Here is a 72,089-nt window from a genome sequence, read left to right as displayed (position 1 = left end):
TTTTCAAAGAGGACTCGCTGAGGCCGGAGTGAAGGTTAATGATGTGGTTGTTTCAGAATGGTTACGGGAACAAGACGCCTATACCTTACATAAACCTCTCAGGATTAACTTTAAAAGAAACCGCGTATATGCAACTGACATAGATTCACAATGGCAAATGGATCTAGTCGATATGTCAAATTTATCAAAACATAACAATGGTCACAAATTGATGTTGATGTGTATCGATGTGTTATCAAAATATGCCTGGGCTCGCATTCTACATAATAAAACAGGTCGGGCGGTGACAAGGGCCTTTGAGGATATATTGTCCCAGGGTCGATGTCCTAAAAAACTGCAGACTGATAAAGGAAAAGAGTTTCTCAACAGAGAATTTCAGAATCTACTGAAGAGACACAAAATACATCATTTCACCACCGGTAATGAGCTTAGGGCATCGGTATTGGAGAGGTTTAACCGCACCATAAAGACCAAAATGTGGAGATATTTTACAGCGGTCAACACGTTCAAGTATTTTGATAAAGTTCAGGATTTTATCGATGCTTACAACCAAGGGTATCACACCAGTATTAAAATGAAGCCTTTAGATGTTGATCAAAGTAATTCTTTTAAGGTCTATAAAAAATTATACGGACCATTTATTAAGAAGGGAAAAACTACTTATTAGTTCAACATCGGTGATGTGGTTCGCGTTTCAAAGCTAAGGAGTACTTTTGCCAAAGGTTATGAAGAAACATTTTCTGACGAATATTTTACAATTACCGAACAGTTGGCTAGAGACCCCCCCGTGTACCGGTTAAAAGACTATGACAGGGAGGATATAGAAGGAACGTTTTACGAAGCCAAGTTACAAAAAATTATTGTGGGTAAAGACAGTGTATACAGAGTTGAAAAGATATTAGCTGAAAAAACCCAGAACCGGAAAAAATATGTGTTGATGAAATGGCTTGGATGGCCTGAAAAGTTCAATAGTTGGGTCCCGGAACAACAGGTTTGCGATATTCAATCCTTATAACAACATGCCCGCGGGTGTGTTGGGGGCATTACTTTCGATTCTCAAGATGGAATCAGGAGGCTTCTACGTGACTCTACCCAGTAATGCCTCTCTCGATATATATCCTAAAAATGAAATATCCAGTTACACGGTACAATTTGGAAAATCTATAGATCTAAGGGGGTCGTGGGAAGTGGGGTTGGCGGAAATACAGTATCCTTACACTTGGGCTGTTTTACAAGATACGGATGCCACCTTCGCCATTTTTGATGATGTTAAAAAGAGTCAATGGACATTCACGATACAAGGAGGTTATTATGACAATGTGGATAAAATATTAGATGAGATGCATAAACAGTTCTCAGAAGGCACCCCCAACATCAAGCTATATTACAACCCTATTAAAAACAGAGTGTACAAGGTGTCAAAACCAGGTATTAGCATTCAAACCAGCGGCCAACTGGGGCGTATATTTGGGTTCTATTCTGACACAGAGAGCAGGTTCTCAGAAGTGGTGGGGCGGCTTTTACACTCTTTATGTGTATACGGATATCATAACCCACCAGAGGGTCGGGGATAGTTATGTCCCCCTTTTGAGAAATGTACTTATTAAAGGTAAAAGCAATGACATGGTCACAATTACTTATGACAAACCACACTACGTACCAGTCTCAAAGACCCACTTTGACAACATCACGATCGAAGTATAATCGGATCAGAATATCAACGTACCCTTCCGCTTCGGTAAAGTTAATGTCAAACTACATTTTCGACCCCTGAAACAGTGTGTACATTATTAAAATGGCTACCTCGAGGGGTTATGTAGATCCTAGCGCCTATGTGGATTATTACAAGATGCAAGATGGAACGGCTTGCCCGGTATTGTAGGAGCCCCCACAATGTATGGCGCCGGTCGAGGAGGACTCTTTCGTGGTCTCTTTAGAATGGCCATACCCCTGCTTAAGAGAGGCTTTGCTATAGCCAGACCCCACTTGAAATCAGCGGCTAAAAATATTGTTAGTGACGTGTTCACCAATGTTATGAACCGGGCAGCTAGCCATGAGCATCAGGAGGGTTCGGGTCTCATGGTAATGGCGAGGAGGGGGGGTAAAAGAAGAAACAGCATGTGTCCACCAGGGGGCGACAAAGATCCGTGGCTAACAAAAAACGAAGAATCTCTCATTCTCCAACATATCGTGGAAACACTCGGAGAAGGAAGCAGCACAAGAAAAAACCTGCATAAAGAAAGTATCAAAGAAAGAAAAATAGAGCCTCAGGATACATCTTTTAAACATGTCTTTTGTCCACAGTCTATCGGAAGAATGCGTCAAATCAGAACTGGATCTGTTTACAGTTCCATACACTCAAACGAGTATAGATAAGAGCATATATGTAGAGATTCCCCCTCTTTCTGCAATTTCAGACACGGCCCCTCTGGAGTTTTTTATAGCTGGCAATGGCGAGGATTATATTGATTTGAATAACACATTTATTTTAATGAACTGTAAAGTGACTGATGAGGATGGCGATGCAATCGAGAAGACGACCAACGCTGGGGTCATCAATTACCCGGTGGCCACCATGTTTTCACAGGTGGATGTGACCCTGGGAGATCGGCTCATTAGTCAAAGCAGCAATACTTACCCCTATAGAGCCATGATGGAGTGTATACTTAATTATAGTGAGGAGACCCTAAGCAAACAGTTCAGCCCCGGCCTTTTCTTCAAAGACATTCCGGAAGCTATGGACGACAAGGATCCAGAGGGACTCAATAAGGGTTTGCAAAAAAGAACGGCCTTTTCAACAGAAGGGAGGACCTTTGAGCTAATGGGGCATATCCATGCAGACATATTTTTCCAAGAAAAACTCATGCTCAACGGGGTAGACATTAAAATTAAAATGATCCGTAGTAAAAGTGCTTTTTGTCTGATGACCCCTGATACTGAAAAATATAAACTGACCATATTATCGGCCTCGCTGTTTGTGAAAAAAGTGTCCGTCTCCCCGGCGGTTAAACTAGGACACGCGCAGGCGTTAATGACGGCAAACGCCAAGTACCCGATTGAAAGAGTCTATATGAAAGTCCACAGTATCCCCGCAGGGACACGGGTGATGAACCAGGAAAATCTGTTTCTAGGACAGCTCCCAAAACAGGTTATTATAGGTCTCGAAGATAATGATGCATTTACCGGGGTTTACAACAAGAACCCCTTTAACTTTAAACATTATAACGCGGAATTTATAGCGTTGTACGTCGATGGTGTGCAGGTTCCATCCAGACCTTTTCAACCTGACTTTGAAATCGGCAATGCGGTTCGTGAATATTACAGTCTAGTACTGGCTACGGGTCGCCATCTCAAGGATCAAACTCTGCTGATCGATCGCCGGGAATACTGCAGCGGTTACACCCTGTACGGTTTCAACCTGACCCCTGACGAAGAGTGTGGACAACATTTTTCACTGATGAAGACGGGCAATATGCGTTTGGAGATGCGTTTCAAGCAGCCTCTACCACGCACTGTAAATATGGTCGTGTATGCAGTGTTTGACAACATTATTGAGGTGAATCAGAGGAGAAACGTTATGTATGATTATTATTAAAATGAACACCAGAGAGCTCAACCACATCATGAATGCCCTGGCCGGCTCACGGAAACTGTTTCAAGGAGTCTACGCCTGCGATCAGCTGCCTAAATTTAAGATCAAGAATTTACCTGCAATGTACATAATCAACACACACCCTAAAAATATGCCCGGAGAACATTGGCTGGCTATTTATCTAAGGGAGGACCACCGTGGTGAATTTTTTGATTCCTATGCAAACCCCCCGGATTTCAGACCTTTCCCTCGGAAGATCAATAACTTTCTGCTCAACAACTGTCAAGAAACCATTTACAGCGGTCGTCAAGTACAAAGTCTTCAGACCTTCACTTGTGGTCAACACTGTGTGTTTTTCTTATATCATAGATCTAAAGGAAGGTCATACCCCGATATTATGGCCTTGTACAGTGAGGATTTAGGCCAAAATGATAAAAAAGTGGCAGAGTTTGTCAGGACACTGTGGACCCCCCCTTATAACACAATGACTTACGACCCTAGCCAGCCGTGTATACAGATGGGGTGTTCTTGTGAGGATTTTAAAAGATGTCATGCGTGTTAAGGTGAAAAAATAATGAAAACAGCCTTTGAATCATTAGTTTTGTTTTTATTCAACACAATTCTTATACAAAGCAGGGGTTATGGTATAAATAAATGTACAACATTTGAAAAATAAAAAATAAAAATAAAAAAATGTTTGTCGAGACATTATTTACAGGGGAGACAAATAAAAACATGAGATTAATAAGCTTCCCAACGATGGATAGATCCTGAGGATGGTCGCTCAGCACGGTCAGAGTAATGAGATATCGGAGTCAGATCAGGCTCCACCTCTTTACACAGACGGATTTTTTGTCGCGTTTCCTGGTTAGGAACTGTTGATTGGGGCATGTTCAGACAGGCCATCGCCTGTAGGAAAGCATTCCAGCCTACAGGTCGGCGACTATCGGGTACCTTATTAGTGCTAGTGACACTCTTCAACAAATCAAACATGTGTGAACCTTTGATCAGTTGTCCTTTAAAAACAAATTCACCCTGTTCATTCCAAGCCGTTACCCGCGGTTTCTGAACCATTTTGTGCAGGATATATTCTGCATGTCTTTTGCTTCTGGCCGGCATGTTTCTCAAAACATCCGTTACAACATCTCCCTCTGAACTCTCAACAGGTTCGGTCACCGCAACATCTTTATCAACCGTACCCCCCGCATCAGCCCCAGAACCATTTTCTTGAGAGGCCATGGTTAAAGTTAAAATGTTTTGATCTTTTTCACCCTGTCTAACCAGACGGAGGTAGCGCTGTAACGTGTTGGTATACAACTGGGCTTTGGAATACTGATTTAAATCGGCCCTGGCCTGTATAGCTTTCATTTCAGAGTCCAGGTTGTTTTCGGCCATTTGTCTAATGGGCTCTGGCCCGACAACATTTTTTCTCAGTTTCTCAAGCTGCTCCTGAGGGATCAAAAACATTTTCTGAGCATATTCCATTATTAACCCACTCTGGAAGCTAGAAGACTGGTTAGGAAAGGCACGGCTATGCTCAACAGCGGTCCTATAAAACCCCCGGTTTGATTAATCTTCTTTCTTTTTCTTTTAATAGAATACTTCTTATTAGCGATGATCTTGATAACCGCTTTTTGTTTTTTGAGTTTAGAATGTTGAGAAGGGGTTAGGGGTATATTACCGCGTAAGATGTTAAAAGCTATTTCACACAGGGTCTCGATCAAATCCGAGGGGGCCCCTGCCAGCACAGCTTTCCTATGGCGCGGGCTCCTCTCAAATAACATTTGCAAAAGCGGCAGATTTCTTTTAATCCGAACAGACATTCTTATTTATTTCCTTTTCTTTAGCACATACACTGCCGGCCAATCGGGCGGGCACAAACCTGTTCTGAGGCGAAAGTCTTCTGGGGTTTGTGCTTTTAAGTCCGCAATCAAGTACCCGTAGGGTTTTTTGGTGGCATCCTCAAATGCCTCCAAAGAGAACTTGGTCTGGTTAGGGTACATTTGACGAGCCAAGACGGTGACCTGTAGTTTATCTCTGGGGTTTTTAAAAATAATTATATCATTGGCATATAAATTAATAGTGCGGCTTTTTTTACCTTGAAAAAATAGATTTTGAACTAAATAAATAATACTTAAATTCCTATGATGAGTGTACTTTGTGAAAGCTTTTTCCACTTCACTGTTGTCACCGGCCTGCTCCATCAGGTCATCAAGGATCACTAGGTTAGTTTGACCGGGCTGGAACAAGTCATCACCACACAACGAGGCGGGGAGACCTTGCACAAATTTCAGATTATTTTTTTTCGAAGCCAAATCATCGTAGAGAGGTTGCCAGCAAGAGTAACACCACACTATGTTGTCAAGAGCTTGGGACACGGTTGCGTCCACATCTTCTATGATGTTCTTTATAAGATAGCTCTGCCCCGAATTGGAGGGACCGGCTATAATACAGGAGAAAGGGTGTTGAAGTCTGTTATCAAAACCACCGCTAATATCCATAAGGCAGAGTGGTATAATCAGTCTTCAACACTCTTTTATTGTACACCACTCTGAACCGTTTGTTTAGTGATCTATTTTCCAACGTGTACCCCTTTTTATTGCGATAGATCTGATTTCCGGCTGTAATAATCTCACGAGGAGGCGCGTCTTTCTCGTTACATAACTTTCTACCAGGGTCGTCAGAGACTTGATGTTAATGAGCTTGTTGTTACAATGGTTCAGAGTGAAACCCTTAACTTTCATACAGGTCTTACCCGCAGCCGTTCTGTATGCGTAAGTCTTAGGACCCCCTGAAACAAACTCCACTATGTGGTCCTGAGGATCTAGTTCGCTCGTTAACTCCCCAAGGTAGTCCCCGAGGGGAGGGACCCAATCCCCTGGCCTGGTGACAAAGATTACAGAGTCAGTATCATGATAGAGCGTGCGTTCCTGCAACTGATCCATTAAGTTGTACAGTTCAAGCCGGGCGTAAGCCGTGGTAAAAACCGCTATGAAAACATTAACGTTCCCCTGTTTGGTGGGGAAATCTTTAGGGGCCCTCCACTGGACCTGTGCCACGTGGTCATTTAAGAATTGAAAGTGTGATACTGCATGTTGTTTGGAAAACATAAATTCTATGAACAGTTCAGGGGTTTTAATCAAGGTTGTGTTTAGACGGTAATTTCTTTCCCCAAACTTACCCCACAGACTGTTTAAAATCAGTTTGGACATTTGTCTCTTGGCGGGGTTTACAGTTATGTTCCCCGGCTCTAGACGGATCCCTTCCTTTTCAAAATATTGCTGAACGTATCGCTCTTTGGCCGCGGAGTCAACACACCATGAGGGATAGCCCGATGCCTCCTGTTTCCCTTTCAGATGGATCATAATGTAATCAGCAAAAAGAGTATCAGTTTTTTCAGAAAAATGCCAAACCTCATACACCTTACCGACTCTGTAACCTTTCTCCACCGCCTTGTCAAGCTCAATGCTACACCAGACACCCGTCAGCGCTCTCTCTTCATCACTGTGCAGACAAGAGGTAGTTTGATTTTCAGTTTCCACACACGTTCTACACAGAGGGAACATCAATTTTCCCGAACACCTGTAAGGCAACACGGGTAAGAACAGCTCGCGAGGAGGGTACATGGTGACTTTGATCAAACTAAAGTAATGTCCGATTTCGAGAAAGTCACGATAAACAATGGTTGGACGCCCCACCGGGTACATTTTGGTCTTGTTGACATAAGGGTACAGACTGGTGAAATCATAGTAATCTACTCTCTCACCCTCCTTTACCTCATAATGTAAACAGAGGGCATTGGTACAACCCCCAAATAACGCATCCCGGGGCTCTAGACATTCAGGAAAGTCCAAGGTTTCCATAAACCGTTGTACCCCCGCATCCTGTTGCTTCAGGGTCGTCCACTCGTGTTCCCAAATCACCAGCACTTTCAAACCATAGGTGTTTTTTAAAGTTTCAATTCGTTCCTGGAAATCATAGTACATATCACCGCAGAGTTTTAGTGTTACGGGGTTAAAGGTGTTTGGGTCAAAGCACTGAGGACAGCCATGGTAAATACAACCGGCAAACTCATAAGCGGTACGCCGCCCGGACACGTCGCTAAAACCGTCTAAGTAGTAAGGCCCCATTTTTACTTCCCCTTGATTTAAAGCATGTCTGATGAAGATGTTATCCCGGCACTCAGGTATTCCACCCACTGTATGGAGACAGTCGAAAAGTTCTTTTGTCTAGCACGATAGTTGTCAGAAGTGGTGACCGCTATAGTGTTTTTCTGCAAGAAATTGGACCGATACATTTTCATGCAGAGAGACGCTATGGTCACACTTTGCAAAGGGTTGAGACCCGATGTGTTGATAACCTCGGCGCAGAAACGCACACAGGCTTCTTTAAGGATCACCACATCATTTTTACAATAAGCGGCCATCTCTTCTCGGAAATCAAAAACACCTCACTTAACCGTATTGTACCATTTAAAGAATTCCTCCCTCTCATGAGACATCATAGTATCAGCCCCATAATAAGAGGCGGGCGGGTAGGACCCTTGATAATTTTGAGTGTCCTTAGTATTAAAAAAATGGCAGAACCAACCTTTCTTCTGAGCCTCAAAACCCAGAGCCTTAGGCAAAGCGCTCAATTTCATGGGGAGGAAATTTAACAAGTCTATGTAACGTTAGTTGAAAGCTTCGTCGGTGAAACACATGATCTTGCTACCCTGAGCTATTATTCTTGGGGTCACCCCATTTTCCACCAGATACTTCATCAAAATGTAAGAATCATAACCCTTAGCATTGTGGGCAATAAATGTGTAATTGAGGTATTTTGGACCTCGATACCGCGTAAAGAAATCCCTGACACAACTCTCACCGCTAGCTGACCACTCACGATCCAACATGTCAATACAGTGTATATAATTAGCAACGTGGACCCCGTTTTCTTGCCGGCATTCAAAATCAAAAAAGACATACCAGTTGTGCGGCGGCTCCTTTTTAACCGGCTGAATAAAGCACTGGTGTTCGGACCCCGGGGTTAAATCAGCATTACAGATCCTGCATCTCGGCTCCAGACATTTGTGTGGTTTAACCTCATGAAAACGGTACTGGAGGCAACACTGCGGGCAACATTTAGTTTGATCACAATAACTCCATTTTTTAACCCCTCTCAGCAGCGGCCCTCTGTACCTTATGCTCGGAAAAACAGAACGCTGAGAGACAAATCCTTAAGCAATCTTTACATCGGATGGTAGGGGCCAAACCCTTACGACATTGCGGATTGAAACAGACGTTACAGTAACCGTCACAGCGGTGCTTAAGCTTATCATTGAAGGCCTTATAACACCAATGACAAACATACGAACAACCCAAAAAAGCCGTCAAACTCTTTATTCCAAAGTAATGACTATCACTTAGGAAGAGAAACAGTGTCTGTGTATGGGTTTCAGGATGTGTCTGAAATTTCACAAATACTTCCTTTACCTCACAACGGTACCACACAACAATTTTTAAAGACAACAACTCCTCAAACTTGGTGATGTCTGAAAAGGCAACCATCTGTTGAGAGTTTAAGCCGGCCCTCTGATGAAGCATTAAAGCCTCTTGCAGAGCTTGGGGTTCAGGCATGTCGGGGGTGAGTAGTTTTATTAAACTGTAAGCAAAACAGAGCTTATTGTCCCCACTGGAACTCACCACTAATTGCCTGAGCTTGGTCCTAATTATGTCGTTCTTCAAGCATTTCGACAGTCATCTAAGCGCCCCACCCTCAGGGTTACGAACCACATTCATTACCAGAGACAGACTTTCATCAGCTAAGATGGCTGCGTTACTTTGCAATAACGCTTCGATTTTAGCCAGACGTCTAAATTATCTCCACTCAGCATTACAGATAGGTTGCTAAACAAATCATCCCCTCTGAGTTCTAACTGTACAACATCTCGAGGTCTGACCCTTTCAGCAACCTGTTCAAGCATTTTCTGCAAGGCCTCGTGTATGTTGACAAATATTTCTGCATAATTGTCACAATTTAAAAGTTCTGCAAAATTAAAACGCTGAATCATTTCAAAATTGTTATAGGCCGGTCTATCTATAATCACGGGATCACTGGTACTCTTGGACACATCATCATTTTGAACAAAGCCTTCACCCCCTACATTCTCACAGAGCATGTCCTCCACAGCCTTATCAGTCTCAGAACCCTCCACATTCCGAACACCCCCACTGCTGACATCTACAAAACCCCCTTTTTGAGGAGGCTCATTTAAAGCCTGTAAAAGTCCTTCAAAGATATCCAACCGGTTAATGTCAAGACCCTCCTCTATAGTGATGGCTGCTTCTGCCGCCATCCTGTGTTCTAATTGTCTCAAATCATTTATAATAGGGGCAGAATTTGGTCGGGGTAGCTCCTCCAAAGCCTCCACCATTTCAAACAAATCGGGGTGAACTAGGGGGTGAACCTCTATAAGCGCTACCGGTGGGAGGTGGTTATTTAGATCATTGACCATCTGTAACAGGTCGGGGTTCACCGGTAAGTCTGTTAATTCACATTCTATCGGTGGTAATTGGGGGTTATTTAAATCATTTATCATTTGTAATAGTTCCAAGTTCATTGGGACATCAGAGGAGTTCACAACAGGGCCGGGGATGTTCTCTCGGGAAGGTCTTTTTGGGGCCCTAGCTTGTTCATAATCCTTTAGTTTGTGAGTTCTTTTACCAAGTCAGGACATTTTTTAATTTATTTTTTATTTTTCCAACAACCCACAATAGTAAGGCGTTTTGTGTCTATTAAAACATTAAATACGGTACAATTCGTTAGTAAGGGTATTAATAAGGGTGTTTTGGCTCTCTATCACCAGGTTTTGCCCCACTAACACAAGTCTTTGATTTTGTAACAAAGTATGTAGCAACTCATGCCGACCTTCAGGAAGTAGCTCCGGGGGCTGGTGGCCTGGCTCAGCTTCAAAGGATGGTCGCTCCGGTAAATCTCGGTCGAAGGAGGCAGGGAGCGAGCGTATACTCATGGACGGAGACCAAGAAGGCCTTTGCGGTGACACCCTGGCCAAGCGCGGGGTACTGTTCCGCGTTTCTGTAGCCAAGAAACGGGTCTGGGGGGACGATGTTGAAACCAGGCCGTCGTTGGGTGGTGTGTCAGCCCTGACTGACGGCGACCCCTGAGGTTGTTGGATGCCTGTATTTGTTCCGCCCGACAATGCGGCGGGCTGAATCTGGGGTGTTGAATTACCCCCAGAAGGCTGTGGCCTGAGTAGATGTTGGGGGGTCTCCAAGACCACCGTGGGGGATCCTATCGGTGATCTCACCGGGGAAGATGTTTGATCCCACTTAGACGGGGTAATTGTCCTCAATAGCTCATCCACAGAATGACTATCCCAAGAGTCTTGGGAAGAATAAAAATATACATTACATTTACATCTTTAAACGGTGACAGAAATCAAACTTAAAACAACATGTCCAGGACATTCAAAACCTTTAGCTTTTTTAAACCTTTGAAAATAGCCTTAGACATTCACTACAACGCCTTATTATTTACAGACAATATATTTATTAGGACTTGATAATAAATGTAAAACAGAGAAGCCGCTGTAAATAAACTGTTTCTTAAATGTTTCTTTAAAAACTGTAATATTGTTAATAAAACACACACACACACAACAACATTTCATTTTTAAACGAACCTTCCAAGTGTAAACGCTTCCTGATCCCGGGACTTCCTGTTTCACAAATGTTTTCACGATCTGTTTAAATATTAAATACAATGAACACCTTCAAGCCTTTTCCTACAACCACTTTAAAACAGAAGTATAATAGCGGGAGATAAGCCAAACAACTTACTAAACCCTTTCGGACGTCTTTACTTCCTAACCAGACGGTACGGCAATCGGTCATTTCTAAACACGTTCCCCAGAAACAAGCATAGACCTGTCCGGACTTCTAAAGATCTTTCCCAGAACCCCCCGCCCTACAGGAAACGGTCACCCATCGCTTAAATATTAGCCATCAACGGGCAAACAAAGCCCTTTTAAAAACATTAAAGTTTGAAAGATCTTACTTACCTCCACAGAATAATCGTTTCTTATGTTTTTCGGCTGGTTTAGCTTTTTGCACCGCTGTGAAGGTAAGAGACATGTTTAACCTTTAACCACACCGCTTTATAAAAAGCTTTAACCTCTTACAGGCTGCAGACATATACTCACAGCTATCAGATACCGGGGCTAACGGCCTTTCAGATTCTTGAAAGGTTACGGTTCTCGAAGGTAAAACGAAACAAGCCCTCGATGTGGAAGGCCTTTCGTTGTCTCGAACCACGTTTCTTAATACTGTTAGACAGGATAATTTTTTAAAATTAACAAAACTGGACTCAAACATCTTACAGAAACGTTATACAAACAAACAGGGGTTTAGTTCTTACCCGGTCGGCAGACAGCCTGTCTAGGGACAACCACTTCTCTTGGTCGATCCTCGGAGACATTAATCACAGGCCTTTCGATAGTTTCTGTGTAATTAAAGAGACCGGCATTAATATATATTAAAACGTTTTCATAACTCTAATGAGCCGCTTCAAAACCACACACACCCATGCATAAGAACCCATGAGCGCAAACACAAAAATCTTACCGTCGTTGTTCCAGATGATCTCCTCAGCGTTGGGAATTAACTCTTGTTGACTGGTTGAAAAATAATTTTACAGAACTTAAAACAGATGTTATAGCCTTATTTACAATACATGCACACAACACGCTCTGAGTCAATGAAAATAATCTGAAGACTTGCCTAAAAACTCGTTTAAATCGAATCGCTGATGTTGTTTCCGGACATTGTTGATCTTTAGTCTTAAATCGAAAGGTCAGTATGAGTCTGTCGAGCTGAAGACCAGACCTTCATACTTATACTGATGGCCACATGCCGGATCTGTTTGTAAGGCATTGTTCTGGTCTGGCCTTTGTGCCACCCTGTTACCAATTAACATATCAAAACCAACCAATAAAATGACACTGCATCAAATTTCAAATAGAAACCAAGATGGAGACGATCTCTCTCCTCTCTACTCTAAACTTTTATTAGAACCTTTTGGTCTCTCAAAAAAACATTTTTAAGCATCAAGACCTATAGTCAACAACCACTAAGAATATTTCAGGCCTTTATAAGCGCTAAAAAACAACCTGAGCCTAGAAAATAACTATAAAGATCAAAAATAACTAGCGCTTTTACAGTGATTTTTTTTTTTTTTTTTATAGCGATGCTTTGTTTGGTATTAAACAAGTCACAAACTACTCAGAACAGCGTTTATCCCCGCAAAAGAGATATTTGGGTTTATTTTACAAAGCTTATAAATTATATAGGTTAAAAGTATTCTGAATGTTTTGATATCACACGCCATACCAACTGTTGTCTTCTACACCTTACGGTAGCAACAAATCTAACTACTGCTTTACTTTAACAATAATAATGACGGCGACCACGATGACAACAAGAACAACAACAACAACATCATCATCATCATCATCATCAGATTTTAATTAAAAGTGGCTACACCAGCGTTTACAATTTCAACCTGTCGACGGACGGACGCTCTGAGTGCATCGATTGCGGGCACTCCAATGAAGAAAAGACACCCACCGCCTCCGGGGAACCACGAGGGCAAGCATGACGAAAAGGGCCAGCCCACAGTAGGCTGTTTCCGCCCGGTTTCGAACCGGGGACCTTTCGCGCGTTAGGCGAACGTGATAACCACTACACTACGGAAACTGACACCGCTGCCTCTTGCTTCAAATGGTTACCGTTAAAGCCTGCTGGTAAAACGGGCTCAGGTGTTTCAGGTCGGCTAGGCTGTGAGAAGTGCGGCGAAAGGATGCCATTTTCACAGACCTGTTTGGCATTGCTAAAGGGCACATCAGGACACTTCGGAAACTCTTTCAAAGGCAGGACGCCCTGCGCTCTGACAGTGCCTGCACTTAACCCAACAAGGTGATGCTGAATGGCTTGTTCAAACGGCTGGTGGTCTTCCGTCACCACCAGACTATGAGAGCTATACTGCGCCTTCAACTACATAAGAGTAGATAGTAGGGTTTTTTGGGCGCGGCCTATTTTGTTATGACGTATGCCCTAAGCTTATTAATATTCCTACGTCATAATTGGGGGGCGTGATTTTAGGTAGAGTTATTTCCTTAATTATTCCTACGTCATATCCGTCAGAAAGTGTGCACCCATAAAACCCTGAACAACAAGGCCACCCATAAATACCCCCACCCCTCTGAAGGCAACGCCCCGAAACTCTCCTCTCTATTTAAGAACCCGCGCTTCTTTTAGGCAATACCTCTTTAATTCTCAGCATCTGAAACATCCCGCTTCTTCAACATGTCCAGCGACATCAACATGAAACCCCGCAAGAAACAATCCCGGGCAAGGGTTCCTGTACTCACCAATTTGAAGATTGAACGCTCCTGGGTGTTGTTCTGGGGGGCTCGACGGGGTTACCGCTTTAAAAGGGATCCCAGCTATGTTGGAGTGGAGCTTTTTGCTTTGGGAGAGAAGGAGGGTACGTTGGAACCTTTTGAGACGGTAATTGAATACTCTTATGAGGACTGGTTGAAGGTGATGGCCTGGAGAGATCTGGGGCTTGTGGATAAGACTCTAGAAGGCTTGCAAGAGGGTCCAAGAGAATGCGAAATGGAGTCTCCGACTCAGGGTTTTGAAAGGTGTGAATGGGAAAGCTTGCAGAACTACGACAGACGACGTGTGGGGTTTTGGAGGGGGGTCTGACGGCTCAGGGGCTACTCTCTTCTAAGAGGGCGGTGTGTCGTGACGTAGTGAAGAGATAGGATAAAAGGTGCAACAATTCATTCATGGTTTAAAATTAAAGAGAATGTCTTACCCGAAAGCTGCGGACGTCGACAGGCTCTACAGGCCTCTTCAAACCCGGGATCACCCCTGGTTCTATTCCCCATATTTTGTATACACTCTGGAACCCTTTGACTGTGGTTACTCTCCAAGACCTCAGACCCCGGTCCCTCAGGACGAAACAACATGCGGTGCGATGGATGTCCAAATGAGTCTCGGGGATCCCCAGCCTCTGGAGCTCATGGAGGGCCTCGATTTTGCCGAACTGTCTACCGTCTGTGCGTCTCAGGAGGGGGTCAGTCCAATGGATGGAGAAACACCCCACAAACCACCAGGCGACCCAATGAGCATCGGACTGTCCCGGGGGCGTGATGAAGACGCAGGATTTATGCCCGGGGTATGTGACCAAGTAAGCAGAGTGGTTAAAAGCACCCTGGTGTATATTCTGAGTGCTCTCATCGACCGAGCTCTGAAAGAAGTCTGTCGGGGGTGTGAAGTGAATCACCCCAGTCAGTTGAGACACAGTTGTTTGTTTGAACCAGACCGTTACTATTTCCTGTTCTATTTCAATGTGTTTTACAGAAGACTGAACAAACCGTGGCTGAAACCGGCACTAATCAAGGCGCTCTCTTACTCCCACATACATGTCACTGTGGGACAAGTCCAGAAAATCATAGATGAGATTTTGCTGGAGCTGAAAAAGGAGCCGTTTATAATAGAGAAACTTGGGCAGCTGCTCAATGACCTGGATGAGCCGAGTAGAAAAACCGCTGGCAAGCTAAAAGCTTATTTCTTCCGTAAAGAAGTTAAAGCTGGGGGCAGCGACGAAGAATTCGACATCTACGCCACTGATTCAGACTCTGACCTGAACTAAGGGACTTTGAACATGGGGAATGTTCTGGACTGCTTCTGCAACTGGTTCTGTCATCAACACTCTGCAGCTAACCTGAGAGCGCTATTACACCATGTGCTTGACAGAAAAGTAGCCAACGCGAGCCTTTTCTCTACAGATTTAACCATCGATGAGGATCAACTTTCAAACCTGGAAAAGTGAATGGCTGCTGTAACAAAGACCGGGGGGTACGAACACTGGGATGAAGGGCTCAAGGGGGCCAAGAATGATATTAGGCCATTTCATCAACATCTGTATGACCTTTTACTGAGCATGTTTAATACACCTCTGTTTAATTTTAAAATAGGTCATAATGTTGTTTTATTTACATATGTAACTGAGGTGTGTGCCTACAAGATAAAGAAACAGGTATATTTGTTGATATAGATCAAGTAACCAATCATCTGATTTCATTTTGTCTGGACCGTAGAAAAAATTGTTGTGTATGTTATACTTTTCTCAAATGTCTTAAAAGGGGTATCTGCTCTCCTGAAGTTGAATAAAAAACCTTGTATAAAAACTTTGCGCATAGTGTGGGTCTGTGTGGTTATTTGACAGAATGACTCGGCAAGCTCCCCAAATGCAGGAACTATACTACAACCCAGCCAAGATTGGGGGTTTGGCGGGTAAGAAGGGTTTTTAAAGAGGACTCGCTGAGGCCGGAGTGAAGGTTAATGATGTGGTTGTTTCAGAATGGTTACGGGAACAAGACGCCTATACCTAACATAAACCTCTCAGGATTAACTTTAAAAGAAACCGCGTATATGCAACTGACATAGACTCACAATGGCAAATGGATCTAGTCGATATGTCAAATTTATCAAAACATAACAATGGTCACAAATTGATGTTGATGTGTATCGATGTGTTATCAAAATATGCCTGGGCTCGCATTCTACATAATAAAACAGGTCGGGCGGTGACAAGGGCCTTTGAGGATATATTGTCCCAGGGTCGATGTCCTAAAAAACTGCAGACTGATAAAGGAAAAGAGTTTCTCAACAGAGAATTTCAGAATCTACTGAAGAGACACAAAATACATCATTTCACCACCGGTAATGAGCTTAGGGCATCGGTAGTGGAGAGGTTTAACCGCACCATAAAGACCAAAATGTGGAGATATTTTACAGCGGTCAACACGTTCAAGTATTTTGATAAAGTTCAGGATTTTATCGATGCTTACAACCAAGGGTATCACACCAGTATTAAAATGAAGCCTAAAGATGTTGATCAAAGTAATTCTTTTAAGGTCTATAAAAAATTATACGGACCATTTATTAAGAAGGGAAAAACTACTTATAAGTTCAACATCGGTGATGTGGTTCGCGTTTCAAAGCTAAGGAGTACTTTTGCCAAAGGTTATGAAGAAACATTTTCTGACGAATATTGTACAGTTACCGAACAGTTGGCTAGAGACCCACCCGTGTACCGGTTAAAAGACTATGACGGGGAGGATATAGAAGGAACGTTTTACGAAGCCGAGTTACAAAAAATTATTGTGGGTAAAGACAGTGTATACAGAGTTGAAAAGATATTAGCTGAAAAAACCCAGAACCGGAAAAAATATGTGTTGATGAAATGGCTTGGATGGCCTGAAAAGTTCAATAGTTGGGTCCCGGAACAACAGGTTTGCGATATTCAATCCTTATAACAACTTGCCCGCGGGTGTGTTGTGGGCATTACTTTCGATACTCAAGATGGAATCAGGAGGCTTCTACGTGACTCTACCCAGTAACGCCTCTCTCGATATATACCCTAAAAATGAAATATCCAGTTACACGGTACAATTTGGAAAATCTATAGATCTAAGGGGGTCGTGGGAAGTGGGGTTGGCGGAAATACAGTATCCTTACACTTGGGCTGTTTTACAAGATAAGGATGCCACCTTCGCCATTTTTGATGATGTTAAAAAGAGTCAATGGACATTCACGATACAAGGAGGTTATTATGACAATGTGGATAAAATATTAGATGAGATGCATAAACAGTTCTCAGAAGGCACCCCCAACATCAAGCTATATTACAACCCTATTAAAAACAGAGTGTACAAGGTGTCAAAACCAGGTATTAGCATTCAAACCAGCGGCCAACTGGGGCGTATATTTGGGATCTATTCTGACACAGAGAGCAGGTTCTCAGAAGTGGTGGGGCGGCTTTTACACTCTTTATGTGTATACGGATATCATAACCCACCAGAGGGTCGGGGATAGTTATGTCCCCCTTTTGAGAAATGTACTTATTAAAGGTAAAAGCAATGACATGGTCACAATTACTTATGACAAGCCACACTACGTACCAGTCTCAAAGACCCAATTTGACAACATCACGATCGAAGTAAAATCGGATCAGAATATCAACGTACCCTTCCGCTTCAGTAAAGTTATTGTCAAACTACATTTTCGACCCCTGAAACAGTTTGTACATTATTAAAATGGCTACCTCGAGGGGTTATGTAGATCCTAGCGCCTATGTGGATTATTACAAGATGCAAGCCGGGAACGGCTTGCCCGGTTTTGTAGGAGCCCCCACAATGTATGGCGCCGGTCTAGGAGGACTCTTTCATGGTCTCTTTAGAATGGCCGTACCCCTGCTTAAGAGAGGCTTTGCTATAGCCAGACCCCACTTGAAATCAGCGGCTAAAAATATTGTTAGTGACGTGTTCACCAATGTTATGAACCGGGCAGCTAGCCATGAGCATCAGGAGGGTTCGGGTCTCATGGTAATGGCGAGGAGGGGGGGTAAAAGAAGAAACAGCATGTGTCCACCAGGGCGAAGAAGATCCGTGGCTAACAAAAAACGAAGAATCTCTCATTCTCCAACATATCGTGGAAACACTCGGAGAAGGAAGCAGCACAAGAAAAAACCTGCAAAAAGAAAGTCTCAAAGAAAGAAAAATAGAGCCTCAGGATACATCTTTTAAACATGTCTTTTGTCAACAGTCTATCGGAAGAATGCGTCAAATCAGAACTGGATCTGTTTACAGTTCCATACACTCAAACGAGTATAGATAAGATCATATATGTAGAGATTCCCCCTCTTTCTGCAATTTCAGACACGGCCCCTCTGGAGTTTTTTATAGCTGGCAATGGCGAGGATTATATTGATTTGAATAACACATTTATTTTAATGAACTGTAAAGTGACTGATTAGGATGGCGATGCAATCGAGAAGACGGCCAACGCTGGGGTCATCAATTAATCAATTACCCGGTGGCCACCATGTTTTCACAGGTGGATGTGACCCTGGGAGATCGGCTCATTAGTCAAAGCAGCAATACTTACCCCTATAGAGTCATGATGGAGTGTATCCTTAATTATAGTGAGGAGACCCTAAGCAAACAGTTCAGCCCCGGCCTTCTCTTCAAAGACATCCCGGAAGCTATGGACGACAAGGATCCAGAGGGACTCAATAAGGGTTTGCAAAAAAGATCGGCCTCTTCAACAGAAGGGAGGACCTTTGAGCTAATGGGGCATATCCATGCAGACATATTTTTCCAAGAAAAACTCATGCTCAACGGGGTAGACATTAAAATTAAAATGATCCGTAGTAAAAGTGCTTTTTGTCTGATGACCCCTGATACGGAAAAATATAAACTGACCATATTATCGGCCTCGCTGTTTGTGAAATAAGTGTCCGTCTCCCCGGCGGTTAAACTAGGACACGCGCTGGCGTTAGTGACGGCAAACGCCAAGTACCCGATCGAAAGAGTCTATATGAAAGTCCACAGTATCCCCGCAGGGACACGGGTGATGAACCAGGAAAATCTGTTTCTAGGACAGCTCCCAAAACAGGTTATTATAGGTCTCGTGGATAATGATGCATTTACCGGGGTTTACAACAAGAACACCTTTAACTTTAAACATTATAACGCGGAATTTATAGCATTGTACGTCGATGGTGTGCAGGTTCCATCCAGACCTTTTCAACCTGACTTTGAAAACGGCAATGCGGTTCGTGAATATTACAGTCTAGTACTGGCTACGGGTCGCCATCTCAAGGATCAAACTCTGCTGATCGATTGCCGGGAATACTGCAGCGGTTACACCCTGTATGGTTTCAACCTGACCCCTGACGAAGAGTGTGGACAACATATTTCACTGATGAAGACGGGCAATATGCGTTTGGAGATGCGTTTCAAGCAGCCTCTACCACACACTGTAAATATGGTCGTGTATGCTGTGTTTGACAACATTATTGAGGTGAATCAGAGGAGAAACGTTCCGTATGATTATTATTAAAATGAACACCAGAGAGCTCAACCACATCATGAATGCCCTGGCCGGCTCACGGAAACTGTTTCAAGGAGTCTACGCCTGCGATCAGCTGCCTAAATTTAAGATCAAGAATTTACCTGCAATGTACATAATCAACACACACCCTAAAAATATGCCCGGAGAACATTGGCTGGCTATTTATCTAAGGGAGGACCACCGTGGTGAATTTTTTGATTCCTATGCAAACCCCCCGGATTTCAGACCTTTCCCTCGGAAGATCAATAACTTTCTGCTCAACAACTGTCAAGAAACCATTTACAGCGGTCGTCAAGTACAAAGTCTTCAGACCTTCACTTGTGGTCAGCACTGTGTGCACTAGCACGCATGCACCGCGGGTTGTTTCCGCCCGGTTTCGAACCAGGGACCTTTCGCGTGTGAGGCGAACGTGATAGCCACTACACTACGGAAACCGACCTGCCCTGGTGTTTCGAATGGCTCCCATCGAAGCCGGCTGGTAAAACGCGCACAGGCGTTTCCCGTGGGCCAGCCTGTGAGATAAAGGTTTCTACACTCACCTAAAGGATTATTAGGAACACCTGTTCAATAACCAACCAATCATATGGCAGTTGCTTCAATGCATTTAGGGGTGTGGTCCTGGTCAAGACAATCTCCTGAACTCCAAACTGAAAGTCTGAATGGGAAAGAAAGGTGATTTAAGCAATTTTGAGCGTGGCATGGTTGTTGGTGCCAGACGGGCTGGTCTGAGTATTTCACAATCTGCTCAGTTACTGGGATTTTCACGCACAACCATTTCTAGGGTTTACAAAGAATGGTGTGAAAAGGGAAAAACATCCAGTATGCGGCAGTCCTGTGGGCGAAAATGCCTTGTTGATGCTAGAGGTCAGAGGAGAATGGGCCGACTGATTCAAGCTGATAGAAGAGCAACTTTGACTGAAATAACCACTCGTTACAACCGAGGTATGCAGCAAAGCATTTGTGAAGCCACAACACGTACAACCTTGAGGCGGATGGGCTACAACAGCAGAAGACCCCACCGGGTACCACTCATCTCCACTACAAATAGGAAAAAGAGGCTACAATTTGCACAAACTCACCAAAATTGGACAGTTGTTGCCTGGTCTGATGAGTCTCGATTTCTGTTGAGACATTCAGATGGTAGAGTCAGAATTTGATGTAAACAGAATGAGAACATGGATCCATCATGCCTTGTTACCACTGTGCAGGCTGGTGGTGGTGGTGTAATGGTGTGGGGGATGTTTTCTTGGCACACTTTAGGCTCCTTAGTGCCAATTGGGCATCGTTTAAATGCCACGGCCTACCTGAGCATTGTTTCTGACCATGTCCATCCCTTTATGACCACCATGTACCCATCCTCTGATGGCTACTTCCAGCAGGATAATGCACCATGTCACAAAGGTTGAATCATTTCAAATTGGTTTCTTGAACATGACAATGAGTTCACTGTACTAAACTGGCCCCCACAGTCACCAGATCTCAACCCAATAGAGCATCTTTGGGATGTGGTGGAACGGGAGCTTCGTGCCCTGGATGTGCATCCCACAAATCTCCATCAACTGCAAGATGCTATCCTATCAATATGGGCCAACATTTCTAAAGAATGCTTTCAGCACCTTGTTGAATCAATGCCACGTAGAATTAAGTCAGTTCTGAAGGCGAAAGGGTGTCAAACATAGTATTAGTATGGTGTTCCTAATAATCCTTTAGGTGAGTGTATTTTCACTGACCTATTTTGCATTGCTCAAGGACACATCAGGACACTTTGGAAACTCTTTCAAAGGAAGAACGCCCTGAGCTATGACAAGACTTACACTTACCCCAACAAGGTGATGCTCAATGGCTTGTTCAAACAGCTGCTGCTCGTCTTGTGCCACCATCAGACAATCACAGAGCTATTGTGCCTTCTACACCTTACGGTAGCTTTACTTTAACAATAATAATGACGGCGACCACGACGACAAAAAGAAAAACAAGAACAACAACAACAACAACAAGAACAATAACATCATCATCAGATTTTAATTAAAAGTGGCTACACCAGCGTTTACAATTTCAACCTGTCGACGGACGGACGCTCTGAGTCCAACAATTTCGGGAACTCCAATGAAGAAAAGCCACCTACCGCCTCTGGGGAACCACGAGGGCAAGCAGGACGAAAAGGGCCGGCCCACAGCAGGCTCTTTCCGCCCGGTTTCAAACCGGGGACCTTTCGTGCGTTAGGCGAACGTGATAGCCACTACACTACGGAAACCAACCCGTCCTGGTGTTTCGAATAACTCCTATCGAAGCCGGCTGGTAAAACGCACACAGGCGTTTCCCGTGGGCCAGCCTGTGAGATAAAGGTTTCTATTTTCACTGACCTATTTTGCATTGCTCAAGGGCACATCAGGACACTTTGGAAACTCTTTCAAAGGAAGAACGCCCTGAGCAATGACAAGACTTACACTTACCCCAACAAGGTGATGCTCAATGGCTTGTTCAAACAGCTGCTGCTCGTCTTGTGCCACCATCAGACAATCACAGAGCTATTGTGCCTTCTGCACCTTACGGTAGCAACAAATCTAACTACTGCTTTACTTTAACATTAATAATGACGGCGACTACGACGACAACAAGAACAACAACAACAACAACAACATCAACAAGAACAACAACAACATCATCATCATCATCATCAGATTTTAATTAAAAGTGGCTACACCAGCGTTTACAATTTCAACCTGTCGACGGACGGACGCTCTGAGTGCACCGATTTCGGGATACTTCGGAAACTCTTTCAAAGGCAGGACGCCCTGCGATCAGACAGTGCCTGCACTTAGCCCAACAAGGTGATGCTGAATGGCTTGTTCAAACGGCTGGTGGTCTTCCGTCACCACCAGACTATCAGAGCTATTTTGCGCCTTCAACTACATAAGAGTAACAGCAATGTCACCGATCCTGCTACGGTCGTATTGCAACAGCAACGACATGTATCGATTTTAAAAGTGTCAGTTCCAGCGCCTCGCAAAGCTACCCTTCTGCGATCATTTGTTCTCAAGGTCAGGATTTCTTGCCACTCCGAGGAAGAGAAAACGACGGCCGGCCATGGGGCAGAGAGATGAGGACGGGTAACACGGCACTGGCACGCGTGCACCGCGGGTTGTTTCCGCCCAGTTTCGAACCAGGGACTTCTCGCGTGTGAGGCGAACATGATAGCCACTACACTACAGAAACCAACCTGTCCTGGGGTTTCGATTGGCTCCCATCGAAGCAGGCTGGTAAAACGCGCACAGGCGTTTCCCGTGGGCCTGCCTGTGAGATAAAGGTTTCTATTTTCACTGACCTATATTGCATTGCTCAAGGGCACATCAGGACACTTTGGAAACTCTTTTAAAGGAAGAATGCCCTGAGCTATGACAAGACTTACACTTACCCCAACAAGGTGATGCTCAATGGCTTGTTCAAACAGCTGCTGCTCGTCTTGTGCCACCATCAGACAATCACAGAGCTATTGTGCCTTCTACACCTTACGGTAGCAACAAATCTAACTACTGCTTTACTTTAACAATAATAATGACGGCGACCACGATGACAACAAGAACAACAACAACAACATCATCATCATCATCATCATCAGATTTTAATTAAAAGTGGCTACACCAGCGTTTACAATTTCAACCTGTCGACGGACGGACGCTCTGAGAGCACCGATTTCGGGCACTCCAATGAAGAAAAGCTACCCACCGCCTCCGGGGAACCACGAGGGCAAACAGGACGAAAAGGGCAGGCCCACAGCAGGCTGTTTCCGACCGGTTTCGAACCGGGGACCTTTCGCGTGTTAGGCGAACGTGATAACCGCTACACTACGGAAACTGACACCGCCACGTCTTGCTTCAAACGGTTACCGTTGAAGCCTGCTGGTAAAACGGGCTCAGGCATTTCAGGTCGGCTAGACTGTGAGATGGCGTCTGAAGTGCCGCGAAAGGATGCCATTTTCACAGACCTGTTTGGCATTGCTAAAGGGCACATCAGGACACTTCGGAAACTCTTTCAAAGGCAGGACGCCCTGCGCTCTGACAGTGCCTGCACTTAGCCCAACAAGGTGATGCTGAATGGCTTGTTCAAACGGCTGGTGGTCTTCCGTCACCACCAGACTATCAGAGCTATACTGCGCCTTCAACTACATAAGAGTAGATAGTAGGGTTTTTTGGGCGCGGCCTATTTTGTTATGACGTATGCCCTAAGCTTATTAATATTCCTACGTCATAATTGGGGGGCGTGATTTTAGGTAGAGTTATTTCCTTAATTATTCCTACGTCATATCCGTCAGAAAGTGTACACCCATAAAACCCTGAACATCAAGGCCACCCATAAATACCCCCACCCCTCTGAAGGCAACGCCCCGAAACTCTCCTCTCTATTTAAGAACCCGCGCTGCTTTTAGGCAATACCTCTTTAATTCTCAGCATCAGAAACATCCCGCTTCTTCAACATGTCCAGCGACATCAACATGAAACCCCGCAAGAAACAATCCCGGGCAAGGGTTCCTGTACTCACCAATTTGAAGATTGAACGCTCCTGGGTGTTGTTCTGGGGGGCTCGACGGGGTTACCGCTTTAAAAGGGATCCCAGCTATGTTGGAGTGGAGCTTTTTGCTTTGGGAGAGAAGGAGGGTACGTTGGAACCTTTTGAGACGGTAATTGAATACTCTTATGAGGACTGGTTGAAGGTGATGGCCTGGAGAGATCTGGGGCTTGTGGATAAGACTCTAGAAGGCTTGCAAGAGGGTCCAAGAGAATGCGAAATGGAGTCTCCGACTCAGGGTTTTGAAAGGTGTGAATGGGAAAGCTTGCAGAACTACGGTAGAGTGGTGAAGAGTCTATCTCTAACTACAGATCGTAAGGTTTTGTTTAGCAGTACCCTGATTACAAACCCTATTGAAGGGGGTGTGGAGGATCCAGAAAAACAGGTTACTGAAATTATGTTTGACGCCGTGGACTGGCCGTTCTTGAAAGAGGTCATAAACTGTATAAATGATGGTTTTGACATCTTGACCAAATGTTCGCAACTGGATTTGGTTAGAAGGAGAATATGCTGGATTATGGATTATATATCCCCCTTGAATGACGACGACGATGATAAAACAGACGACGTGTGGGGTTTTGGAGGGGGGTCTGACGGCTCAGGGGCTACTCTCTTCTAAGAGGGCGGTGTGTCGTGACGTAGTGAAGAGATAGGATAAAAGGCGCAACAATTCAATCATGGTTTAAAATTAAAGAGAATGTCTTACCTGAAAGCTGCGGACGTCGACAGGCTCTACAGGCCTCTTCAAACCCGGGATCACCCCTGGTTCTATTCCCCAGATTTTGTATACACTCTGGAACCCTTTGACTGCGGTTACTCTCCAAGACCTCAGACCCTGGACTGCTTCTGCAACTGGTTCTGTCATCAACACTCTGCAGCTAACCTGAGAGCGCTATTACACCATGTGCTTGACAGAAAAGTAGCCAACGCAAGCCTTTTCTCTACAGATTTAACCATCGATGAGGATCAACTTTCAAACCTGGAAAAGTTAATGGCTGCTGTAACAAAGACCGGGGGGTACGAACACTGGGATGAAGCGCTCAAGGGGGCCAAGAATGATATTAGGCCATTTCATCAACATCTGTATGACCTTTTACTGAGCATGTTTAATACACCTCTGTTTACTTTTAAAATAGGTCATATTGTTGTTTTATTTACATATGTAACTGAGGTGTGTGCCTACAAGATAAAGAAACAGGTATATTTGTTGATATAGATCAAGTAACCAATCATCTGATTTCTTTTTGTCTGGACCGTAGAAAAAATTGTTGTGTATGTTATACTTTTCTCAAATGTCTAAAAAGGGGTATCTGCTCTCCTGAAGTTGAATAAAAAACCTTGTATAAAAACTTTGCGCATAGTGTGGGTCTGTGTGGTTATTTGACAGAATGACTCGGCAAGCTCCCCAAATGCAGGAACTATACTACAACCCAGCCAAGATTGGGGGTTTGGCGGGTAAGAAGGGTTTTCAAAGAGGACTCGCTGAGGCCGGAGTGAAGGTTAATGATGTGGTTGTTTCAGAATGGTTACGGGAACAAGACGCCTATACCTTACATAAACCTCTCAGGATTAACTTTAAAAGAAACCGCGTATATGCAACTGACATAGACTCACAATGGCAAATGGATCTAGTCGATATGTCAAATTTATCAAAACATAACAATGGTCACAAATTGATGTTGATGTGTATCGATGTGTTATCAAAATATGCCTGGGCTCGCATTCTACATAATAAAACAGGTCGGGCGGTGACAAGGGCCTTTGAGGATATATTGTCCCAGGGTCGATGTCCTAAAAAACTGCAGACTGATAAAGGAAAAGAGTTTCTCAACAGAGAATTTCAGAATCTACTGAAGAGACACAAAATACATCATTTCACCACCGGTAATGAGCTTAAGGCATCGGTAGTGGAGAGGTTTAACCGCACCATAAAGACCAAAATGTGGAGATATTTTACAGCGGTCAACACGTTCAAGTATTTTGATAAAGTTCAGGATTTTATCGATACTTACAACCAAGGGTATCACACCAGTATTAAAATGAAGCCTATAGATGTGGATCAAAGTAATTCTTTTAAGGTCTATAAAAAATTATACGGACCATTTATTAAGAAGGGAAAAACTACTTATAAGTTCAACATCTGTGATGTGGTTCGCGTTTCAAAGCTAAGGAGTACTTTTACAGTTTCCAAACAGTTGGCTAGAGACCCCCCCGTGTACCGGTTAAAAGACTATGACGGGGAGAATATAGAAGGAACGTTTTACGAAGCCGAGTTACAAAAAATTATTGTGGGTAAAGACAGTGTATACAGAGTTGAAAAGATATTAGCTGAAAAAACCCAGAACCGGAAAAAATATGTGTTGATGAAATGGCTTGGATGGCCTGAAAAGTTCAATAGTTGGGTCCCGGAACAACAGGTTTGCGATATTCAATCCTTATAACAACATGCCCGCGGGTGTGTTGGGGGCATTACTTTCGATACTCAAGATCGAATCAGGAGGCTTCTACGTGACTCTACCCAGTAACGCCTCTCTCGATATATACCCTAAAAATGAAATATTTGGAATTTGGAAAATCTATAGATCTAAGGGGGTCGTGGGAAGTGGGGTTGGCGGAAATACAGTATCCTTACACTTGGGCTGTTTTACAAGATAAGGATGCCACTTTCGCCATTTTTGATGATGTAAAAAAGAGTCAATGGACATTCACGATACAAGGAGGTTATTATGACAATGTGGATAAAATATTAGATGAGATGCATAAACAGTTCTCAGAAGGCACCCCCAACATCAAGCTATATTACAACCCTATTAAAAACAGAGTGTACAAGGTGTCAAAACCAGGTATTAGCATTCAAACCAGCGGCCAACTGGGGCGTATATTAGGGTTCTATTCGGACACAGAGAGCAGGTTCTCAGAAGTGGTGTGGCGGCTTTTACACTCTTTATGTGTATACGGATATCATAACCCACCAGAGGGTCTGGGATAGTTATGTCCCCCTTTTGAGAAATGTACTTATTAAAGGTAAAAGCAATGACATGGTCACAATTACTTATGACAAACCACACTACGTACCAGTCTCAATGACCCACTGTGACAACATCACGATCGAAGTAAAATCGGATCAGAATATCAACGTACACTTCCGCTTCGGTAAAGTTAATGTCAAACTACATTTTCGACCCCTGAAACAGTGTGTACATTATTAAAATGGCTACCTCGAGGGGTTATGTAGATCCTAGCGCCTATGTGGATTATTACAAGATGCAAGATGGAACGGCTTGCCCGGTTTTGTAGGAGCCCCCACAATGTATGGCGCCGGTCTAGGAGGACTCTTTCGTGGTCTCTTTAGAATGGCCGTACCCCTGCTTAAGAGAGGCTTTGCTATAGCCAGACCCCACTTGAAATCAGCGGCTAAAAATATTGTTAGTGACGTGTTCACCAATGTTATGAACCGGGCAGCTAGCCATGAGCATCAGGAGGGTTCGGGTCTCATGGTAATGGCGAGGAGGGGGGGTAAAAGAAGAAACAGCATGTGTCCACCAGGGCGACGAAGATCCGTGGCTAACAAAAAACGAAGAATCTCTCATTCTCCAACATATCGTGGAAACACTCGGAGAAGGAAGCAGCACAAGAAAAAACCTGCAAAAAGAAAGTCTCAAAGAAAGAAAAATAGAGCCTCAGGATACATCTTTTAAACATGTCTTTTGTCAACAGTCTATCGGAAGAATGCGTCAAATCAGAACTGGATCTGTTTACAGTTCCATACACTCAAACGAGTATAGATAAGATCATATATGTAGAGATTCCCCCTCTTTCTGCAATTTCAGACACGGCCCCTCTGGAGTTTTTTATAGCTGGCAATGGCGAGGATTATATTGATTTGAATAACACATTTATTTTAATGAACTGTAAAGTGACTGATTAGGATGGCGATGCAATCGAGAATACGGCCATCGCTGGGGTCATCAATTACCCGGTGGCCACCATGTTTTCACAGGTGGATGTGACCCTGGGAGATCGGCTCATTAGTCAAAGCAGCAATACTTACCCCTATAGAGCCATGATGGAGTGTAAACTTAATTATAGTGAGGAGACCCTAAGCAAACAGTTCAGCCCCGGCCTTTTCTTCAAAGACATCTCGGAAGCTATGGACGACAAGGATCCAGAGGGACTCAATAAGGGTTTGCAAAAAAGAACGGCCTCTTCAACAGAAGGGAGGACCTTTGAGCTAATGGGGCATATCCATGCAGACATATTTTTCCAAGAAAAACTCATGCTCAACGGGGTAGACATTAAAATTAAAATGATCCGTAGTAAAAATGCTTTTTGTCTGATGACCCCTGATACGGAAAAATATAAACTGACCATATTATCGGCCTCGCTGTTTGTGAAAAAAGTGTCCGTCTCCCCGGCGGTTAAACTAGGACACGCGCAGGCGTTAATGACGGCAAACGCCGAGTACCCGATCGAAAGAGTCTATATGAAAGTCCACAGTATCCCCGCAGGGACACGGGTGATGAACCAGGAAAATCTGTTTCTAGGACAGCTCCCAAAACAGGTTATTATAGGTCTCGTGGATAATGATGCATTTACCGGGGTTTACAACAAGAACCCCTTTAACTTTAAACATAACGCGGAATTTATAGCGTTGTACGTCGATGGTGTGCAGGTTCCATCCAGACCTTTTCAACCTGACTTTGAAAACGGCAATGCGGTTCGTGAATATGACAGTCTAGTACTGGCTACGGGTCGCCATCTCAAGGATCAAACTCTGCTGATCGATCGCCGGGAATACTGCAGCGGTTACACCCTGTACGGTTTCAACCTGACCCCTGACGAAGAGTGTGGACAACATTTTTCACTGATGAAGACGGGCAATATGCGTTTGGAGATGCGTTTCAAGCAGCCTCTACCACGCACTGTAAATATGGTCGTGTATGCTGTGTTTGACAACATTATTGAGGTGAATCGGAGGAGAAACGTTCTGTATGATTATTATTAAAATGAACACCAGAGAGCTCAACCACAACATGAATGCCCTTGCCGGCTCACGGAAACTGTTTCAAGGAGTCTACGCCTGCGATCAGCTGCCTAAATTTAAGATCAAGAATTTACCTGCAATGTACATAATCAACACACACCCTAAAAATATGCCCGGAGAACATTGGCTGGCTATTTATCTAAGGGAGGACCACCGTGGAGAATTTTTTGATTCCTATGCAAACCCCCCGGATTTCAGACCTTTCCCTCGGAAGATCAATAACTTTCTGCTCAACAACTGTCAAGAAACCATTTACAGCGGTCGTCAAGTACAAAGTCTGCAGACCTTCACTTGTGGTCAACACTGTGTGTTTTTCTTATATCATAGATCTAAAGGAAGGTCATACCCCGATATTATGGCCTTGTACAGTGAGGATTTAGGCCAAAATGATAAAAAAGTGGCAGAGTTTGTCAGGACACTGTGGACCCCCCCTTATAACACAATGACTTACGACCCTAGCCAGCCATGTATACAGATGGGGTGTTCTTGTGAGGATTTTAAAAGATGTCATGCGTGTTAAGGTGAAAAAATAATGAAAACAGCCTTTGAATCATTAGTTTTGTTTTTATTCAACACAATTCTTATACAAAGCAGGGTTTATGGTATAAATAAATGAACAACATTTGAAAAAAAAAAAAATTGTTTGTCGGGTCATTATTTACAGGGGAGACAAATAAAAACATGAGATTAATAAGCTTCCCAACGATGGATAGATCCTGAGGATGGTCGCTCAGCACGGTCAGAGTAATGAGATATCGGAGTCAGATCAGGCTCCACCTCTTTACACAGACGGATTTTTTGTCGCGTTTCCTGGTTAGGAACTGTTGATTGGGGCATGTTCAGACAGGCCATCGCCTGTAGGAAAGCATTCCAGCCTACAGGTCGGCGACTATCGGGTACCTTATTAGTGTTAGTGACACTCTTCAACAAATCAAACATGTGTGAACCTTTGATCAGTTGTCCTTTAAAAACAAATTCACCCTGTTCATTCCAAGCCGTTACCCGCGGTTTCTGAACCATTTTGTGCAGGATATATTCTGCATGTCTTTTGCTTCTGGCCGGCATGTTTCTCAAAACATCCGTTACAACATCTCCCTCTGAACTCTCAACAGGTTCGGTCACCGCAACATCTTTATCAACCGTACCCCCCGCATCAGCCCCAGAACCATTTTCTTGAGAGGCCATGGTTAAAGTTAAAATGTTTTGATCTTTTTCACCCTGTCTAACCAGACGGAGGTAGCGCTGTAACGTGTTGGTATACAACTGAGCTTTGGAATACTGATTTAAATCGGCCCTGGCCTGTATAGCTTTCATTTCAGAGTCCAGGTTGTTTTCGGCCGTTTGTCTAATGGGCTCTGGCCCGACAACATTTTTTCTCAGTTTCTCAAGCTGCTCCTGAGGGATCAAAAACATTTTCTGAGCATATTCCATTATTAACCCACTCTGGAAGCTAGAAGACTGGTTAGGAAAGGCACGGCTATGCTCAACAGCGGTCCTATAAAACCCCCGGTTTGATTAATCTTCTTTCTTTTTCTTTTAATAGAATACTTCTTATTAGCGATGATCTTGATAACCGCTTTTTGTTTTTTGAGTTTAGAATGTTGAGAAGTGGTTAGGGGTATATTACCGCGTAAGATGTTAAAAGCTATTTCACACAGGGTCTCGATCAAATCCGAGGGGGCCCCTGCCAGCACAGCTTTCCTATGGCGCGGGCTCCCCTCAAATAACATTTGCAAAAGTGGCAGATTTCTTTTAATCCGAACAGACATTCTTATGTATTTCCTTTACTTTAGCACATACACTGCCGGCCAATCGGGCGGGCACAAACCTGTTCTGAGGCGAAAGTCTTCTGGGGTTTGTGCTTTTAAGTCCGCAATCAAGTCCCCATAGGGTTTTTTGGTGGCATCCTCAAATGCCTCCAAAAAGAACTTGGTCTGGTTAGGGTACATTTGACGAGCCAAGACGGTGACCTGTAGTTTATCTCTGGGGTTTTTAAAAATAATTATATAATTGGCATATAAATTAATAGTGCGGCTTTTTTTACCTTGAAAAAATAGATTTTGAACTAAATAAATAATACTTAAATTCCTATGATGAGTGTACTTTGTGAAAGCTTTTTCCACTTCACTGTTGTCACCGGCCTGCTCCATCAGGTCATCAAGGATCACTAGATTAGTTTGACCGGGCGGGAACAAGTCATCGTCACACAACGAGGCGGGGAGACCTTGCACAAATTTCAGATTATTTTTTTTCGAAGCCAAATCATCGTAGAGAGGTTGCCAGCAAGAGTAACACCACACTATGTTGTCAAGAGCTTGGGACACGGTTGTGTCCACATCTTCTATGATGTTCTTTATAAGATAGCTCTTCCCCGAATTGGAGGGACAGGCTATAATACAGGAGAAAGGGTGTTGAAGTCTGTTATCAAAACCACCGCTAATATCCATAAGGCAGAGTGGTATAATCAGTCTTCAACACTCTTTTATTGTACACCACCCTGAACCGTTTGTTTAGTGATCTATCTTCCAACGTGTACCCCTTTTTATTTCGATAGATCTGATTTCCGGCTGTAATAATCTCACGAGGAGGCGCGTCTTTCTTGTTACAAAACTTTCTACCAGGGTCGTCAGAGACTTGATGTTAATGAGCTTGTTGTTACAATGGTTCAGAGTGAAACCCTTAACTTTCATACAGGTCTTACCCGCAGCCGTTCTGTAGGCAAAAGTCTTAGGACCCCCTGAAACAAACTCCTGAGGATCTAGTTCGCTCGTTAACTCCCCAAGGTAGTCCCCGAGGGGAGGGACCCAATCCCCTGGCCTGGTGACAAAGATTACAGAGTCAGTATCATGATAGAGCGTGCGTTCCTGCAACTGATCCATTAAGTTGTACAGTTCAAGCCGGGCGTAAGCCGTGGTAAAAACCGCTATGAAAACATTAACGTTCCCCTGTTTGGTGGGGAAATCTTTAGGGGCCCTCCACTGGACCTGTGCCACGTGGTCATTTAAGAATTGAAAGTGTGATACTGCATGTTGTTTGGAAAACATAAATTCTATAAACTGTTCAGGGGTTTTAATCAAGGTTGTGTTTAGACGGTAATTTCTTTCCCCAAACTTACCCCACAGACTGTTTAAAATCAGTTTGGACATTTGTCTCTTGGCGGGGTTTACAGTTATGTTCCCCGGCTCTAGACGGATCCCTTCCTTTTCAAAATATTGCTGAATGTATCGCTCTTTGGCCGCGGAGTCAACACACCATGAGGGATAGCCCGATGCCTCCTGTTTCCCTTTCAGATGGGTCATAATGTAATCAGCAAAAAGAGTATCAGATTTTTCAGAAAAATGCCAAACCTCAAACACCTTACCGACTCTGTAACCTTTCTCCACCGCCTTGTCAAGCTCAATGCTACACCAGACACCCGTCATCTTCATCACTGTGCAGACAAGAGGTAGTTTGATTTTCAGTTTCCACACACGTTCTACACAGAGGGAACATCAATTTTCCCGAACACCTGTAAGGCAACACGGGTAAGAACAGCTCGCGAGGAGGGTACATGGTGACTTTGATCAATCCAAAGTAATGTCCGATTTCGAGAAAGTCACGATAAACAATGGTTGGACGCCCCACCGGGTACATTTTGGTCTTGTTGACATAAGGGTACAGACTGGTGAAATCATAGTAATCTACTCTCTCACCCTCCTTTACCTCATAATGTAAACAGAGGGCATTGGTACGACCCCCAAATAACGCATCCCGGGGCTCTAGACATTCAGGAAAGTCCAAGGTTTCCATAAACCTTTGTACCCCCGCATCCTGTTGCTTCAGGGTCGTCCACTCGTGTTCCCAAATCACCAGCACGTTCAAACCATAGGTGTTTTTTAAAGTTTCAATTCGTTCCTGGAAATCATAGTAGATATCACCGCAGAGTTTTTGTGTTTCGGGGTTAAAGGTGTTTGGGTCGAAGCACTGAGGACAGCCATGGTAAATACAACCAGCAAACTCATAAGCGGTACGCCGCCCGAACACGTCGCTAAAACCGTCTAAGTAGTAAGGCCCCATTTTGACTTCCCCTTGATTTAAAGCATGTCTGATGAATATGTTATCCCGGGCACTCAGGTATTCCAGCCACTGTATGGAGACAGTCGAAAAGTTCTTTTGTCTAGCACGATAGTTGTCAGAAGTGGTGACCGCTATAGTGTTTTTCTGCAAGAAATTGGACCGATACATTTTCATGCAGAGAGACACTATGGTCACACTTTGCAAAGGGTCGAGACCCGATGTGTTGATAACCTCGGCGCAGAAACGCACACAGGCTTCTTTAAGGATCACCACATCATTTTAACAATAAGCGGCCATCTCTTCACGGAAATCAAAAACACCTCACTTAACCGTATTGTACCATTTAAAGAATTCCTCCCTCTCATGAGACATCATAGTATCAACCCCATAATAAGAGGCGGGCGGGTAGGACCCTCGATAATTTTGAGTGTCCTTAGTATTAAAAAAATGGCAGAACCAACCTTTCTTCTGAGCCTCAAAACCCAGAGCCTTAGGCAAAGCGCTCAATTTCATGGGGAGGAAATTTAACGAGTCTATGTAACGTTAGTTGAAAGCTTCGTCGGTGAAACACATGATCTTGCTACCCTGAGCTACTTTTTTTGGGGTCACCCCATTTTCCACCAGATACTTCATCAAAATGTAAGAATCATAACCCTTAGCATTGTGGGCAATAAATGTGTAATTGAGGTATTTTGGACCGCGATACCGCGTAAAGAAATCCCTGACACAACTCTCACCGCTAGCTGACCACTCACGATCCAACATGTCAATACAGTGTATATAATTAGCAACGTGGACCCCGTTTTCTTGCCGGCATTCAAAAGCAAAAAAGACATACCGGTTGTGCGGCGGCTCCTTTTTAACCGGCTGAATAAAGCACTGGTGTTCGGACCCCGGGGTTAAATCAGCATTACAGATCCTGCATCTCGGCTCCAGACATTTGTGTGGTTTAACCTCATGAAAACGGTACTGGAGGCAACACTGCGGGCAATATTTAGTTTGATCACAATAACTCAGTTTTTTAACCCCCTCAGCAGCGGCCCTCTGTACCTTATGCTCGGAAAAACAGAACGCTGAGAGACAAATCCTTAAGCAATCTTTACATCGGATGGTAGGGGCCAAACCCTTATGACATTGCGGATTGAAACAGACGTTACAGTAACCGTCACAGCGGTGCTTAAGCTTATCATTGAAGGCCTTATAACACCAATGACAAACATACGAACAACCCAAAAAAGCCGTCAAACTCTTTATTCCAAATTAATGTCTATCACCTAGGAAGAGAAACAGTGTCTGTGTATGGGTTTCAGGATGTGTCTGAAATTTAACAAATACTTCCTTTACCTCACAACGGTACCACACAACAATTTTTAAAGACAACAACTCCTCAAACTTGGTAATGTCTGAAAAGGCAACCATCTGTTGAGAGTTTAAGCCGGCCCTCTGATGAAGCATTAAAGCCTCTTGCAGAGCTTGGGGTTCAGGCATGTCGGGGGTGAGTAGTTTTATTAAACTGTAAGCAAAACAGAGCTTATTGTCCCCACTGGAACTCACCACTAATTGCCTGAGCTTGGTCCTAATTATGTCGTTCTTCAAGCATTTCGACAGTCTTCTAAGCGCCCCACCCTCAGGGTTACGAACCACATTCATTACCAGAGACAGACTTTCATCAGCTAAGATGGCTGCGTTACTTTGCAATAACGCTTCGATTTTAGCCAGACATCTAAATTATCTCCACTCAGCATTGCAGATAGGTTGCTAAACAAAGCATCCCCTCTGAGTTCTAACTGTACAACATCTCGAGGTCTGAACCTGTTCAAGCATTTTCTGCAAGGCCTCGTGTATGTTGACAAATATTTCTGCATAATTGTCACAATTTAAAAGTTCTGCAAAAGTAAAACGCTGAATCATTTCAAAATTGTTATAGGCCGGTCTATCTATAATCACGGGATCACTGGTACTCTTGGACACATCATCATTTTGAACAAAGCCTTCACCCCCTACATTCTCACAGAGCATGTCCTCCACAGCCTTATCAGTCTCAGAACCCTCCACATTCCGAACACCCCCACTGCTGACATCTACAAAACCCCCTTTTTGAGGAGGCTCATTTAAAGCCTGTAAAAGTCCTTCAAAGATATCCAACCGGTTAATGTCAAGACCCTCCTCTATAGTGATGGCTGCTTCTGCCGCCATCCTGTGTTCTAATTGTCTCAAATCATTTATAATAGGGGCAGAATTTGGTCGGGGTAGCTCCTCCAAAGCCTCCACCATTTCAAACAAATCGGGGTGAACTAGGGGGTGAACCTCTATAAGCGCTACCGGTGGGAGGTGGTTATTTAGATCATTGACCATCTGTAACAGGTCGGGGTTCACCGGTAAGTCTGTTAATTCACATTCTATCGGTGGTAATTGGGGGTTATTTAAATAATTTATCATTTGTAATAGTTCCAGGTTCATTGGGACATCAGAGGAGTTCACAACAGGGCCGGGGATGTTCTCTCGGGAAGGTCTTTTTAGGGCCCTAGCTTGTTCATAATCCTTTAGTTTGTGAGTTCTTTTACCAAGTCAGGACATTTTTTAATTTATTTTTTATTTTTCCAACAACCCACAATAGTAAGGCGTTTTGTGTCTATTAAAACATTAAATACGGTACAATTCGTTAGTAAGGGTATTAATAAGGGTGTTTTGGCTCTCTATCACCAGGCATTGCCCCAGTAACACAAGTCTTTGATTTTGTAACAAAGTATGTAGCAACTCATGCCGACCTTCAGGAAGTAGCTCCGGGGGCTGGTGGCCTGGCTCAGCTTCAAAGGATGGTCGCTCCGGTAAATCTCGGTCGAAGGAGGCAGGGAGCGAGCGTATACTCATGGACGGAGAACAAGAAGGCCTTTGCGGTGACACCCTGGCCAAGCGCGGGGTACTGTTCCGCGTTTCTGTAGCCAAGAAACGGGTCTGGGGGGACGATGTTGAAACCAGGCCGTCGTTGGGTGGTGTGTCAGCCCTGACTGACGGCGACCCCTGAGGTTGTTGGATGCCTGTATTTGTTCCGCCCGACAATGCGGCGGGCTAAATCTGGGGTGTTGAATTACCCCCAGAAGGCTGTGGCCTGAGTAGATGTTGGGGGGTCTCCAAGACCACCGTGGGGGATCCTCTCGGTGATCTCACCGGGGAAGATGTTTGATCCCACTTAGACGGGGTAATTGTCCTCAATAGCTCATCCACAGAATGACTATCCCAAGAGTCTTGGGAAGAATAAAAATATACATTACATTTACATCTTTAAACGGCGACAGAAATCAAACTTAAAACAACATGTCCAGGACATTCAAAACCTTTAGCTTTTTTAGACCTTTGAAAATAGCCTTAGACATTCACTACAACGCCTTATTATTTACAGACAATATATTTATTAGGACTTGATAATAAATGTAAAACAGAGAAGCAGCTGTAAATAAACTGTTTCTTAAATGTTTCTTTAAAAACTGTAATATTGTTAATAAAACACACACACACACAACAACATTTCATTTTTAAACGAACCTTCCAAGTGTAAACGCTTCCTGATCCCGGGACTTCCTGTTTCACAAACGTTTTCACGATCTGTTTAAATATTAAATACAATGAACACCTTCAAGCCTTTTCCTACAACCACTTTAAAACAGAAGTATAATAGCGGGAGATAAGCCAAACAACTTACTAAACCCTTTCAGACGGCTTTACTTCCTAACCAGACGGTACGGCAATCGGTCATTTCTAAACACGTTCCCCAGAAACAAGCCTAGACCTGTCCGGACTTCTAAAGATCTTTCCCAGAACCCCCCGCCCTACAGGAAACGGTCACCCATCGCTTAAATATTAGCCCTCAACGGGCAAACAAAGCCCTTTTAAAAACATTAAAGTTTGAAAGATCTTACTTACCTCCACAGAATAATCGTTTCTTATGTTTTTCGGCTGGTTTAGCTTTTTGCACCGCTGTGAAGGTAAGAGACATGTTTAACCTTTAACCACACCGCTTTATAAAAAGCTTTAACCTCTTACAGGCTGCAGATATATACTCACAGCTATCAGATACCGGGGCTGACGGCCTTTCAGATTCTTGAAAGGTTACGGTTCTCGAAGGTAAAACGAAACAAGCCCTCGATGTGGAAGGCCTTTCGTTGTCTCGAACCACGTTTCTTAATACTGTTAGACAGGATAATTTTTTTAAATTAACAAAACTGGACTCAAACATCTTACAGAAACGTTATACAAACAAACAGGGGTTTAGTTCTTACCCGGTCGGCAGACAGCCTGTCTAGGGACAACCACTTCTCTTGGTCGATCCTCGGAGACATTAATCACAGGCCTTTCGATAGTTTCTGTGTAATTAAAGAGACCGGCATTAATATATATTAAAACGTTTTCATAACTCTAATGAGCCGCTTCAAAACCACACACACCCATGCATAAGAACCCATGAGCGCAAACACAAAAATCTTACCGTCGTTGTTCCAGATGATCTCCTCAGCGTTGGGAATTAACTCCTGTTGACTGGCTGAAAAATAATTTTACAGAACTTAAAACAGATGTTATAGCCTTATTTACAATACATGCACACAACACGCTCTGAGTCAATGAAAATAATCTGAAGACTTGCCTAAAAACTCGTTTAAATCGAATCGCTGATGTTGTTTCCGGACATTGTTGATCTTTAGTCTTAAATCGAAAGGTCAGTATGAGTCTGTCGAGCTGAAGACCAGACCTTCATACTTATAATGATGGCCACATGCCGGATCTGCTTGTAAGGCATTGTTCTGGTCTGGCCTTTGTGCCACCCTGTTACCAATTAACATATCAAAACCAACCAATAAAATGACACTGCATCAAATTTCAAATAGAAACCAAGATGGAGACGATCTCTCTCCTCTCTACTCTAAACTTTTATTAGAACCTTTTGGTCTCTCAAAAAAACATTTTTAAGCATCAAGACCTATAGTCAACAACCACTAAGAATATTTCAGGCCTTTATAAGCGCTAAAAAACAACCTGAGCCTAGAAAATAACTATAAAGATCAAAAAAAACTAGCGCTTTTACAGTGATTTTTTTTTTTTTTTTTATAGCGATGCTTTGTTTGGTATTAAACAAGTCACAAACTACTCAGAACAGCGTTTATCCCCGCAAAAGAGATATTTGGGTTTATTTTACAAAGCTTATAAATTATATAGGTTAAAAGTATTCTGAATGTTTTGATACCACACGCCATACCTATTGTTGTATGAGCACACCCCCGCCCCCCATGGTGTGAGTGATTTAGCCTTGAGTGTTGTGATCTATTTAGCATTGAGTGATCAGTTGTTTTCATTTTTTAAACGATTCCTTATCATCAGGGATTGAGACTACTAAAATACCTTAAAAGCATATCCTTATCTTAAGTCTAACTCTTATGAGCTTTAAGACCCTAGAATGTATTTAAGTAAAACGACTGAACACATTATGTGAGAGATAAAATATAACCACAGCTTTTTTTTTTTTTTTTTTACAAAAACAATTAACCTATACACACAAACACCCACACACACACCCTCTTTTTTAATTTAATTTTTAATTAAATTTGAGGAGAGAGACAGAGCCAGATACAGTGTGGATAACATAAGTACCCTATGCAAAACAGGCATTGTTAGGACCTGGGATCATAACAGACAACAGAACTTGTTGAATTTTATAAAATGATTGGGCGAGAGAGAGAGAAAGACAGACAGAGACAGTGTGAATATGATAAACGCACAATTCAAAACTGGCATTGTTAAGACCTGGGACCATTACAGACAACAGAACTTGTTGATCTTATAACGGTTTAGATTTACTAAACCATTAAATGTATATTTAAAAAAGACCCCCAACCACTACAGGAAGAGCCGACCCATTCACACTCTACAGTTGACCAACAAGAACAACAAGAACAACAGGTTATGGGCGGCCTTGTTGTTCAGGGTTTTATGGGTGTACACTTTCTGACGGATATGACGTAGGAATAATTAAGGAAATAACTCTACCTAAAATCACGCCCCCCAATTATGACGTAGGAATATTAATAAGCTTAGGGCATACGTCATAACAAAATAGGCCGCGCCCAAAAAACCCAACTATCTACTCATAAGAGTAACAGCAATGTCGCCGATCCTGCTACGGTCGTATTGTAACAGCAACAACATGTATCGATTTTAAAAGTGTGAGTTCCAGCGCCTCGCAAAGCTACCCTTCTGTGATCGTTTGTTCTCTAGGTCAGGCTTTCTTGACACTCCGAGGAAGAGAAAACGATGGCCGGCCGCGTTACAGGGACAGGTAACACGGCACTAGCACACGTGCACCGCAGGTTGTTTCCGCCCGGTTTCGAACCAGGGACCTTTCGCGTGTGAGGCGAACGTGATAGCCACTACACTACGGAAACCAACCTGTCCTGGCGTTTCGAATGGCTCCCATCGAAGCAGGCTGGTAAAACGCGCACAGGCGTTTCCCTTGGGCCAGCCTGTGAGATAAAGGTTTCTAATTTCACTGACCTATTTTGCAATGCTCAAGGGCACATCAGGACACTTTGGAAACTCTTTCAAAGGCAGGACGCCCTGCGCTCTGACAGTGCCTGCACTTAGCCCAACAAGGTGATGCTGAATGGCTTGTTCAAACGGCTGGTGGTCTTCCTTCACCAGCAGACTATCAGAGCTATACTGCGCCTTCAACTACATAAGAGTAACAGCAATGTCGCCGATCCTGCTACGGTCGTATTGTAACAGCAACAACATGTATCGATTTTAAAAGTGTCAGTTCCAGCGCCTCGCAAAGCTACCCTTCTTCGATCATTAGTTCTCAAGGTCAGGATTTCTTGCCACTCCGAGGAAGAGAAAACGACGGCCGGCCTTGGGGCAGAGAGATGAGGACGGGTAACACGGCACTGGCATACGTGCACCGCGGGTTGTTTCCACCCAGTTTCGAACCGGGGACCTGTCGCGTGTGAGGCGAACGTGATAGCCACTACACTACGGAAACCGACCCGTCCTGGCGTTTCGAATGGCTCCCATCGATGCAGGCTGGTAAAACGCGCACAGGCGTTTCCCTTGGGCCAGCCTGTGAGATAAAGGTTTCTATTTTCACTGACCTATTTTGCATTGCTCAAGGGCAAGAGGATCCAGAAAAACAGGTTACTGAAATGATGTTTGACGCCGTGGACTGGCCGTTCTTGAAAGAGGTCATAAACTGTATAAATGATGGTTTTGACATCTTGACCAAATGTTCGCAACTGGATTTGGTTAGAAGGAGAATATGCTGGATTATGGATTATATATCCCCCTTGAATGACGACGACGATGATAAAACAGACGACGTGTGGGGTTTTGGAGGGGGGTCTGACGGCTCAGGGGCTACTCTCTTCTAAGAGGGCGGTGTGTCATGACGTAGTGAAGAGATAGGATAAAAGGCGCAACAATTCATTCATGGTTTAAAATTAAAGAGAATGTCTTACCCGAAAGCTGCGGACGTCGACAGGCTCTACAGGCCTCTTCAAACCCGGGATCACCCCTGGTTCTATTCCCCAGATTTTGTATACACTCTGGAACCCTTTGACTGCGGTTACTCTCCAAGACCTCAGACCCCGGTCCCTCAGGACGAAACAACATGCGGTGCGATGGATGTCCAAATGAGTCTCGGGGATCCCCAGCCTCTGGAGCTCATGGAGGGCCTCGATTTTGCCGAACTGTCTACCGTCTGTGCGTCTCAGGAGGGGGTCAGTCCAATGGATGTAGAAACACCCCACAAACCACCAGGCGAACCAATGAGCATCGGACAGTCCCGGGGGCGTGATGAAGACGAAGGATTTATGCCCGGGGTATGTGACCAAGTAAGCAGAGTGGTTAAAAGCACCCTGGTGTATATTCTGAGTGCTCTCATCGACCGAGCTCTGAAAGAAGTCTGTCGGGGGTGTGAAGTGAATCACCCCAGTCAGTTGAGACACAGTTGTTTGTTTGAACCAGACCGTTACTATTTCCTGTTCTATTTCAACGTGTTTTACAGAAGACTGAACAAACCGTGGCTGAAACCGGCACTAATCAAGGCGCTGTCTTACTCCCACATACATGTCACTGCGGGACAAGTCCAGAAAATCATAGATGAGATTTTGCTGGAGCTGAAAAAGGAGCCGTTTATAATAGAGAAACTTGGGCAGCTGCTCAATGACCTGGATGAGCCGAGTAGAAAAACCGCTGGCAAGCTAAAAGCTTATTTCTTCCGTAAAGAAGTTAAAGCTGGGGACAGCGACGAAGAATTCGACATCTACGCCACTGATTCAGACTCTGACCTGAACTAAGGGACTTTGAACATGGGGAATGTTCTGGACTGCTTCTGCAACTGGTTCTGTCATCAACACTCTGCAGCTAACCTGAGAGCGCTATTACACCATGTGCTTGACAGAAAAGTAGCCAACGCGAGCCTTTTCTCTACAGATTTAACCATCGATGAGGATCAACTTTCAAACCTGGAAAAGTTAATGGCTGCTGTAACAAAGATCGGGGGGTACGAACACTGGGATGAAGCGCTCAAGGGGGCCAAGAATGATATTAGGCCATTTCATCAACATCTGTATGACCTTTTACTGAGCATGTTTAATACACCTCTGTTTAATTTTAAAATAGGTCATATTGTTGTTTATTTACATATGTAACTGAGGTGTGTGCCTACAAGATAAAGAAACAGGTATATTTGTTGATATAGATCAAGTAACCAATCATCTGATTTCTTTTTGTCTGGACCGTAGAAAAAATTGTTGTGTATGTTATACTTTTCTCAAATGTCTAAAAAGGGGTATCTGCTCTCCTGAAGTTGAATAAAAAACCTTGTAAAAAACTTTGCGCATAGTGTGGGTCTGTGTGGTTATTTGACAGAATGACTCGGCAAGCTCCCCAAATGCAGGAACTATACTACAACCCAGCCAAGATTGGGGGTTTGGCGGGTAAGAAGGGTTTTCAAAGAGGACTCGCTGAGGCCGGAGTGAAGGTTAATGATGTGGTTGTTTCAGAATGGTTACGGGAACAAGACGCCTATACCTTACATAAACCTCTCAGGATTAACTTTAAAAGAAACCGCGTATATGCAACTGACATAGACTCACAATGGCAAATGGATCTAGTCGATATGTCAAATTTATCAAAACATAACAATGGTCACAAATTGATGTTGATGTGTATCGATGTTTAATCAAAATATGCCTGGGCTCGAATTCTACATAATAAAACAGGTTGAGCGGTGACGAGGGTCTTTGAGGATATATTGTCCCAGGGTCGATGTCCTAAAAAACTGCAGACTGATTAAGGATAAGAGTTTCTCAACAGAGAATTTCAGAATCTACTGAAGAGACACAAAATACATCATTTCACCACCGGAAATGAGCTTAAAGCATCGGTAGTGGAGAGGTTTAACCGCACCATAAAGACCAAAATGTGGAGATATTTTACAGCGGTCAACACGTTCAAGTATTTTGATAAAGTTCAGGATTTTATTGATGCTTACAACCAAGGGTATCACACCAGTATTAAAATTAAGTCTATAGATGTTGATCAAAGTAATTCTTTTCAGGTCTATACAAAATTATACGGACCATTTATTAAGAAGGGAAAAACTACTTATAAGTTCAACATCGGTGATGTGGTTCGCGTTTCAAAGCTAAGGAGTACTTTTGCCAAAGGTTATGAACAAACATTTTCTGACGAATATTTTACAGTTACCGAACAGTTGGCTAGAGCCCCCCCCGTGTACCGGTTAAAAGACTATGACGGGGAGGATATAGAAGGAACGTTTTACGAAGCCGAGTTACAAAAAATGATTGTGGGTAAAGACAGTGTATACAGAGTTGAAAAGATATTAGCTGAAAAAACCCAGAACCGGAAAAAATATGTGTTGGTGAAATGGCTTGGATGGCCTGAAAAGTTCAATAGTTGGGTCCCGGAACAACAGGTTTGCGATATTCAATCCTTATAACAACATGCCCGCGGGTGTGTTGGGGGCATTACTCTCGATACTCAAGATGGAATCATGAGGCTTCTACGTGACTCTACCCAGTAACGCCTCTCTCGATATATACCCTAAAAATGAAACATCCAGTTACACGGTACAATTTGGAAAATCTATAGATCTAAGAGGGTCGTGGGAAGTGGGGTTGGCGGAAATACAGTATCCTTACACTTGGGCTGTTTTACAAGATAAGGATGCCACCTTCGCCATTTTTGATGATGTTAAAAAGAGTCAATGGACATTCACGATACAAGGAGGTTATTATGACAATGTGGATAAAATATTAGATGAGATGCATAAACAGTTCTCAGAAGGCACCCCCAACATCAAGCTATATTACAACCCTATTAAAAACAGAGTGTACAAGGTGTCAAAACCAGGTATTAGCATTCAAACCAGCGGCCAACTGGGGCGTATATTAGGGTTCTATTCTGACACAGAGAGCAGGTTCTCAGAAGTGGTGGGGCGGCTTTTACACTCTTTATGTGTATACGGATATCATAACCCACCAGAGGGTCGGGGATAGTTATGTCCCCCTTTTGAGAAATGTACTTATTAAAGGTAAAAGCAATGACATGGTCACAATTACTTATGACAAGCCACACTACGTACCAGTCTCAAAGACCCACTTTGACAACATCACGATCGAAGTCAAATCGGATCAGAATATCAACGTACCCTTCCGCTTCGGTAAAGTTAAGTTGTCAAACTACATTTTCGACCCCTGAAACAGTGTGTACATTATTAAAATGGCTACCTCGAGGGGTTATGTAGATCCTAGCGCCAATGTGGATTATTACAAGATGCAAGATGGAACGGCTTGCCCGGTTTTGTAGGAGCCCCCACAATGTATGGCGCCGGTCTAGGAGGACTCTTTCGTGGTCTCTTTAGAATGGCCGTACCCCTGCTTAAGAGAGGCTTTGCTATAGCCAGACCCCACTTGAAATCAGCGGCTAAAAATATTGTTAGTGACGTGTTCACCAATGTTATGAACCGGGCAGCTAGCCATGAGCATCAGGAGGGTTCGGGTCTCATGGTAATGGCGAGGAGGGGGGGTAAAAGAAGAAACAGCATGTGTCCACCAGGGCGACGATGATCCGTGGCTAACAGAAAACGAAGAATCTCTCATTCTCCAACATATCGTGGAAACACTCGGAGAAGGAAGCAGCACAAGAAAAAACCTGCAAAAAGAAAGTCTCAAAGAAAGAAAAATAGAGCCTCAGGATATATCTTTTAAACATGTCTTTTGTCCACAGTCTATTGGAAGAATGCGTCAAATCAGAACTGGATCTGTTTACAGTTCCATACACTCAAACGAGTATAGATAAGAGCATATATGTAGAGATTCCCCCTCTTTCTGCAATTTCAGACATGGCCCCTCTGGAGTTTTTTATAGCTGGCAATGGCGAGGATTATAATGATTTGAATAACACATTTATTTTAATGAACTGTAAAGTGACTAATGAGGATGGCGATGCAATCGAGAAGACGGCCAACGCTGGGGTCATCAATTACCCGGTGGCCACCATGTTTTCACAGGTGGATGTGACCCTGGGAGATCGGCTCATTAGTCAAAGCAGCAATACTTACCCCTATAGAGCCATGATGGAGTGTATCCTTAATTATAGTGAGGAGACCCTAAGCAAACAGTTCAGCCCCGGCCTTTTCTTCAAAGACAACCCGGAAGCTATGGACGACAAGGATCCAGAGGGACTCAATAAGGGTTTGCAAAAAAGAACGGCCTCTTCAACAGAAGGGAGGACCTTTGAGCTAATGGGGCATATCAATGCAGACATATTTTTCCAAGAAAAACTCATGCTCAACGGGGTAGACATTAAAATTAAAATGATCCGTAGTAAAAGTGCTTTTTATCTGATGACCCCTGATACTGAAAAATATAAACTGACCATATTATCGGCCTCGCTGTTTGTGAAAAAAGTGTCCGTCTCCCCGGCGGTTAAACTAGGACACGCGCAGGCGTTAAGTACCCGATCGAAAGAGTCTATATGAAAGTCCACAGTATCCCTGCAGGGACACGGGTGATGAACCAGGAAAATCTGTTTCTAGGACAGCTCCCAAAACAGGTTATTATTGGTCTCGTGGATAATGATGCATTTACCGGGGTTTACAACAAGAACCTTTTTAACTTTAAACATTATAACGCGGAATTTATAGCGTTGTACGTCGATGGTGTGCAGGTTCCATCCAGACCTTTTCAACCTGACTTTGAAAACGGCAATGCGGTTCGTGAATATTACAGTGTAGTACTGGCTACGGGTCGCCATCTCAAGGATCAAACTCTGCTGATCGATCGCCGGGAATACTGCAGCGGTTACACCCTGTACGGTTTCAACCTGACCCCTGACGAAGAGTGTGGACAACATTTTTCACTGATGAAGACGGGCAATATGCGTTTGGAGATGCGTTTCAAGCAGCCTCTACCACGCACTGTAAATATGGTCGTGTATGCTGTGTTTGACAACATTATTGAGGTGAATCGGAGGAGAAACGTTCGGTATGATTATTATTAAAATGAACACCAGAGAGCTCAACCACATCATGAATGCCCTGGCCGGCTCACGGAAACTGTTTCAAGGAGTCTACGCCTGCGATCAGCTACCTAAATTTAAGATCAAGAATTTACCTGCAATGTACATAATCAACACACACCCTAAAAATATGCCCGGAGAACATTGGCTGGCTATTTATCTAAGGGAGGACCACCGTGGTGAATTTTTTGATTCCTATGGAAACCCCCCGGATTTCAGACCTTTCCCTCGGAAGATCAATAACTTTCTGCTCAACAACTGTCAAGAAACCATTTACAGCGGTCGTCAAGTACAAAGTCTTCAGACCTTCACTTGTGGTCAGCACTGTGTGTTTTTCTTATATCATAGATCTAAAGGAAGGTCATACCCCGATATTATGGCCTTGTACAGTGAGGATTTAGGCCAAAATGATAAAAAAGTGGCAGAGTTTGTCAGTACACTGTGGACCCCCCTTATAACACAATGACTTACGACCCTAGCCAGTCATGTATACAGATGGGGTGTTCTTGTGAGGATTTTAAAAGATGTCATGCGTGTTAAGGTGAAAAAATAAAGAAAACAGCCTTTGAATCATTAGTTTTGTTTTTATTCAAAACAATTCTTATACAAAGCAGGGGTTATGTTATAAATAAATGTACAACATTTGAAAATAAAAAAAATAAAATAAAAAATTGTTTGTCGGGTCATTATTTACAGGGGAGACAAATAAAAACATGAGATTAATAAGCTTCCCAACGATGGATAGATCCTGAGGATGGTCGCTAAGCACGGTCAGAGTAATGAGATATCGGAGTCAGATCAGGCTACACCTCTTTACACAGATGGATTTTTTGTCGCGTTTCCTGGTTAGGAACTGTGGATTGGGGCATGTTCAGACAGGCCATCGCCTGTAGGAAAGCATTCCAGCCTACAGGTCGGCGACTCTCGGGTACCTTATTAGTGCTATTGACACTCTTCAACAAATCAAACATGTGTGAACCTTTGATCAGTTGTCCTTTAAAAACAAATTCACCCTGTTCATTCCAAGCCGTTACCCGCGGTTTCTGAACCATTTTGCGCAGGATATATTCTGCATGTCTCCTGCTTCTGGCCGGCATGTTTCTCAAAACATCCGTTACAACATCTCCCTCTGAACTCTCAACAGGTTCGGTCACCGCAACATCTTTATCAACCGTACCCCCCGCATCAGCCCCAGAACCATTTTCTTGAGAGGCCATGGTTAAAGTTAAAATGTTTTGATCTTTTTCACCCTGTCTAACCAGACGGAGGTAACGCTGTAACGTGTTGGTATACAACTGGGCTTTGGAATACTGATTTAAATCGGCCCTGGCCTGTATAGCTTTCATTTCAGAGTCCAGGTTGTTTTCGGCCGTTTGTCTAATGGGCTCTTGCCCGACAACATTTTTTCTCAGTTTCTCAAGCTGCTCCTGAGGGATCAAAAACATTTTCTGAGCATATTCCATTATTAACCCACTCTGGAAGCTAGAAGACTGGTTAGGAAAGGCACGGCTATGCTCAACAGCGGTCCTATAAAACCCCTGGTTTGATTAATCTTCTTTCTTTTTCTTTTAATAGAATACTTCTTATTAGCGATGATCTTGATAACCGCTTTTTGTTTTTTGAGTTTAGAATGTTAAGAAGGGGTTAGGGGTATATTACCGTGTAAGATGTTAAAAGCTATTTCACACATGGTCTCGATCAAATCCGAGGGGGCCCCTGCCAGCACAGCTTTCCTATGGCGCAGGCTCCCCTCAAATAACATTTGCAAAAGTGGCAGATTTCTTTTAATCCGAACAGACATTCTTATTTATTTCCTTTTCTGTAGCACATACACTGCCGGCCAATCGGGCGGGCACAAACCTGTTCTGAGGCGAAAGTCTTCTGGGGTTTGTGCTTTTAAGTCCGCAATCAAGTACCCGTAGGGTTTTTTGGTGGCATCCTCAAATGCCTCCAAAAAGAACTTGGTCTGGTTAGGGTACATTTGACGAGCCAAGACGGTGACCTGTAGTTTATCTCTGGGGTTTTTAAAAAGAATTATATAATTGGCATTTAAATTAATAGTGCGGCTTTTTTTACCTTGAAAAAATAGATTTTGAACTAAATAAAGAATACTTAAATTCCTATGATGAGTGTACTTTGTGAAAGCTTTTTCCACTTCACTGTTGTCACCGGCCTGCTCCATCAGGTCATCAAGGATCACTAGGTTAGTTTGACCGGGCGGGAACAAGTCATCGTCTTACAACGAGGCGGGGAGACCTTGCACAAATTTCAGATTATTTTTTTTCGAAGCCAAATCATCGTAGAGAGGTTGCCAGCAAGAGTAACACCACACTATGTTGTCAAGAGCTTGGGACACGGTTGCGTCCACATCTTCTATGATGTTCCTTATAAGATAGCTCTTCCCCGAATTGGAGGGACCAGCTATAATACAGGAGAAAGGGTGTTGAAGTCTGTTATCAAAACCACCGCTAATATCCATAAGGCAGAGTGGTATAATCAGTCTTCAACACTCCTTTATTGTACACCACCCTGAACCGTTTGTTTAGTGATCTATTTTCCAACGTGTACTCCTTTTTATTGCGATAGATCTGATTTCCGGCTGTAATAATCTCACGAGGAGGCGCGTCTTTCTCGGTTACAAAACTTTCTACCAGGGTCGTCAGAGACTTGATGTTAATGAGCTTGTTGTTACAATGGTTCAGAGTGAAACCCTTAACTTTCATACAGGTCTTACCCGCAGCCGTTCTGTATGCGTCTTAGGACCCCCTGAAACAAACTCCACTATGTGGTCCTGAGGATCTAGTTCGCTCGTTAACTCCCCAAGGTAGTCCCCGAGGGGAGGGACCCAATCCCCTGGCCTGGTGACAAAGATTACAGAGTCAGAATCATGATAGAGTGTGCGTTCCTGCAACTGATCCATTAAGTTGTACAGTTCAAGCCGGGCGTAAGCCGTGGTAAAAACCGCTATGAAAACATTAACGTTCCCCTGTTTGGTGGGGAAATCTTTAGGGGCCCTCCACTGGACCTGTGCCACGTGGTCATTTAAGAATTGAAAGTGTGATACTGCATGTTGTTTGGAAAACATAAATTCTATAAACTGTTCAGGGGTTTTAATCAAGGTTGTGTTTAGACGGTAATTTCTTTCCCCAAACTTACCCCACAGACTGTTTAAAATCAGTTTGGACATTTGTCTCTTGGCGGGGTTTACAGTTATGTTCCTGCAACTTGGTGATGTCTGAAAAGGCAACCCTCTGTTGAGAGTTTAAGCCAGCCCTCTGATGAAGCGTTAAAGCCTCTTGCAGAGCTTGGGGTTCAGGCATGTCGGGGGTGAGTAGTTTTATTAAACTGTAAGCAAAACAGAGCTTATTGTCCCCACTGGAACTCACCACTAATTGCCTGAGCTTGGTCCTAATTATGTCGTTCTTCAAGCATTTCGACAGTCTTCTAAGCGCCCCACCCTCAGGGTTACGAACCACATTCATTACCAGAGACAGACTTTCATCAGCTAAGATGGCTGCGTTACTTTGCAATAACGCTTCGATTTTAGCCAGACATCTAAATTATCTCCACTCAGCATTACAGATAGGTTGCTAAACAAATCATCCCCTCTGAGTTCTAACTGTACAACATCTCGAGGTCTGACCCTTTCAGCAACCTGTTCAAGCATTTTCTGCAAGGCCTCGTGTATGTTGACAAATATTTCTGCATAATTGTCACAATTTAAAAGTTCTGCAAAATTAAAACACTGAATCATTTCAAAATTGTTATAGGCCGGTCTATCTATAATCACGGGATCACTGGTACTCTTGGACACATCATCATTTTGAACAAAGCCTTCACCCCCTACATTCTCACAGAGCATGTCCTCCACAGCCTTATCAGTCTCAGAACCCTCCACATTCCGAACACCCCCACTGCTGACATCTACAAAACCCCCTTTTTGAGGAGGCTCATTTAAAGCCTGTAAAAGTCCTTCAAAGATATCCAACCGGTTAATGTCAAGACCCTCCTTTATAGTGATGGCTGCTTCTGCCGCCATCCTGTGTTCTAATTGTTTCAAATCATTTATAATAGGGGCAGAATTTGGTCGGGGTAGCTCCTCCAAAGACTCCACCATTTCAAACAAATCGGGGTGAACTAGGGGGTGAACCTCTATAAGCGCTACCGGTGGGAGGTGGTTATTTAGATCATTGACCATCTGTAACAGGTCGGGGTTCACAGGTAAGTCTGTTAATTCACATTCTATCGGTGGTAATTGGGGGTTATTTAAATCATTTATCATTTGTAATAGTTCCAGGTTCATTGGGACATCAGAGGAGTTCACAACAGGGCCGGGGATGTTCTCTCGGGAAGGTCTTTTTGGGGCCCTAGCTTGTTCATAATCCTTTAGTTTGTGAGTTCTTTTACCAAGTCAGGACATTTTTTAATTTATTTTTTATTTTTCCAACAACCCACAATAGTAAGGCGTTTTGTGTCTATTAAAACATTAAATACGGTACAATTCGTTAGTAAGGGTATTAATAAGGGTGTTTTGGCTCTCTATCACCAGGTTTTGCCCCAGTAACACAAGTCTTTGATTTTGTAACAAAGTATGTAGCAACTCATGCCGACCTTCAGGAAGTAGCTCCGGGGGCTGGTGGCCTGGCTCAGCTTCAAAGGATGGTCGCTCCGGTAAATCTCGGTCGAAGGAGGCAGGGAGTGAGTGTATACTCATGGACAGAGACCAAGAAGGCCTTTGCGGTGACACCCTGGCCAAGCGCGGGGTTACTGTTTCGCGTTTCGGTAGCCAAGAAACGGGTCTGGGGGGACGATGTTGAAACTAGGCCGTCGTTGGGTGGTGTGTCAGCCCTGACTGACGGCGACCCCTGAGGTTGTTGGATGCCTGTATTTGTTCCGCCCGACAATGCGGCGGGCTGAATCTGGGGTGTTGAATTACCCCCAGAAGGCTGTGGCCTGAGTAGATGTTGGGGGGTCTCCAAGACCATCGTGGGGGATCCTCTCGGTGATCTCACCGGGAAAGATGTTTGATCCCACTTAGACGGGGTAATTGTCCTCAATAGCTCATTCACAGAATGACTATCCCAAGAGTCTTGGGAAGAATAAAAATATACATTACATTTACATCTTTAAACGGCGACAGAAATCAAACTTAAAACAACATGTCCAGGACATTCAAAACCTTTAGCTTTTTTAGACCTTTGAAAATAGCCTTAGACATTCACTACAACGCCTTATTATTTACAGACAATATATTTATTAGGACTTGATAATAAATTTAAAACAGAGAAGCCGCTGTAAATAAACTGTTTCTTAAATGTTTCTTTAAAAACTGTAATATTGTTAATAAAACACACACACACACAACAACATTTCATTTTTAAACGAACCTTCCAAGTGTAAACGCTTCCTGATCCCGGGACTTCCTGTTTCACAAACGTTTTCACGATCTGTTTAAATATTAAATACAATGAACACCTTCAAGCCTTTTCCTACAACCACTTTAAAACAGAAGTATAATAGCGGGAGATAAGCCAAACAACTTACTAAACCCTTTCGGACGGCTTTACTTCCTAACCAGACGGTACGGCAATCGGTCATTTCTAAACACGTTCCCCAGAAACAAGCCTAGACCTGTCCGGACTTCTAAAGATCTTTCCCAGAACCCCCCGCCCTACAGGAAACGGTCACCCATCGCTTAAATATTAGCCCTCAACGGGCAAACAAAGCCCTTTTAAAAACATTAAAGTTTGAAAGATCTTACTTACCTCCACAGAATAATCGTTTCTTATGTTTTTCGGCTGGTTTAGCTTTTTGCACCGCTGTGAAGGTAAGAGACATGTTTAACCTTTAACCACACCGCTTTATAAAAAGCTTTAACCTCTTACAGGCTGCAGATATTTACTCACAGCTATCAGATACCGGGGCTGACGGCCTTTCAGATTCTTGAAAGGTTACGGTTCTCGAAGGTAAAACGAAACAAGCCCTCGATGTGGAAGGCCTTTCGTTGTCTCAAACCACGTTTCTTAATACTGTTAGACAGGATAATTTTTTAAAATTAACAAAACTGGACTCAAACATCTTACAGAAACGTTATACAAACAAACAGGGGTTTAGTTCTTACCCGGTCGGCAGACAGCCTGTCTAGGGACAACCACTTCTCTTGGTCGATCCTTGGAGACATTAATCACAGGCCTTTCGATAGTTTCTGTGTAATTAAAGAGACCGGCATTAATATATATTAAAACGTTTTCATAACTCTAATGAGCCGCTTCAAACCACACACACCCATGCATAAGAACCCATGAGCGCAAACACAAAAATCTTACCGTCGTTGTTCCAGATGATCTCCTCAGCGTTGGGAATTAACTCCTGTTGACTGGCTGAAAAATTATTTTACAGAACTTAAAACAGATGTTATAGCCTTATTTACAATACATGCACACAACACGCTCTGAGTCAATGAAAAGAATCTGAAGACTTGCCTAAAAACTCGTTTAAATCGAATCGCTGATGTTGTTTCCGGACATTGTTGATCTTTAGTCTTAAATCGAAAGGTCAGTATGAGTCTGTCGAGCTGAAGACCAGACCTTCATACTTATACTGATGGCCACATGCCGGATCTGTTTGTAAGGCATTGTTCTGGTCTGGCCTTTGTGCCGCCCTGTTACCAATTAACATATCAAAACCAACCAATAAAATGACACTGCATCAAATTTCAAATAGAAACCAAGATGGAGACGATCTCTCTCCTCTCTACTCTAAACTTTTATTAGAACCTTTTGGTCTCTCAAAAAAACATTTTTAAACATCAAGACCTATAGTCAACAACCACTAAGAATATTTCAGGCCTTTATAAGCACTAAAAAACAACCTGAGCCTAGAAAATAACTATAAAGATCAAAAATAACTAGCGCTTTTACAGTGATTTTTTTTTTTTTTAATAGCGATGCTATGTTTGGTATTAAACAAGTCACAAACTACTCAGAACAGCGTTTATCCCCGCAAAAGATATATTTGGGTTTATTTTACAAAGCTTATAAATTATATAGGTTAAAAGTATTCTGAATGTTTTGATATCACACGCCATACCAACTGTTGTCTTCTACACCTTACGGTAGCAACAAATCTAACTACTGCTTTACTTTAACAATAATAATGACGGCGACCACGATGACAACAAGAACAACAACAACAAGAACAACAACAACAACATCATCATCATCATCATCATCAGATTTTAATTAAAAGTGGCTACACCAGCGTTTACAATTTCAACCTGTCGACGGACGGACGCTCTGAGTGCATCGATTGCGGGCACTCCAATGAAGAAAAGACACCCACCGCCTCCGGGGAACCACGAGGGCAAGAATGACGAAAAGGGCCAGCCCAAAGTAGGCTGTTTCCGCCCGGTTTCGAACCGGGGACCTTTCGCGCGTTAGGCGAACGTGATAACCGCTACACTACGGAAACTGACACCGCTGCCTCTTGCTTCAAATGGTTACCGTTAAAGCCTGCTGGTAAAACGGGCTCAGGTGTTTCAGGTCGGCTAGGCTGTGAGATGGCGTCTGAAGTGCGGCGAAAGGATGCCATTTTCACTGACCTGTTTGGCATTGCTAAAGGGCACATCAGGACACTTCGGAAACTCTTTTAAAGGCAGGACGCCCTGCGCTCTGACAGTGCCTGCACTTAACCCAACAAGGTGATGCTGAATGGCTTGTTCAAACGTCTGGTGGTCTTCCTTCACCACCAGACTATCAGAGCTATTGTGCCTTCTACACCTTACGGTAGCAACAAATCTAACTACTGCTTTACTTTAACATTAATAATGACGGCGACTACGACGACAACAAGAATAACAACAACAACATCATCATCATCAGATTTTAATTAAAAGTGGCTACACCAGCGTTTACAATTTCAACCTGTCGATGGACGAACGCTCTGAGTGCACCGATTTCGGGACACTTCGGAAACTCTTTCAAAGGCAGGACGACCTGCGCTCTGACAGTGCCTGCGTTTAGCCCTACAAGGTGATGCTGAATGGCTTGTTCAAACGGCTGGTGGTCTTCCGTCACCACCAGACTATCAGAGCTATACTGCGCCTTCAACTACATAAGAGTAACAGCAATGTCGCCGATCCTGCTACGGTCGTATTGTAACGCAACAACATGTATCGATTTTAAAAGTGTCAGTTCCAGTGCCTCGCAAAGCTACCCTTCTGCGATCGTTTGTTCTCAAGGTCAGGATTTCTTGCCACTCCGAGGAAGAGAAAACGACGGCCGGCCTTGGGGCAGAGAGATGGCGACGGGTAACACGGCACTGGCACGCATGCACCGCGGGTTGCTTCCGCCCGGTTTCGAACCAGGGACCTTTCGCGTGTGAGGCGAACGTGATAGCCACTACACTACGGAAACCGACCCGTCCTGCTGTTTCAAATGGCTCCCATCGAAGCCGGCTGGTAAAACGCGCACAGGGGTTTCCCGTGGGCCAGCCTGTGAGATAAAGGTTTCTATTTTCACTGACCTATTTTGCATTGCTCAAGGGCACATCAGGACACTTTGGAAACTCTTTCAAAGGAAGAACGCCCTGAGCTATGACAAGACTTACACTTACCCCAACAAGGTGATGTTCAATGGCTTGTTCAAACAGCTGCTGCTCGTCTTGTGCCACCATCAGACAATCACAAAGCTATTGTGCCTTCTACACCTTACGGTAGCAACAAATCTAACTACTGCTTTACTTTAACAATAATAATGACGGCGACCACGACGACAACAAGAAAAACAAGAACAACAACAACAACAAGAACAAGAACAACAACATCATCATCATCATCATCATATTTCAATTAAAAGTGGCTACACCAGCGTTTACAATTTCAACCTGTCGACGGACGGACGCTCTGAGTGCACCGATTTCGGGACACTTAGGAAACTCTATCAAAGGCAGGTCGCCCTGCGCTCTGACAGTGCCTGCACTTAGCCCAACAAGGTGATGCTGAATGGCTTGTTCAAACGGCTGGAGGTCCTCCGTCACCACCAGACTATCAGAGCTATACTGCGCCTTCGACTACATAAGAGTAACAGCAATGTCGCTGATCCTGCTACGGTCGTATTGTAACAGCTACAACATGTATCGATTTTAAAAGTGTGAGTTCCAGCGCCTCGCAAAGCTACCCTTCTGCGATCGTTTGTTCTCAAGGTCAGGATTTCTTGCCACTCCGAGGAAGAGAAAACGACGGCCGGCCTTGGGGCAGAGAGATGGCGACGGGTAACATGGCACTGGCACGCGTGCACCGCGGGTTGTTTCCACCCGGTTTCGAACCGGGGACCTTTCGCGTGTGAGGCAAACGTGATAGCCACTACACTACGGAAAACGACCCGTCCTAGCGTTTCGAATGCCTCCCATCGAAGCAGGCTGATAAAACGCGCACAGGCGTTTCCCGTGGGCCAGCCTGTGAGATAAAGGTTTCTATTTTCACTGACCTATTTTGCATTGCTAAAGGGCACATCAGGACACTTCGGAAACTCTTTCAAAGGCAGGACGCCCTGCGCTCTGACAGTGCCTGCACTTAACCCAACAAGGTGATGCTGAATGGCTTGTTCAAACGGCTGGTGGTCTTCCGTCTCCACCAGACTATGAGAGCTATACTGCGCCTTCAACTACATAAGAGTAGATAGTAGGGTTTTTTGGGCGCGGCCTATTTTGTTATGACGTATGCCCTAAGCTTATTAATATTCCTACGTCATAATTGGGGGGCGTGATTTTAGGTAGAGTTATTTCCTTAATTATTCCTACGTCATATCCGTCAGAAAGTGTGCACCCATAAAACCCTGAACAACAAGGCCACCCATAAATACCCCCACCCCTCTGAAGGCAACGCCCCGAAACTCTCCTCTCTATTTAAGAACCCGCGCTTCTTTTAGGCAATACCTCTTTAATTCTCAGCTTCTGAAACATCCCGCTTCTTCAACATGTCCAGCGACATCAACATGAAACCCCGCAAGAAACAATCCCGGGCAAGGGTTCCTGTACTCACCAATTTGAAGATTGAACGCTCCTGGGTGTTGTTCTGGGGGGCTCGACGGGGTTACCGCTTTAAAAGGGATCCCAGCTATGTTGGAGTGGAGCTTCTTGCTTTGGGAGAGAAGGAGGGTACGTTGGAACCTTTTGAGACGGTAATTGAATACTCTTATGAGGACTGGTTGAAGGTGATGGCCTGGAGAGATCTGGGGCTTGTGGATAAGACTCTAGAAGGCTTGCAAGAGGGTCCAAGAGAATGCGAAATGGAGTCTCCGACTCAGGGTTTTGAAAGGTGTGAATGGGAAAGCTTGCAGAACTACGACAGACGACGTGTGGGGTTTTGGAGGGGGGTCTGACGGCTCAGGGGCTACTCTCTTCTAAGAGGGCGGTGTGTCGTGACGTAGTGAAGAGATAGGATAAAAGGTGCAACAATTCATTCATGGTTTAAAATTAAAGAGAATGTCTTACCCGAAAGCTGCGGACGTCGACAGGCTCTACAGGCCTCTTCAAACCCGGGATCACCCCTGGTTCTATTCCCCAGATTTTGTATACACTCTGGAACCCTTTGACTGTGGTTACTCTCAAAGACCTCAGACCCCGGTCCCTCAGGACGAAACAACATGCGGTGCGATGGATGTCCAAATGAGTCTCGGGGATCCCCAGCCTCTGGAGCTCATGGAGGGCCTCGATTTTGCCGAACTGTCTACCGTCTGTGCGTCTCAGGAGGGGGTCAGTCCAATGGATGGAGAAACACCCCACAAACCACCAGGCGACCCAATGAGCATCGGACTGTCCCGGGGGCGTGATGAAGACGCAGGATTTTTGCCCGGGGTATGTGACCAAGTAAGCAGAGTGGTTAAAAGCACCCTGGTGTATATTCTGAGTGCTCTCATCGACCGAGCTCTGAAAGAAGTCTGTCGGGGGTGTGAAGTGAATCACCCCAGTCAGTTGAGACACAGTTGTTTGTTTGAACCAGACCGTTACTATTTCCTGTTCTATTTCAACGTGTTTTACAGAAGACTGAACAAACCGTGGCTGAAACCGGCACTAATCAAGGCGCTCTCTTACTCCCACATACATGTCACTGTGGGACAAGTCCAGAAAATCATAGATGAGATTTTGCTGGAGCTGAAAAAGGAGCCGTTTATAATAGAGAAACTTGGGCAGCTGCTCAATGACCTGGATGAGCCGAGTAGAAAAACCGCTGGCAAGCTAAAAGCTTATTTCTTCCGTAAAGAAGTTAAAGCTGGGGGCAGCGACGAAGAATTCGACATCTACGCCACTGATTCAGACTCTGACCTGAACTAAGGGACTTTGAACATGGGGAATGTTCTGGACTGCTTCTGCAACTGGTTCTGTCATCAACACTCAGCAGCTAACCTGAGAGCGCTATTACACCATGTGCTTGACAGAAAAGTAGCCAACGCGAGCCTTTTCTCTACAGATTTAACCATCGATGAGGATCAACTTTCAAACCTGGAAAAGTGAATGGCTGCTGTAACAAAGACCGGGGGATACGAACACTGGGATGAAGGGCTCAAGGGGGCCAAGAATGATATTAGGCCATTTCATCAACATCTGTATGACCTTTTACTGAGCATGTTTAATACACCTCTGTTTACTTTTAAAATAGGTCATATTGTTGTTTTATTTACATATGTAACTGAGGTGTGTGCCTACAAGATAAAGAAACAGGTATATTTGTTGATATAGATCAAGTAACCAATCATCTGATTTATTTTTGTCTGGACCGTAGAAAAAATTGTTGTGTATGTTATACTTTTCTCAAATGTCTAAAAAGTGGTATCTGCTCTCCTGAAGTTGAATAAAAAACCTTGTATAAAAACTTTGCGCATAGTGTGGGTCTGTGTGGTTATTTGACAGAATGACTCGGCAAGCTCCCCAAATGCAGGAACTATACTACAACCCAGCCAAGATTGGGGGTTTGGCGGGTAAGAAGGGTTTTCAAAGAGGACTCGCTGAGGCCGGAGTGAAGGTTAATGATGTGGTTGTTTCAGAATGGTTACGGGAACAAGACGCCTATACCTTACATAAACCTCTCAGGATTAACTTTAAAAGAAACCGCGTATATGCAACTGACATAGATTCACAATGGCAAATGGATCTAGTCGATATGTCAAATTTATCAAAACATAACAATGGTCACAAATTGATGTTGATGTGTATCGATGTGTTATCAAAATATGCCTGGGCTCGCATTCTACATAATAAAACAGGTCGGGCGGTGACAAGGGCCTTTGAGGATATATTGTCCCAGGGTCGATGTCCTAAAAAACTGCAGACTGATAAAGGAAAAGAGTTTCTCAACAGAGAATTTCAGAATCTACTGAAGAGACACAAAATACATCATTTCACCACCGGTAATGAGCTTAGGGCATCGGTAGTGGAGAGGTTTAACCGCACCATAAAGACCAAAATGTGGAGATATTTTACAGCGGTCAACACGTTCAAGTATTTTGATAAAGTTCAGGATTTTATCGATGCTTACAACCAAGGGTATCACACCAGTATTAAAATGAAGCCTTTAGATGTTGATCAAAGTAATTCTTTTAAGGTCTATAAAAAATTATACCGACCATTTATTAAGAAGGGAAAAACTACTTATTAGTTCAACATCGGTGATGTGGTTCGCGTTTCAAAGCTAAGGAGTACTTTTGCCAAAGGTTATGAACAAACATTTTCTGACGAATATTTTACAGTTACCGAACAGTTGGCTAGAGACCCCCCCGTGTACCGGTTAAAAGACTATGACAGGGAGGATATAGAAGGAACGTTTTACGAAGCCGAGTTACAAAAAATTATTGTGGGTAAAGACAGTGTATACAGAGTTGAAAAGATATTAGCTGAAAAAACCCAGAACCGGAAAAAATATGTGTTGATGAAATGGCTTGGATGGCCTGAAAAGTTCAATAGTTGGGTCCCGGAACAACAGGTTTGCGATATTCAATCCTTATAACAACATGCCCGCGGGTGTGTTGGGGGCATTACTTTCGATTCTCAAGATGGAATCAGGAGGCTTCTACGTGACTCTACCCAGTAATGCCTCTCTCGATATATATCCTAAAAATGAAATATCCAGTTACACGGTACAATTTGGAAAATCTATAGATCTAAGGGGGTCGTGGGAAGTGGGGTTGGCGGAAATACAGTATCCTTACACTTGGGCTGTTTTACAAGATAAGGATGCCACCTTCGCCATTTTTGATGATGTTAAAAAGAGTCAATGGACATTCACGATACAAGGAGGTTATTATGACAATGTGGATAAAATATTAGATGAGATGCATAAACAGTTCTCAGAAGGCACCCCCAACATCAAGCTATATTACAACCCTATTAAAAACAGAGTGTACAAGGTGTCAAAACCAGGTATTAGCATTCAAACCAGCGGCCAACTGGGGCGTATATTTGGGTTCTATTCTGACACAGAGAGCAGGTTCTCAGAAGTGGTGGGGCGGCTTTTACACTCTTTATGTGTATACGGATATCATAACCCACCAGAGGGTCGGGGATAGTTATGTCCCCCTTTTGAGAAATGTACTTAATAAAGGTAAAAGCAATGACATGGTCACAATTACTTATGACAAACCACACTACGTACCAGTCTCAAAGATCCACTTTGACAACATCACGATCGAAGTAAAATCGGATCAGAATATCAACGTACCCTTCCGCTTCGGTAAAGTTAATGTCAAACTACATTTTCGACCCCTGAAACAGTTTGTACATTATTAAAATGGCTACCTCGAGGGGTTATGTAGATCCTAGCGCCTATGTGGATTATTACAAGATGCAAGATGGAACGGCTTGCCCGGTATTGTAGGAGCCCCCACAATGTATGGCGCCGGTCTAGGAGGACTCTTTCGTGGTCTCTTTAGAATGGCCATACCCCTGCTTAAGAGAGGCTTTGCTATAGCCAGACCCCACTTGAAATCAGCGGCTAAAAATATTATTAGTGACGTGTTCACCAATGTTATGAACCGGGCAGCTAGCCATGAGCATCAGGAGGGTTCGGGTCTCATGGTAATGGCGAGGAGGGGGGTAAAAGAAGAAACAGCATGTGTCCACCAGGGGGCGACAAAGATCCGTGGCTAACAAAAAACGAAGAATCTCTCATTCTCCAACATATCGTGGAAACACTCGGAGAAGGAAGCAGCACAAGAAAAAACCTGCAAAAAGAAAGTCTCAAAGAAAGAAAAATAGAGCCTCAGGATACATCTTTTAAACATGTCTTTTGTCCACAGTCTATCGGAAGAATGCGTCAAATCAGAACTGGATCTGTTTACAGTTCCATACACTCAAACGAGTATAGATAAGATCATATATGTAGAGATTCCCCCTCTTTCTGCAATTTCAGACACGGCCCCTCTGGAGTTTTTTATAGCTGGCAATGGCGAGGATTATATTGATTTGAATAACACATTTATTTTAATGAACTGTAAAGTGACTGATGAGGATGGCGATGCAATCGAGAAGACGACCAACGCTGGGGTCATCAATTACCCGGTGGCCACCATGTTTTCACAGGTGGATGTGACCCTGGGAGATCGGCTCATTAGTCAAAGCAGCAATACTTACCCCTATAGAGCCATGATGGAGTGTATACTTAATTATAGTGAGGAGACCCTAAGCAAACAGTTCAACCCCGGCCTTTTCTTCAAAGACATCCCGGAAGCTATGGACGACAAGGATCCAGAGGGACTCAATAAGGGTTTGCAAAAAAGAACGGCCTTTTCAACAGAAGGGAGGACCTTTGAGCTAATGGGGCATATCCATGCAGACATATTTTTCCAAGAAAAACTCATGCTCAACGGGGTAGACATTAAAATTAAAATGATCCGTAGTAAAAGTGCTTTTTGTCTGATGACCCCTGATACTGAAAAATATAAACTGACCATATTATCGGCCTCGCTGTTTGTGAAAAAAGTGTCCGTCTCCCCGGCGGTTAAACTAGGACACGCGCAGGCGTTAATGACGGCAAACGCCAAGTACCCGATCGAAAGAGTCTATATGAAAGTCCACAGTATCCCCGCAGGGACACGGGTGATGAACCAGGAAAATCTGTTTCTAGGACAGCTCCCAAAACAGGTTATTATAGGTCTCGTGGATAATGATGCATTTACCGGGGTTTACAACAAGAACCCCTTTAACTTTAAACATTATAACGCGGAATTTATAGCGTTGTACGTCGATGGTGTGCAGGTTCCATCCAGACCTTTTCAACCTGACTTTGAAAACGGCAATGTGGTTCGTGAATATGACAGTCTAGTACTGGCTACGGGTCGCCATCTCAAGGATCAAACTCCCGGCTGATCGATCGCCGGGAATACTGCAGCGGTTACACCCTGTACGGTTTCAACCTGACCCCTGACGAAGAGTGTGGACAACATTTTTCACTGATGAAGACGGGCAATATGCATTTGGAGATGCGTTTCAAGCAGCCTCTACCACGCACTGTAAATATGGTCGTGTATGCAGTGTTTGACAACATTATTGAGGTGAATCAGAGGAGAAACGTTATGTATGATTATTATTAAAATGAACACCAGAGAGCTCAACCACATCATGAATGCCCTGGCCAGCTCACGGAAACTGTTTCAAGGAGTCTACACCTGCGATCAGCTGCCTAAATTTAAGATCAAGAATTTACCTGCAATGTACATAATCAACACACACCCTAAAAATATGCCCGGAGAACATTGGCTGGCTATTTATCTAAGGGAGGACCACCGTGGTGAATTTTTTGATTCCTATGCAAACCCCCCGGATTTCAGACCTTTCCCTCGGAAGATCAATAACTTTCTGCTCAACAACTGTCAAGAAACCATTTACAGCGGTCGTCAAGTACAAAGTCTTCAGACCTTCACTTGTGGTCAACACTGTGTGTTTTTCTTATATCATAGATCTAAAGGAAGGTCATACCCCGATATTATGGCCTTGTACAGTGAGGATTTAGGCCAAAATGATAAAAAAGTGGCAGAGTTTGTCAGGACACTGTGGACCCCCCCTTATAACACAATGACTTACGACCCTAGCCAGCCGTGTATACAGATGGGGTGTTCTTGTGAGGATTTTAAAAGATGTCATGCGTGTTAAGGTGAAAAAATAATGAAAACAGCCTTTGAATCATTAGTTTTGTTTTTATTCAACACAATTCTTATACAAAGCAGGGGTTATGGTATAAATAAATGTACAACATTTGAAAAATAAAAAATAAAAATAAAAAATTGTTTGTCGGGTCATTATTTACAGGGGAGACAAATAAAAACATGAGATTAATAAGCTTCCCAACAATGGATAGATCCTGAGGATGGTCGCTCAGCATGGTCAGAGTAATGAGATATCGGAGTCAGATCAGGCTCCACCTCTTTACACAGACGGATTTTTTGTCGCGTTTCCTGGTTAGGAACTGTTGATTGGGGCATGTTCAGACAGGCCATCGCCTGTAGGAAAGCATTCCAGCCTACAGGTCGGCGACTATCGGGTACCTTATTAGTGCTAGTGACACTCTTCAACAAATCGAACATGTGTGAACCTTTGATCAGTAGTCCTTTAAAAACAAATTCACCCTGTTCATTCCAAGCCGTTACCCGCAGTTTCTGAACCATTTTGTGCAGGATATATTGTGCATGTCTTTTGCTTCTGGCCGGCATGTTTCTCAAAACATACGTTACAACATCTCCCTCTGAACTCTCTACAGGTTCGGTCACCGCAACATCTTTATCAACCGTTCCCCCCGCATCAGCCCCAGAACCATTTTCTTGAGAGGCCATGGTTAAAGTTAAAATGTTTTGATCTTTTTCACCCTGTCTAACCAGACGGAGGTAGCGCTGTAACGTGTTGGTATACAACTGGGCTTTGGAATACTGATTTAAATCGGCCCTGGCCTGTATAGCTTTCATTTCAGAGTCCAGGTTGTTTTCGGCCGTTTGTCTAATGGGCTCTGGCCCGACAACATTTTTTCTCAGTTTCTCAAGCTGCTCCTGAGGGATCAAAAACATTTTCTGAGCATATTCCATTATTAACCCACTCTGGAAGCTAGAAGACTGGTTAGGAAAGGCACGGCTATGCTCAACAGCGGTCCTATAAAACCCCCGGTTTGATTAATCTTCTTTCTTTTTCTTTTAATAGAATACTTCTTATTAGCGATGATCTTGATAACCGCTTTTTGTTTTTTGAGTTTAGAATGTTGAGAAGGGGTTAGGGGTATATTACCGCGTAAGATGTTAAAAGCTATTTCACACAGGGTCTCGATCAAATCCGAGGGGGCCCCTGCCAGCACAGCTTTCCTATGGCGCGGGCTCCTCTCAAATAACATTTGCAAAAGCGGCAGATTTCTTTTAATCCGAACAGACATTCTTATTTATTTCCTTTTCTTTAGCACATAGACTGCCGGCCAATCGTGCGGGCACAAACCTGTTCTTAGGCGAAAGTCTTCTGGGGTTTGTGCATTTAATTCCGCAATCAAGTACCCGTAGGGTTTTTTGGTGGCATCCTCAAATGCCTCCAAAAAGAACTTGGTCTGGTTAGGGTACATTTGACGAGCCAAGACGGTGACCTGTAGTTTATCTCTGGGGTTTTTAAAAATAATTATATAATTGGCATATAAATTAATAGTGCGGCTTTTTTTACCTTGAAAAAATAGATTTTGAACTAAATAAATAATACTTAAATTCCTATGATGAGTGTACTTTGTGAAAGCTTTTTCCACTTCACTGTTGTCACCGGCCTGCTCCATCAGGTCATCAAGGATCACTAGGTTAGTATTACCGGGCGGGAACAAGTCATCGCCACACAACGAGGCGGGGAGACCTTGCACAAATTTCAGATTATTTTTTTTCGAAGCCAAATCATCGTAGAGAGGTTGCCAGCAAGAGAAACACCACACTATGTTGTCAAGAGCTTGGGACACGGTTGCGTCCACATCTTCTATGATGTTCTTTATAAGATAGCTCTTCCCCGAATTGGAGGGACCGGCTATAATACAGGAGAAAGGGTGTTGAAGTCTGTTTTCAAAACCACCGCTAATATCCATAAGGCAGAGTGGTATAATCAGTCTTCAACACTCTTTTATTGTACACCACCCTGAACCGTTTGTTTAGTGATCTATTTTCCAACGTGTACCCCTTTTTATTGCGATAGATCTGATTTCCGGCTGTAATAATCTCACGAGGAGGCGCGTCTTTCTCGGTTACAAAACTTTCTACCAGGGTCGTCAGAGACTTGATGTTAATGAGCTTGTTGTTACAATGGTTCAGAGTGAAACCCTTAACTTTCATACAGGTCTTACCCGCAGCCGTTCTGTATGCGTAAGTCTTAGGACCCCCTGAAACAAACTCCACTATGTGGTCCTGAGGATCTAGTTCGCTCGTTAACTCCCCAAGGTAGTCCCCGAGGGGAGGGACCCAATCCCCTGGTTTGGTGACAAAGATTACAGAGTCAGTATCATGATAGAGCGTGCGTTCCTGCAACTGATCCATTAAGTTGTACAGTTCAAGCCGGGCGTAAGCCGAGGTAAAAACCGCTATGAAAACATTAACGTTCCCCTGTTTGGTGGGGAAATCTTTAGGGGCCCTCCACTGGACCTGTGCCACGTGGTCATTTAAGAATTGAAAGTGTGATACTGCATGTTGTTTGGAAAACATAAATTCTATAAACTGTTCAGGGGTTTTAATCAAGGTTGTGTTTAGACGGTAATTTCTTTCCCCAAACTTACCCCACAGACTGTTTAAAATCAGTTTGGACATTTGTCTCTTGGCGGGGTTTACAGTTATGTTCCCCGGCTCTAGACGGATCCCTTCCTTTTCAAAATATTGCTAAACGTATCGCTCTTTGGCCGCGGAGTCAACACACCATGAGGGATAGCCCGATGCCTCCTGTTTCCCTTTCAGATGGGTCATAATGTAATCAGCAAAAAGAGTATCAGATTTTTCAGAAAAATGCCAAACCTCATACACCTTACCGACTCTGTAACCTTTCTCCACCGCCTTGTCAAGCTCAATGCTACACCAGACACCCGTCAGCGCTCTCTCTTCATCACTGTTCAGACAAGAGGTAGTTTGATTTTCAGTTTCCACACACGTTCTACACAGAGGGAACATCAATTTTCCCGAACACCTGTAAGGCAACACGGGTAAGAACAGCTCGCGAGGAGGGTACATGGTGACTTTGATCAAACCAAAGTAATGTCCGATTTCGAGTAAGTCACGTTAAACAATGGTTGGACGCCCCACCGGGTACATTTTGGTCTTGTTGACATAAGGGTACAGACTGGTGAAATCATAGTAATCTACTCTCTCACCCTCCTTTACCTCATAATGTAAACAGAGGGCGTTGGTACGACCCCCAAATAACGCATCCCGGGGCTCAAGACGTTCAGGAAAGTCCAAGGTTTCCATAAACCGTTGTACCCCCGCTTCCTGTTGCTTCAGGGTCGTCCACTCGTGTTCCCAAATCACCAGCACGTTCAAACCATAGGTGTTTTTTAAAGTTTCAATTCGTTCCTGGAAATCATAGTACATATCACTGCAGAGTTTTTGTGTTACGGGGTTAAAGGTGTTTGGGTCGAAGCACTGAGGACAGCCATGGTAAATACAACCTGCAAACTCATAAGCGGTACGCCGCCCGGACACGTCGCTAAAACCGTCTAAGTAGTAAGGCCCCATTTTGACTTCCCCTTGATTTAAAGCATGTCTGATGAAGATGTTATCCCGGGCACTCAGGTATTCCAGCCACTGTATGGAGACAGTCGAAAAGTTCTTTTGTCTAGCACGATAGTTGTCAGAAGTGGTGACCGCTATAGTGTTTTTCTGCAAGAAATCGGACCGATACATTTTCATGCAGAGAGACGCTATGGTCACACTTTGCAAAGGGTCGAGACCCGATGTGTTGATAACCTCGGCGCGGAAACGCACACAGGCTTCTTTAAGGATCACCACATCATTTTTACAATAAGCAGCCATCTCTTCTCGGTCATCAAAAACACCTCCCTTAACCGTATTGTACCATTTAAAGAATTCCTCCCTCTCATGAGACATCATAGTATCAACCCCATAATAAGTGGCGGGCAGGTAGGACCCTCGATAATTTTGAGTGTCCATAGTATTAAAAAAATGGCAGAACCAACTTTTCTTCTGAGCCTCAAAACCCAGAGCCTTAGGCAAAGCGCTCAATTTCATGGGGATGAAATTTAACGAGTCTATGTAACGTTAGTTGAAAGCTTCGTCGGTGAAACACATGATCTTGCTACCCTGAGCTATTATTTTTGGGGTCACCCCATTTTCCACCAGATACTTCATCAAAATGTAAGAATCATAACCCTTAGCATTGTGGGCAATAAATGTGTAATTGAGGTATTTTGGACCGCGATACCGCGTAAAGAAATCCCTGACACAACTCTCACCGCTAGCTGACCACTCACGATCCAACATGTCAATACAGAGTATATAATTAGCAACCTGGACCCCGTTTTCTTGCCGGCATTCAAAAGCAAAAAAGACATACCGGTTGTGCGGCGGCTCCTTTTTAACCGGCTGAATAAAGCACTGGTGTTCGGACCCCGGGGTTAAATCAGCATTACAGATCCTGCATCTCGGCTCCAGACATTTGTGTGGTTTAACCTCATGAAAACGGTACTGGAGGCAACACTGCGGGCAATATTTAGTTTGATCACAATAACTCCGTTTTTTAACCCCCTCAGCAGCGGCCCTCTGTACCTTATGCTCGGAAAAACAGACTGAGAGACAAATCCTTAAGCAATCTTTACATCGGATGGTAGGGGCCAAACCCTTACGACATTGCGGATTGAAACAGACGTTACAGTAACCGTCACATCGGTGCTTAAGCTTATCATTGAAGGCCTTATAACACCAATGACAAACATACGAACAACCCAAAAAAGCCGTCAAACTCTTTATTCCAAAGTAATGACTATCACTTAGGAAGAGAAACAGTGTCTGTGTATGGGTTTCAGGATGTGTCTGAAATTTCACAAATACTTCCTTTACCTCACAACGGTACCACACAACAATTTTTAAAGACAACAACTCCTCAAACTTGGTGATGTCTGAAAAGGCAACCATCTGTTGAGAGTTTAAGCCGGCCCTCTGATGAAGCATTAAAGCTTCTTGCAGAGCTTGGGGTTCAGGCATGTCGGGGGTGAGTAGTTTTATTAAACTGTAAGCAAAACAGAGCTTATTGTCCCCACTGGAACTCACCACTAATTGCCTGAGCTTGGTCCTAATTATGTCGTTCTTCAAGCATTTCGACAGTCTTCTAAGCGCCCCACCCTCAGGGTTACGAACCACATTCATTACCAGAGACAGACTTTCATCAGCTATGATGGCTGCGTTACTTTGCAATAACGCTTCGATTTTAGCCAGACGTCTAAATTATCTCCACTCAGCATTACAGATAGGTTGCTAAACAAATCATCCCCTCTGAGTTCTAACTGTACAACATCTCGAGGTCTGACCCTTTCAGCAACCTGTTCAAGCATTTTCTGCAAGGCCTCGTGTATGTTGACAAATATTTGTCACAATTTAAAAGTTCTGCAAAATTAAAACGCTGAATCATTTCAAAATTGTTATAGGCCGGTCTATCTATAATCACGGGATCACTGGTACTCTTGGACACATCATCATTTTGAACAAAGCCTTCACCCCCTACATTCTCACAGAGCATGTCCTCCACAGCCTTATCAGTCTCAGAACCCTCCACATTCCGAACACCCCCACTGCTGACATCTACAAAACCCCCTTTTTGAGGAGGCTCATTTAAAGCCTGTAAAAGTCCTTCAAAGATATCCAACCGGTTAATGTCAAGACCCTCCTCTATAGTGATGGCTGCTTCTGCCGCCATCCTGTGTTCTAATTGTCTCAAATCATTTATAATAGGGGCAGAATTTGGTCGGGGTAGCTCCTCCAAAGCCTCCACCATTTCAAACAAATCGGGGTGAACTAGGGGGTGAACCTCTATAAGCGCTACCGGTGGGAGGTGGTTATTTAGATCATTGAACATCTGTAACAGGTCGGGGTTCACCGGTAAGTCTGTTAATTCACATTCTATCGGTGGTAATTGGGGGTTATTTAAATAATTTATCATTTGTAATAGTTCCAGGTTCATTGGGACATCAGAGGAGTTCACAACAGGGCCGGGGATGTTCTCTCGGGAAGGTCTTTTTGGGGCCCTAGCTTGTTCATAATCCTTTAGTTTGTGAGTTCTTTTACCAAGTCAGGACATTTTTTAATTTATTTTTTATTTTTCCAACAACCCACAATAGTAAGGCGTTTTGTGTCTATTAAAACATTAAATACGGTACAATTCGTTAGTAAGGGTATTAATAAGGATGTTTTGGCTCTCTATCACCAGGTTTTGCCCCACTAACACAAGTCTTTGATTTTGTAACAAAGTATGTAGCAACTCATGCCGACCTTCAGGATGTAGCTCCGGGGGCTGGTGGCCTGGCTCAGCTTCAAAGGATGGTCGCTCCGGTAAATCTCGGTCGAAGGAGGCAGGGAGCGAGCGTATACTCATGGACGGAGACCAAGAAGGCCTTTGCGGTGACACCCTGGCCAAGCGCGGGGTACTGTTCCGCGTTTCTGTAGCCAAGAAACGGGTCTGGGGGGACGATGTTGAAACCAGGCCGTCGTTGGGTGGTGTGTCAGCCCTGACTGACGGCGACCCCTGAGGTTGTTGGATGCCTGTATTTGTTCCGCCCGACAATGCGGCGGGCTGAATCTGGGGTGTTGAATTACCCCCAGAAGGCTGTGGCCTGAGTAGATGTTGGGGGGTCTCCAAGACCACCGTGGGGGATCCTCTCGGTGATCTCACCGGGAAAGATGTTTGATCCCACTTAGACGGGGTAATTGTCCTCAATAGCTCATTCACAGAATGACTATCCCAAGAGTCTTGGGAAGAATAAAAATATACATTACATTTACATCTTTAAACGGCGACAGAAATCAAACTTAAAACAACATGTCCAGGACATTCAAAACCTTTAGCTTTTTTAGACCTTTGAAAATAGCCTTAGACATTCACTACAACGCCTTATTATTTACAGACAATATATTTATTAGGACTTGATAATAAATTTAAAACAGAGAAGCCGCTGTAAATAAACTGTTTCTTAAATGTTTCTTTAAAAACTGTAATATTGTTAATAAAACACACACACACACAACAACATTTCATTTTTAAACGAACCTTCCAAGTGTAAACGCTTCCTGATCCCGGGACTTCCTGTTTCACAAACGTTTTCACGATCTGTTTAAATATTAAATACAATGAACACCTTCAAGCCTTTTCCTACAACCACTTTAAAACAGAAGTATAATAGCGGGAGATAAGCCAAACAACTTACTAAACCCTTTCGGACGGCTTTACTTCCTAACCAGACGGTACGGCAATCGGTCATTTCTAAACACGTTCCCCAGAAACAAGCCTAGACCTGTCCGGACTTCTAAAGATCTTTCCCAGAACCCCCCGCCCTACAGGAAACGGTCACCCATCGCTTAAATATTAGCCCTCAACGGGCAAACAAAGCCCTTTTAAAAACATTAAAGTTTGAAAGATCTTACTTACCTCCACAGAATAATCGTTTCTTATGTTTTTCGGCTGGTTTAGCTTTTTGCACCGCTGTGAAGGTAAGAGACATGTTTAACCTTTAACCACACCGCTTTATAAAAAGCTTTAACCTCTTACAGGCTGCAGATATATACTCACAGCTATCAGATACCGGGGCTGACGGCCTTTCAGATTCTTGAAAGGTTACGGTTCTCGAAGGTAAAACGAAACAAGCCCTCGATGTGGAAGGCCTTTCGTTGTCTCGAACCACGTTTCTTAATACTGTTAGACAGGATAATTTTTTAAAATTAACAAAACTGGACTCAAACATCTTACAGAAACGTTATACAAACAAACAGGGGTTTAGTTCTTACCCGGTCGGCAGACAGCCTGTCTAGGGACAACCACTTCTCTTGGTCGATCCTCGGAGACATTAATCACAGGCCTTTCGATAGTTTCTGTGTAATTAAAGAGACCGGCATTAATATATATTAAAACGTTTTCATAACTCTAATGAGCCGCTTCAAAACCACACACACCCATGCATAAGAACCCATGAGCGCAAACACAAAAATCTTACCGTCGTTGTTCCAGATGATCTCCTCAGCGTTGGGAATTAACTCCTGTTGACTGACTGAAAAATAATTTTACAGAACTTAAAACAGATGTTATAGCCTTATTTACAATACATGCACACAACACGCTCTGAGTCAATGAAAAGAATCTGAAGACTTGCCTAAAAACTCGTTTAAATCGAATCGCTGATGTTGTTTCCGGACATTGTTGATCTTTAGTCTTAAATCGAAAGGTCAGTGTGAGTCTGTCGAGCTGAAGACCAGACCTTCATACTTATACTGATGGCCACATGCCGGATCTGCTTGTAAGGCATTGTTCTGGTCTGGCCTTTGTGCCACCCTGTTACCAATTAACATATCAAAACCAACCAATAAAATGACACTGCATCAAATTTCAAATAGAAACCAAGATGGAGACGATCTCTCTCCTCTCTACTCTAAACTTTTATTAGAACCTTTTGGTCTCTCAAAAAAACATTTTTAAGCATCAAGACCTATAGTCAACAACCACTAAGAATATTTCAGGCCTTTATAAGCGCTAAAAAACAACCTGAGCCTAGAAAATAACTATAAAGATCAAAAATAACTAGCGCTTTTACAGTGATTTTTTTATTTATTTTTTATAGCGATGCTTTGTTTGGTATTAAACAAGTCACAAACTACTCAGAACAGCGTTTATCCCCGCAAAAGAGATATTTGGGTTTATTTTACAAAGCTTATAAATTATATAGGTTAAAAGTATTCTGAATGTTTTGATATCACACGCCATACCTACTGTTGTCTTCTACACCTTACGGTAGCAACAAATCTAACTACTGCTTTACTTTAACAATAATAATGACGGCGACCACGATGACAACAAGAACAACAACAACAACATCATCATCATCATCATCATCAGATTTTAATTAAAAGTGGCTACACCAGCGTTTACAATTTCAACCTGTCGACGGACGGACGCTCTGAGTGCATCGATTGCGGGCACTCCAATGAAGAAAAGACACCCACCGCCTCCGGGGAACCACGAGGGCAAGCATGACGAAAAGGGCACAGTAGGCTGTTTCCGCCCGGTTTCGAACCGGGGACCTTTCGCGCGTTGGGCGAACGTGATAACCGCTACACTACGGAAACTGACACCGCTGCCTCTTGCTTCAAATGGTTACCGTTAAAGCCTGCTGGTAAAACGGGCTCAGGTGTTTCAGGTCGGCTAGGCTGTGAGATGTCGTCTGAAGTGCGGCGAAAGGATGCCATTTTCACTGACCTGTTTGGCATTGCTAAAGGGCACATCAGGACACTTTGGAAACTCTTTCAAAGGAAGAACGCCCTGAGCTATGACAAGACTTACACTTACCCCAACAAGGTGATGCTCAATGGCTTGTTCAAACAGCTGCTGCTTGTCTTGTGCCACCATCAGACAATCACAGAGCTATTGTGCCTTCTGCACCTTACGGTAGCAACAAATCTAACTACTGCTTTACTTTAACAATAATAATGACGGCGACCACGATGACAACAAGAACAACAACAAGAACAACAACAACAACATCATCATCATCATCATCATCAGATTTTAATTAAAAGTGGCTACACCAGCGTTTACAATTTCAACCTGTCGACGGACGGACGCTCTGAGAGCACCGATTTCGGGCACTCCAATGAAGAAAAGCTACCCACCGCCTCCGGGGAACCACGAGGGCAAACAGGATGAAATGGACCGGCCCACAGCAGGCTGTTTCCGCCCGGTTTCGAACCGGGGACCTTTCGCGTGTTAGGCGAACGTGATAACCGCTACACTACGGAAACTGACACCGCCACGTCTTGCTTCAAACGGTTACCGTTGAAGCCTGCTGGTAAAACGGGCTCACGCATTTCAGGTCGGCTAGACTGTGAGATGGCGTCTGAAGTGCCGCGAAAGGATGCCATTTTCACAGACCTGTTTGGCATTGCTAAAGGGCACATCAGGACACTTTGGAAACTCTTTCAAAGGCAGGTCGCCCTGCGCTTTAAAAGGGATCCCAGCTATGTTGGAGTGGAGCTTTTTGCTTTGGGAGAGAAGGAGGGTACGTTGGAAC

General features: G+C 43.7%; 8 non-coding genes across 8 annotated transcripts; all 8 read right to left on the bottom strand.

Moving 5' to 3' along the window:
• Positions 1–13,274: 13,274 nt before the first annotated feature.
• trnav-aac (transfer RNA valine (anticodon AAC)) lies at positions 13,275–13,347 on the bottom strand. The gene has a single exon. It is a non-coding gene; the product is annotated as a tRNA-Val (tRNA).
• Positions 13,348–19,942: 6,595 nt separating this feature from the next.
• trnav-cac (transfer RNA valine (anticodon CAC)) lies at positions 19,943–20,015 on the bottom strand. Its single transcript has one exon. It is a non-coding gene; the product is annotated as a tRNA-Val (tRNA).
• A 3,348-nt stretch (positions 20,016–23,363) lies between these two features.
• On the bottom strand, positions 23,364–23,436 carry trnav-aac (transfer RNA valine (anticodon AAC)). The gene has a single exon. It is a non-coding gene; the product is annotated as a tRNA-Val (tRNA).
• A 16,169-nt stretch (positions 23,437–39,605) lies between these two features.
• Positions 39,606–39,678, bottom strand: trnav-cac (transfer RNA valine (anticodon CAC)). The gene has a single exon. It is a non-coding gene; the product is annotated as a tRNA-Val (tRNA).
• A 13,551-nt stretch (positions 39,679–53,229) lies between these two features.
• trnav-aac (transfer RNA valine (anticodon AAC)) lies at positions 53,230–53,302 on the bottom strand. The gene has a single exon. It is a non-coding gene; the product is annotated as a tRNA-Val (tRNA).
• An 871-nt stretch (positions 53,303–54,173) lies between these two features.
• Positions 54,174–54,246, bottom strand: trnav-cac (transfer RNA valine (anticodon CAC)). Its single transcript has one exon. It is a non-coding gene; the product is annotated as a tRNA-Val (tRNA).
• Positions 54,247–71,075: 16,829 nt separating this feature from the next.
• On the bottom strand, positions 71,076–71,148 carry trnav-aac (transfer RNA valine (anticodon AAC)). Its single transcript has one exon. It is a non-coding gene; the product is annotated as a tRNA-Val (tRNA).
• Positions 71,149–71,747: 599 nt separating this feature from the next.
• trnav-aac (transfer RNA valine (anticodon AAC)) lies at positions 71,748–71,820 on the bottom strand. The gene has a single exon. It is a non-coding gene; the product is annotated as a tRNA-Val (tRNA).
• Between the last annotated feature and the right edge of the window lie 269 nt (positions 71,821–72,089).

The sequence above is a fragment of the Amia ocellicauda genome, unplaced genomic scaffold, assembly GCF_036373705.1.
Source record: "Amia ocellicauda isolate fAmiCal2 unplaced genomic scaffold, fAmiCal2.hap1 HAP1_SCAFFOLD_135, whole genome shotgun sequence".
Lineage (NCBI taxonomy): Eukaryota > Metazoa > Chordata > Actinopteri > Amiiformes > Amiidae > Amia > Amia ocellicauda.
This window is presented reverse-complemented; position numbering and strand designations above follow the sequence as displayed.